Source organism: Hylobates moloch, unplaced genomic scaffold (genome assembly GCF_009828535.3).
Source record: "Hylobates moloch isolate HMO894 unplaced genomic scaffold, HMol_V3 SCAFFOLD_4, whole genome shotgun sequence".
Lineage (NCBI taxonomy): Eukaryota > Metazoa > Chordata > Mammalia > Primates > Hylobatidae > Hylobates > Hylobates moloch.
In genome coordinates, this window is record NW_026652279.1 from 103,959,535 (window position 1) to 104,031,623 (window position 72,089).

Below are 72,089 nucleotides of genomic sequence, written 5' to 3' on the forward strand. Positions count from 1 at the left end.
AAAGGGAGAATGATATGAGAGCAAAGGAGAAAAGCAGATTATGAGGAAAACCATGAGAAGCTACCGAAGGGTTGTAAGCAGGGGAGTGGCATGGTCAGATGCAGTAGAAATGGCAGCCCTCTGGAGATAGAGTGCACATACTTCAACCAGCAGGCAAAAAAGACAAATCCTGGAAGCAAAGGAACGGTGCTAGGAGGAGAAACATGAACTCTGTAAATGGGATAAATAGAACGTCTACTATTTTTTAGAGTATTAAAAAGAATCAGCAACATCCACACAAAATTTGTATAGGAATGTTCAAAGCAGTATTATTCATAATAGCCAAAAAATAGAAACAACTGAATTGTCTGTCAACTGATAAGTTGGCCAATAAACTGTGCTATATACATAGAATGGAATTGTTATTCGGCAATAAAAAATAAATGAAGTACTGATACATGCTTCAACATGGATGATCCTTTAACACATGCTAAATGAACGAAGTGAGACACAAGAGACCATGTATTGTATGAGTCCATTTATATGAACTGTCCAGAATAGGCAAGTCTTTTTTATTTTATTTATTTTTATTATACTTTAAGTCCTAAGGTACATGTGCACAAGGTGCAGGTTTGTTACATAGGTATACACGTGCCATGTTGGTTTGCTGCACCCATCAACTTGTCATTTACATTAGGTATTTCTCCTAATGCTATCCCTCCCCCAGCCCCCCAGCCCCCGCCAGGCCCCGGTGTGCAATGTTCCCCACCTTGCGTCCTGTGTCCATGTGTTCTCATTGTTCAACTCCCAGCTATGAGTGAGAACATGCGGTGTTTGGTTTTCTGTCCTTGTGATAGTTTGCTTAGAATGATGGTTCCCAGCTTCAGAATAGGCAAGTCTTTAGAGACATAAAGTTGATTAGCTGCTACTGAGTATGTGAGTTTCTTTTAGGGAGGAACAAAACTTCTAAAATTAGATTTTGATGACAGTTGCACAACTGTAAATCTACCAGAAGCACTGAATTGTATGGTAAATGGATTACATCTCAGTAAAACTGTTAAAAAACACAGTTTTAAAAAGAATCCAGGAACTGGGGACACAGCAGAGCTGGATCTCAATCCTAATTTTTTCTCACTTTGTATTAATTGTACTGCAAATAATCGTAGCTAGCATAAGAGACCACAATGACTGTCTTGCTAAGGTGAGTTGGGAGGATTTATTTCGGGCTCTGTTAATATATGTTCGATTGGGAGAGTTGGGCCCAGAGTTCATCTAAATTAGCAGTACCAAGCAGCTGTTTCAGTTAATCATTATGAGGGCTGTAAACACTCAAAAAGTACTCAATTAGCATTTTAAAAGAATGGTCCTACTTTGTTAAAATAGTACTTTTTCTCTTTTTGGCGTATTTCCTTTTAAAAAGTAGCCCTATGTATCTTGAAATCTTGCTTTCATTAAAATTAAGGTGTTAGCTTAACTTTAGGATATTGCCTCAGATCTTTTAAAAAATTTATTTGCTATCTAGTTCTTAAACTCTGATTAGGAACATATGAATCATTATTTAATACTACACAGGTTCAAAATAGCTTAAGAGAAACGGAATTCGAGGTTGAGCAGGTGGCAGTGTTTCCGTTTTCACACTCTGAGAAGGCCAAGGTTTCTTAGGGAAGCATTCTTGGTATCTGTATCAACCACTTTCAGAATTATTCAGCTGGTGTGTGTGTGAGTGTCTAATTTCATTTGGGTTGAGCCGCTGACTCTGTTAGGTTTTCATAAAAAATCATTTAATTTCCCCTTCCAGCTTCCGTCCTACTGGTATGTGCATGTTAAAGTGTAATTTAGGCTTAACTACTTTAGGTGTAGGCTAGTTAAATTGCTTTGTTTTATGTATGAGGAAGCTGAGACTCAGTGGTGATAAGGAACCTTGATTTGGTTGTATCACTAATGACAGAGCTTTGAGTTGGAACTCGTCTCCTGATTTGTTTCTTTTGGTGAAACATCCTCTTGATTTCCGAGCTTTCAACCTCTATCTTTTCAAATCTTACACTAAAGAATAAGTATCTGCGTAGAATTTCATTTTCTGTTCTCAGAATTGACTTTAAGAATAGACAGACAAGGTGGGGCTGTCAGTGTAGCGTAATGGAGGGAAAAAAATTAAAGATGGGCCCTACCTTTTCAGCCATTTGTTTTCCCCCAGGTTACAAAAGAAAATCCTCCATTTTATTTTTCCTAGTAATTAGGAGAAATCCACATGTTTCAACAAAGGCAGAAACAGCATCAGGACTCTGACCTAATGGATTTTAGAAATGTCGAGATCACTGGAAATTAAATTAAATTTCATGACTGTCTCTCACCTGGCCTATAAATCTCCTAATCTCCCTTACTTCTGCTTTGGCCTCTTTAAGACCCATTCTTTTCAAGGACAAGACATTTTTTTAAAAAAAGTAAACTCTGGGTGTCTCTCCCCTATTAAAAACTTTGTAATACCTTATATTGCGTTTAGAATAAACTTTCAATTCCTTTCTTGGCTAACAAAGCCTTACAGGATCTGGCCCCTGCTAGTTTCTGACAGAGCAAGAGCATCACCATCTTGGACAAGCACTGCCATTTTAAGTTTCCCTTGATTAAAAACCGCCTAAATCCAGCCCCAGAAACATCAGCCTAATGACTAATGTCAGCATGACCATAAACCACAAATGACACTTCCGACTAGAAACATTCCAACCCTGAGATAAACCCCCTGTGATCAGAAATATGCCTCCCCTCCAACCAGAGACATTACACCCCTGGCGATAAAACTTTCCTCCACCCAGAAACATTCCAAGCCTACAATATGCTCTCCCTCCCTAAACCACTAAATACCTTTAGTCTGTAAGAGAGAGCACTCCTGACTGAAATCAGCCAGAAGCCCCTCTCAGGTTTATTCTCCAAAATAAACCTGTCTCTGTTAAGCTGCTTTTTGTGTTTCTTTCTTTAAGTCTTACAGTTTCCATCTCCAGGCTCAAGAAAGTTTACTTTCTCATTTCTTCTTCCCTCAAGTGCACTAGAATAGATCCTTACTTAGGGCCTTTGAATTAGTGTTATCCTTTTCCTGGAATGCTCTACGCTCTGATTTTTGCGTTTGACTGTTATTCAAATCGCTAAAATAGCTCCTCCTTAAAAAGGGCATCCCCTTTACCAGCCACTCAATCACCATCACCACCACGTCACTTATTGTAACTTCTTTGCATACAGCTTAAAACCATTTTTTTTTTCTTTTCACCCTCGGATAAGTTCCCTAGAATCTACACTACTTGTCTTCATCATTGTTCAATCAACAGCCTGGAGTAGTGTTTGTTGAATGAAGAAATGAACAAATGAATGCACCCTTTCTTCCGCGACCCTGTCCTCTGAACAGGGCAAAACTTAACTCATAACAAGGATACACTCCAAATTGTCTTTCTTATTGCCAGGTGTTTCCACTCTTGAGGAACAGATGCCCTTTAGGAGACAGGGCAATTTGACTGGGCTGGCCCTTCCGATTTTAGGTGAAAATAATCAGCATAACAGCTTTTCATCTCTGGCTAGGCTTCCCAGTGACCAAAGCTTTACTTTCCGATTTCCATACCATGCAAAGACATCAGGGTGAGCACTAGGGCCCTGAGAACCCTGGAAACTACTTCTTGGCTGGGATAGGGCCGGTTGCCCGGTGCGCTGTGAGTGGTCCTCCCTGGAGATGCTGGGAGAAGGGGCGGAGCCATCAGAAAGGATGAGCCTTCTTTGGGCCTTCGGATCTGGTGGGGCTGCCACTTTGGGAAGGGCCCCGGGATTCGGAAGAAAGCAAAACTAGCCTTGTGGCGAAGAAGGAGCTCAACTGGCCCCAGGCTGTCGAGACTAAGGGGTCGACGGAAAAGAGGCAGAGCCTGAAACCCAATCTGCGGAGCAAGCCAAGGCCTGGGGACTTGCCAGAGGAAAGGGTTAAGCCGTTTCCAAGGCAACGGACCAGGAAGCGCGCAAGACGTCCGCCGCAGGTTCGTAGGTCGCCCTCGAATTTAAAGCTCCCAAGGCTGAGCGGGTCCCGGCCAATGGAGAGACCCCCTTTAAGTCATGTGACCAGCGGGGCTGCCCCGCGGGCTGCTCCGGAGCACGTGGGGAGGCTTTTTTCCTGTTCCTTCTTTCCCTTTTTAAACGCCCACCCACTTTTGCGCGGGCTCGTCCGCGGAATTCTTCTCGCGAGAGGCGTGCTGCCCTCTCGCGAGAGAGAGTGGGAGGCGTGGAGAGTAGGCGGTGTTGCGGGCCGGTGCTGCGGCGGCGGCGGCGGCGGAAGCCGAGGGGTGGGCAGGGCGGGGGCGGGCCGCGGGGCTGGGAGGGGGGAGGGTTGGGGGTCAGCGCGGGAGGGGGCCAGCTTGCTTGCCCGGTTCGCTCACGGGTCGTTGCGGCCGGTGACATGTCCGTGAGCTGCGGAGGCTGCGGCCACCAGGTGAGCCAGGCACCGACGCGCTTGCCGCGGAGGCTGCGTTTAGATGGGGTGGTGGCGGGTGTGAGGCCGGCATGGATGGAGCGGCCCGGCTCCGGCGCCCCAGCCCCTCCGCCTGCCTGTGATCCCCCTTCTGGCTTCGGGGCCGCCCGAGAGCTGCGCCTTCGCATGGCGGAGGGAGGAGGGCGGGAGGAGCGCGGCCGAGGGAGGAAACTCACGGCACCCGGCCGGCCCAGAGTAGAGGGAGGTGCTGGGTCTCGAGACGCGTCTTCCTGGGGTCCCAAGTGTGGCGGTGGAGCTGCCGCCCCTTTTAATGACAGGCTGTTTCCATCCCCGGGGTGGTTTTCAGAGACGGCCCCCCGGGTGCGTGGTGCGCGTGCTTAGTGTGTGTTCGTGGTGTGCGCACAGGAACATTTGCAGCGGTTAGGAGGACGTTGCACTTTGTTCCCGAACAGCATCCTTCACTGTCAGAACCCCGGAGCCCTGGAAGCGGGCGCTGCTCAGATCTTGTGACAGAAACGGAAGGCGTCAAGCGGCTCCTCGGAGTATTGATACTTGGATTTGCTGTCAAATACTCTCCTAGGCTGTTAATGGCTTAAGGCTGGCCATAAAGTATTCCGAATGGATTGAGTATACTGCTATTAATCCAGGCATCTAAGCTGCTTTATAAAAAATATGTAGATGTAACCGAAGTATTAAAAAAAAGGTGACAATGACAGTAAAAGCTAACATTTTTTCTCTTCCCTATATTACCAGCTTTCGTTTTTTTTCTCTGCTTTCTCTGTCTTCTAAAACCGTATAAAGTTGGATGTGGCTTAGCTTTAGATGTTAAGGAGTTTCATGGTGAGAAAGACTGCTGAGACACATAATAGCTTTAGTACAAACTGGAGTTAATTCCTGTTCTGTTTTCAGCTTTTCAATCACTTGCAAAATGCTCGTTTTGCTTAGCTGCTTCCCACTGTTTTAGAAATGTCATGTCGATTGTGATTTCGTTATGTCTGAAAATACTCAAAATATGGAGTACTAAGAAAAAATGGGGTATCAGTAATGCACAGATATATTTTTTTTAATGTCATGATTTTAGGATGGCAGCCCAGTGCCTGGCATGATTGGTGTCAGTTAAGATAGTGCAATTGAATGATTTTTTTTTTTTTTAAACACATTTACTTTTTCAAACGGTACCCTGATTATTCATTTTTTGTTGTCGTTGTTCCTCCTGACAAAACTGACCCAGGGGTGGACAGTGAATGTCACTATTAATTGTAGCTGTAACAGTAATTTATGAAAGGTCAAAGAAGGTAGGGGAATCAGGGAAGAAGTGGGTTCCCAAGCTGAGCTAGAGACTAGTGTATGTACCCACATAACTGCAGTATTGACAAGATTGATAAGGGCCTAGCAGTGGACTCCTAGCCCAGTGATGTTTTGCAGTTGTTGAGAATATGGGAAGTTGCCTAAGACATGGAACCATAGTGAGAAATTCTCTAGCTTTCTCTAGCCCCCTGAACTCCAGGGATAAGTCTGGAAGATGAAGAAGTCCTCTTTTGCCTTTAGAGGCTGGAAAAAATGTGGTACTTTTAATTTTTTTTATTTTTTAATTTTAGGAACTGTCGAAAAGGAACTCAAACCAATTTGGACAATATATTAAAGGCTGTTTTAAGAGAAACTGCCACTTGTAAATAGGTAGAGGAATTCTGTCTATACGTGACAAAAATGTGAAAGACTTAGAAAATATCTTTGTGAATGGGCAGAGGAGACCAGTGTTGATTAGAAAAAATTCCTTCTTACTCCATCTTAGCAAACTAATTTTCAGAAATAGAAAAATAAATTTTTTGGCTGGTCTTCATAACCTTTTGGCAAGGGTTTCAAACTTGTAGGATGTGTGGTGTTTGGTTTTTCGAAACTAATTGAAGTAACTTTGGATAGGGTAACTGATTTTGTTTTTTTTCCTGTCTTGTGGTCTGCATTTTATTAATCAACTACCTGGAAGGATTGAAGGGTGAGGACAGGTCGAGAAAAGCTTTAGGTTAAACCTGGGCATGAGTTAAGGGTCAATGAGCTGGTAATATGGGGAAGAGAAAGAAAAATGCTTCATCAGTTTAAAAACAGCCTGGAAAGATCCAGATGTCTTGATTCTGCCAGTCATCCTTACATATAAAAGGTTATTAAAAAAATACTTCTGGGCCAGGCTTGGTGCCTTACCCTTGCAATCCCAGGACTTTAGGAGGCTGAGGCGGGTGGATCACTTGAGACCAGGAGTTCAAGACCAGCCTGGCCAACATGGAAAAACCCTGTCTTTACTAAATACAAAAATTAGCCACGTGTTATGGCACTTGCTTGTAATCCCATCTAGTCGAGAGGCTGAGGCACAAGAATCGCTTGAGCCTGGAAGACGGAGATTGCAGTGAGCCGAGATCGTGCCACTGCACTCTACCCTGGGCGACTGAGCGAGACTCTGCCTCAAAAAACAAACAACAACAAAAAACTTCTGGAGTAAAGGCATTTGAAATTTGTAGATTGGAGACTGGACATGGTGAAAGGAGAAAAGTTATCATTTTTAGAATAATCTGAGAATGTTTCTTGGGAAATAAAATAAATGGGGTAGAGGCCTGGAACAGAGCGGATGTTACTTGACTGAAAATGAGGTATATTGTAAAGAGTTTGGGTTTGGGAGTCAGATCTATTAATTAAATGAGCCTTATTTTCTTCATACCCACCTCAAAAAGTTAGTGCGAAGCACATAGTAGCTGCTTACTCAGTGTTTTTATTTTTACCTCCCGTAATGGTTTGAGGATTCTTTGATTGCAAGGAAGAAAAAGCCAATTTAATTAGCCTACTTAAAAAAAAAAAGCATTTGTCATACAGTGCTGCAAAAGTCCATTGCATGATTCCAATTCAGCGTTTTGGGAACCAGAAAGTCTTCAGGCAGTTACTCTTCGAGTTTTTGTCTGGAAGCACATGGTCTTATGTCTCTGCTACTCACCGCAGGTCTGTTCCAGTTTCTTTCAGATTGGCCTTCTCTTTAAAGCTCTTGGTTTCCACTTCTCCAAAACTTTGATTTGCATGAAACTTTGGTTTGCCATGATGCCAACACCAGACTCACTGACTATGCAACTTGGTTCTCAGCAAACATCTCCAAGTCTCAGTTAATGTTTCTAGAGAGAGAATCCAGTTGGTCAGGTTTCTGCTTCTAGCACAGTTGGCTGGAGAGTGAGGAAAGATGGGAATGGGAAAAATGGATGAGGAAGAGACTTAGATTTGTCTCGCAAATCTAAGTTTGTAGGGCTGCACGTTTTAAACTGGCCATGCCAACATCTTTAACAAAAGGAGAGTGGACAGGGAGGAAGTGATGGATACCTCAGGTGTGCTTTAACATCCTGCAATTTGAGTTCTTCCTCTACCACTGCATTGAACTTGCTCTCAGCTTGGTAATGTTCTAACCAGATCTAACCAGTAGTCTCTTTACAGGACAGATGCTCCTGGGTGTGGGAGTTCAGGCAAATTACTTAAATGCTTGATGACTCAGTTTCCCTATGTGTAGAATGGGCATAATAGCACCTTCTGTGGTGAGAATTATGAATTCATGTATGTAAAGCAATTAAACAGTGTCTGGCATATGGCAGGCACAATGCAAGGGTACAGTATTAGTATTTGTCGAGAGCATACCGTGTGGCAGGTACTGTGATACAGGCTTCTGGTCATGTTGAGAGAGGAAAGAATTTCTGCCCTCAAGAGGTTTAGAAGTTTAGTGCTCACCACTCATGCTTAAAACCATTTCTTGACTTCAGTGACACTAAATTCTTCTAAATCTCTACCTCACCTGTCTTTCTGACTGCCATTTATTTGTGGTTCCTTTTATACCGGCCCTGGAACCCTTTATCATGGTTGTCTCTATAGATGCTCTCTTGAATTTCTGTTCTTTCCCAGTCTCTGAGACCAGCTTTCAGGTTCTCTACATGTGGATTATTCCTAGAGTAACATCTCCAGCTCTGACCCCAAGTAAATCTCTTAATTTTTAGTTCTTTTTTTGGGTATTATTATTTGTATAATTTATATATTTTGAGACATGGTCTTGCGCTGTCACCCAGGCTGGAGTGCAGTGGCGCAATCTTGGCTCACTGCAACCTCCCCCTCCCAGGGCTCAAGCGATTCTCCCTTCTCAGCTTCCTGAGTAGCTGGAACCATAGGTGTGTGCTACCACGCCTAGCTAATTTTTATATTTTTTGTAGAGATGGGGTTTCACCGTGTTGGCCAGGCTGGTCTCAAACTCCTGGGCTCAAGCCGTCCACCTGCCTTGGCCTCCCAATGTGCTGGGATTACAGGTATGCGCCCACTGTACCCAGCCTCTTGGATATTCCTATGTTGATATAAAACACTGTCTTCCAGTTACCTTCTAATTTGCAAAGCCTTCTAATTTACCTTCCAATTTGCAAAGAAAAAAATTTTCTTTCAGCACGCCAGGCTTGAAACTTTAAAGTTATTTTTCACATTCTTTTTTTATGCTGTAATATGCCCTGTTAGTTAATAGGTTCTGTGTGGGCTTTTGGGTGCTTCCTATGACTGGCCCATCTGCAAAGTAGATCTGTTGACTTACTTTGGCTACTGGCCGCTTAGGATAGATCCTTATATTTGTAAGAGCTACTTAAATGCCTTTTCAGCAATATACTCAGAGTCATGGCGTCATAGATGTCACTGATAAAAAGAAATGTGTTCCTGGGTTAAAATTCTGAACATATTTTCTGTTAGAAATAATCTTGTGGATAGGGCTATGTACAAGATTAAGAATGTTACTCCATTTTCTAGGAAGCATATTCATGTTGAAAGCACAATCTCAAGATTTTAGTTTTTTTGTCGTTGCATTTTTTTGTAGGTATTCAATTACATAGCATTTTAATTATAGCATATTATCCTTATAATATTGCCATACACGTATACATAGTTTTATTATAAATCAGTTGTTGAATATTTCTGAAAGTTAAATATATTACAGCTGCACACTCAATAGTGAAACTAAGATAATCATTTGAGGGCATACATCCTTTACAGTGATTTCTTAAAACTGTATTCAAATGTAGGTCTAATGAGTTTTTTATTATGAAAATGTTAACTGTTTTATCCTCCTGCATTCATCTGATTATTCTAATTAATTTCTAACAATGGACCGTTGCATGCTGTTTTTAAAAGTTGTGTTTATTGTTGCTGAATAGGTAGTTTTGAAGTCAATAGCCATTCACACTTAGTACTTTGTCAGCTAGACCCATGTTATTCCTTTCAATACTAATGGCTAGTTGGGCTCAAACATACCTTATAAGTAGATCTCAATCTGGAATGCAGTTGAAAAATCAATAATTTTTCTCTGTGACTGTTTGGGAAAACAAAGGTGACAGAACAAATATCCTTGGATTAATTTTGTAAAAAGTCATTAGGTAAGCTATTTTCTATTTGGTGATGTTGCTTTTGACACCAAATGCCTGTCTGCATTCACGTCATTGATGAAATTTCTCTTCACCGTACAGCTCGTTCACTTCAGTAAATGTATGGTTGCTTATTATGAGTAAGGCCTTTGGGGAATGCAGAGATGAGTAAGGCATGGTGATGGAATGAAATTCACTGTTGTATCTCAATCACTGTTACTTAGATGCGTGGTGAATATATGTGTTGAACGTTGGTAGTACTTACAGTCCAATGCAGGGCACAGACATGTAGACATTTAACTGTTACGTAAGGCACTGTAGTCTAAAGTGCTAAAATAGAGCAAGTGGTGATTTTGCCCCCCAAGGAAATGTTTGGTAATATTTGGAGACAGTTTTGGTTACTGCAACTGAGTGAGTGCTACTGGCATCTAGTGGGTGGAGGCCAAGGAAGCTGCTAAGTGTCCTACCACGCATACACAGCCTCCTACAACAAAGACTTATCTGACCCAAAATGTTAGTAATGCTGAGGTTGAGAAACCCTGTAGCAGTAAGAACAACATATATATTGTGAATGCAGGAATGAGGTTGAGGATTAAAAAGGAAAAAGGCAGAAACTATAAAGCAAATATCTTCATAGATGTTAAGACATACTAAAATCATTTTGTATGATTGACTGTTGTTTTGAAAAACAAAATAGTATGTGATAGCTGTAGTAGTTTTAGATTTTGTAAGTCAAATAACAGGTCTGTACCCAAGAAATGAACTTAGCTTCCTTATTTGCAAAAAGGGGGATAACATCACTTTTATTCTGCTGTTCACCTATTAGGTATTATTCTATTTTTCTAGTGTTTGTGTTAGGATTTACAAGATAACTAATTACAGGTTTTCTTCAAATAACATCACTTCATATTTAAGGTAGAAGTCTATGACAGTCTTTTTTTGTCTCCATCTCCCCTGCCACATTTTTTATCCTATTTTGTCATACATTTTATCAATATGTCTGTCCTAAACCCTCTAATTCGTTGTTACTATTTTTAAGGTTATATTTTAACTGTTTAAAAGGGATTGAAAAATGAAGAATAACTTCTGTTACCCTCATATTTACCATTTCAGATGTTCTTTATTCCTTCGTGTAAGATTCAGGTTTCCATCTGGTATTGTTTTACTTTGCCTGAAGAATTTCTTTCCATAGTTACTCTAGTGGTGGTCAACTGGTGGTGAATTTTCACGGCCCTTATTCATTGAATACATTTATTTTGCCTTAATTTTTGAAATATATTTTCATTGATTATATCTGGGTTGATGCTTTTTTTTCTTCTTAGTCCTTTGAAGATAGTGCTCCATTGTCTTGTTTTCTGGTTCATATAGATGTGAAGTCTGTTGTCCTTGGTTCCTCTGTATATAATGTGTACTTTTTTTCTGGTCAATTAATATTTTTTCTTTATCACTGGTTTTCAGCCGTTTGGTTATGATTTGCCTTGGCTTTCTTTATGTTTACTCTTAGAGTTTGCTGAGCTTCCTTGGTACTGTCAGTTTATGGTTTTCATGAAATTTGGGAAGTTCTCTGCTATTTTGTCTTCAAATATTTTTTTCTTCACCTGCCTCCCCAGTGCGTGTGCGCGCGTGCACACACGCACACTCTCTCTCTCTCTCTCTTTCTCTCTCTCTGTCTCACTCGCTCAACTCACTATCTCTCTCTTCGTGGAACTCCAGTTATTCACCTTTTATGGTGCTTAAAAAGTCACTTACACTTTAGGTTTGTTTGTTTTTAAGTTTTGTCTCTCCATGTTTCATTTCGGATAGTTTCTATTACATTGTCTACAAGTTCACTGAGCTTTTCTTCTCCAGTTTAGTCTGTTAATTGTATCCAGTATGGTTTTCGTTTCAGTATATTTAATTTTCATCTCTAAAAGTTCAATTTTGGTGTCTTTTGTATCTTCTCCTTCTCTCCTTATGATGATGATGTTTTCCTCTCACTTCTTGAGTATATAGAACATATTTGTACTATAGTTTTACAATCGTTTTCTGTTCCTGCCATCATCACTGTCATTTCTAGGTCTTCATTTATTGCCTTTTTTTCTCCTGGTTATGGTTCATATTTTTCTCTTCCTTTGCATGCTTGGTAATTTTTATTGTATGCCAGCCATTGAGTTTATACTGTTGCTTGCTTGATTTATTACATTACTGAAGTGTGTTGGATTTAGTTGGGGTGCTCAGTTATTTAGAATCTGTTGGATTGTTTCAGGGCTTGCTTTTAGAATTTATTAGTGTGGGTCCAGAATAGTTTTTAAAGTAGTGCTGAATTATTGTCTCTACTAAGGCTGCTTCTACTAAGGCTGCTACTTCTTCTGAGGAGTCTATCATTGCCTGAATTATTACAAGGTTTTTCTATTCTGGTGGAATATATTACGGTTTATCTCTAGGGCTCTCACTTACTTTCAGCTCTCCCTCCAGCATAATACCCTGTACATTCTAGCCATCTTGGTCTCCCCAAACTGATCTGTGTTTAACACTCAGCGAAACCACCGGACTGCTTGGCTTTCCTGTCCCTGTATTGTGACCTGGAAGTAGCTGGCAGCCAGTGTTTCCCTTCTCTCAGGGATCACAATCCCGTGTTGCCTGTTGTCTGATGTTTAAAACCAATGTTTCATATATATTCTATCCCATTTTCTTGTAGTTACATTCAACAGAATATTAATTTTTAACACTTGGCCATTTGGCATTTGGTCAAAATGTGTATTTGGAGCATTTACTCTAAATATGATCTCAGATACTATAAAGTAGAAATTATTGGAAACACAAATATATTTTCACGAACTCGTTAAATGTAGACATACTCATTTAAATATTTGAAGGCATACTTTGCCCTTTATTCTGTTTTATGTTTTTCAGCCTACATCATGCTTTGAACTTTATTCTTTAAATATGTTACTTTTTATTTATTAGTTCAGCAGATGTTTGAATGCCTACTATGTAAAAATACATAAAACACTTTTGTCCTCAGGGAACTTACAACAGGAGGGAAGTATGCAAACAGTGGCACCAGAGGATTAAACTATAAACCACTTAGGGAGCACAAAGGAGGTGGCTACTGTTTGGGCAAGGAGGGATAAAGGAGAGGTATGAGCCAAGCCTATTTTAGGGAGGGAAGTTTTTGAACTGATGCGTGAATAGTAAGTAGCAGTTCAGCTGATGGAAGAGAGAGGGTAGATGTGAGAGAAGTTTAGGAGAATGACAGGTCAGAATTTGGCAATTTACTAGACGAGGTAGTCTGTAGGAATTGAGGGGAAGACCAGTTTCCAGCTTGGCCTACTGGTTGGGGTTGGTTTAATGGATCTTACTGAGATAGAGAATACAGGAGGAGATTGTTTAGGGAGAAAGTTTTATTTATCTTTTGAACATACAAATTTTGGAGTAACTGGGATATTTAGTTGGAAGTGTCTAATAGGAAATTAGATATACAGAACTGAAGAATAAATTAGGGGGTTATTTGCATAGTTAAAACCAGAGGTGAGGATAAAGTGTCCTTGAAAAACTAAATAAAATGAGACGAGGATAAGGATGAAGACTAGGAAATATTAGTATTTGAGTAACAAGTTATGAAATAATTTAGGAAAGGAAATTTATATATAGAGAGACAAGTTTTTCTCAACCGGAAATTACATGTGGCACTTGTTAAAATTACAGATTCCAATGTTCCATGTAGACCTATTGAATTTGGATCTTCTGGTGGGGGAGTTGTGTGTGTTAGAAATAAGCTGATGTGTACATGTACTGAGGTTTGAGAACTAGTGCAGTAGGAAGAGAGTCAAGATAATGGCAATATTGTTGATAGGCACTTCACAGACTCTGGCATGGTTAATTCTCTGATATAAAAAAGGTCAAGTAATAGGTGGTGTCAACTTGAGCATTTCTTAGGTCAGAGGAGATAAGGAAAGACTTGGAGAATATGTATTTTTTTAATTATAAAAGAATTTATATTCATTCAGAAAAGTACAAAACTCAACATACATAGACACAAAATGAAACACCCATGATTGTATCTACCCAGATGAAACCAATGTCTGTACTCATCTAGTGTATGTCTTCTTTATATGACATATATAGATACACACATGTAGTTATACAGATTTTTCATAAAATGGGATAATGCTAATATGCCAGAACCTGTCTTATTTTACTTAATGATCTACCATCTTCTCGTATTGTAGATAGATGACATTTTATAAAATTTAAAAGTCCCACTTGTCATGGATGACCACTGCCATCAGTTTAGTGTACCTCCTTCAAGTCATTTCCTATGGATGCACAAATATTTACATACGTGTGTCAGAGTTGTGTCTGTATATAATTTTTTCTTTCTTTTTTTTTTTTTTTTTGACTGTGCCCCAGGTTGGAGTGCAGTGGCACAATCTTGGCTCACTGCAACCTCTGTCTCCTTGGTTCAAGCAATTCTTGTGCCTCAGCCTCCCGAGTGGCTGGGATTACAGGCATCCACCACCACACCCAGCTAATTTTTGTATTTTTAATAGAGTCGGGGTTTTGCCATGTTGCCCAGGCTGGTTTTGAACTCCTGGCCTCAAGTGATCTTCCTGCCTTGGCCTCCCAAAGTGCTGGGAGCCACTGTGCTAGACCAAGTTTTTTTTTTTTTAATTACAAGTGAGAGCATGCTATTTACAACATTCTGCAACTTGCTCTTTCACGCCAGTATAGATCACGCTAACTCATTATTTCCAATAGCTGAGTAGTGATCATGTGAATTTATTTGAATTATGAACATCTAGGTTATTTTCAGTTTTTTCATTTTATTTCAGTGAATAGTCTTTCACATATCTTCGTGAATTTTGTGCAAGTATATATATGTAGGATAAATTTTAAGAAGTGAAGTAGCAGGACTAAAGGATATGTGTATTTATTTAAAGTGCCCTATATAGTTGTTCTCTGTATTCTTTATAATTGTTTCTCTAATTGCTTTCATTTGTTTACTTTTGCATTCTGTGATTTTTCTTAAAATCTTCTTGGTTTTCCATTGTTTTTAGCAATGTCTGTTCTTTTTTGTTATTTGTAAGGGGATTTCACTTGTTTAGTTATAGTTTTCTGTGTGTTTCCTGAGCTATAGTGGCTCACTTTGTAGTTGTTTGCCTTGTCTGCCTCTTTCCTGTCTCTCATCTGCTTTTTTCCAAGCCATGTAGGTTCACTTTAATTTCTTTGACTGTAAATAACGCACTTAGTTATTCTTTGCTTAGGACTCTTGTTTCTTCATCCAGAATAGGGCACAAAGCAGTAAAGCACTAAATGAAAAGTTTATCATAATGCAAATGTATTTTAGGTGAATGTACTGTATTTTTGTTCTTCTTCTGAAATCTGTCAAAAACGATGTTCTCTCTAATTATATAAGATGCTAAAGAAATTCTGCTGTAGTAGCTGTTATCCTTTCTTCCCCCATCAATCTTTGCATCATTTCCAAAGATGATTTTTTTCTTTGCTTTACAAAAGTATGTCCTATCATCTCATATTGGATTCACTTTTATGTTGCACAGATATTCTCTAATAGATTTCTTTCTTCCTGAGACAGTATTTTACTTACGTTTCAATGAAAAAGTGGTGGAGTAGGGCAGTAAGTTGTTTTTCTTCCGTGAGTGAAACAGAGTGTAAATATAGAATTAAACTGTTTCTCTTTCATTAATTTCAAACAATGATCTGAATTCTGAGGTAATGTGAGTCGCAGGGGCATGATTATATTTGTCTGGATTTTTTCTTTTTGTGTATATGTTTGTTTTTCAGTGTTCCTTTACAGATCCCATAATGGAATTCCATTTGCTTTATTATTCAGTCTTGAATAAGGGTGTTTTATCTGGATCTGCTATTCAGGAAAATTGTGAGTAAAGTGAACTGGGGTAGCCAGCCCTGTCAAATCCCGGATGTTGTTTCAGAGCACTCCCACCTCTCCCTGCCCTACTTTGAAATTGTTTCTTCTACCTTAGGTGCTTGTTGCACCTGAGGGTGAGCAGCTCATTTAGATAGCTGGTCCCATTTATTTGATGGTGAAGTCTCCTGGGAGTTAATGTTTATCTTTGTTCAGTTGACTTTAGTCAGCAGCTGCAAAGGTAATTGTTGTTTCCTATCTCTTTTCCCTACTTCCCTTTTAGGCAAGGTTAGGAGCAGACTCAGAGAAAGTGATGTAAGGTGTGCCATTCCTTTGTCCTGCAGTATTGTTTTTAATGGCTGCCATGTCGTCATTGTGGGAATGAACTTAAGATCATTTAATTACTCTCTTGTTTCTGGCATCTAGATTGCTTCTTGTTTCTATTGAGTTGTAATGAACCAGACTATAAAACCTTTATGCACTGTAGAGGAGTGGTGAAGAGCCCCAGTGCTAGAGTTAGAAAATTTGGACTTGAATCCCACCTCCATTTATTTACTGTGTGGGCCTGGGCAAATTGCTAAGCTTCCTCTTGCCTCAGTTTTTCTCATCGTCAAACTGGGGTCCTATTCTGTAGTCTTAAGGACAATATGAGATGTTTACATAAACCTCTTAGCAAAACAGAACACTTGGTGCATTATGAACCCTTGTTAATAAGCTGGATGCTCTAGGATCATTATTTGCTTTGATGCATTCCCAAAAGCAGAAATGCTGAGTCAAAGAAGTATTTCCAGGGTTTTGACACGCATTACAAAACTGCCCTGCAGGTGCCACTTTACTTAGGAGCCCTCTTTGACAGTCTCTGGTTTCTCGGAACCCTTATGCTGGCTTCCAAGTTTTATGTTACATTTGAGAAAAGCCCATTTGCCTCTGAGGCTTTCTGGCAGTTGAGGAGAATACTGTGGAGAAGAAAGGAGAGTGAAGTGGCCTGGGACAAATAAAAGGATTATCTTTTTGCTTTGGCCACTATACATTTTTATACTTAAACCTTGTTTTGATAATTTTTGGTCCACTTGATTATTTTGGTCCATAGGTAAATATTTAAGTCTTCTTTTGCCTGTGTTTTATAGTTTTCAAAGTACCTCCCATAATTATTTTTCATTTGAGTCTCACGGTAAACTTGTCTGGTAAATACGGTATCATATACATTGAGGAAAAAGTTCCAGAGACATTGCAGTTTACCCAGAGGAAATAAAGCTAATAAGAGGCAGCACAGGAAGATGCATGATCCTCTTCTGGATTCTGGGGTATCACCCTTTACCTTGTGCTGATGGGAACTCCTTGTGTTAGGCTGAGCCTTTCTCATGATGCTGCTTCAATTTCAGTAATCAGATTTTGTTGTTATAGAGACCACTAGGGCTTGTCTTAGTTCAGAATAGAATACAATTGTACTTCTTTGTCTAAAAATTAAAATGTAGAAATCTCTAAAGAAGTGTGTGTGTGCACTCACGCTATAGTCTTATCTGCATAGCAAAAGAATATAGAATTTGAACTTCACTAAAATTTAGTTTTTTAAAAGTTCTGACGGCGGGGGCTAGATTGAAGTTTGTTTTTGCGTATAAATCTCCTCATAGTATAAATTTATGTTAACCAAATATCTTGGAAACCTCAGCTAAGCAATTTTTTTTTTGTTTTTTGTTTTTTTTTCAGAAACTGGGTCTTACTGTATTGCCTAGATTGGCCTTGAACTCCTGGGCTCAAGCAGTCCTCCCACATCAGCCTCTCGAGTAGCTGAGACTACAGGCATTCGCCACTGTGCCTGGCTTCAACTAGGCAATTCTTGATAAGACCAGATTGATTTTCTGAAAATACTTGAAAAGATTTGTTAAATCTTTATTTATTTGATTTTTTAAAAAAAGTATTTAGTTCCCCACTTCTACTCTTTATTGTGATAAGACTTTTTCCTTTGAAGGCTTTGAATGCAGGAGGGCCATATCTATCTTGTTTCTCTTGTATCCATAGCATCTAGCACAAATAGATTTTAAATGAATGGGTCATTTTAAATGAATGGGCAAGATACTGTGGTCAAATGCAGATACTGAGTGGTTAATGCCTGGAGTGGATTTAAGTTCTCAAAGATGTTAAAGCATCTTTAAAAAGTTGAGACTTAGTTTTGAGTGTTTCACCTGGCAGGTGTGTGTGTGTTAAGTACTGTTAATCATTTGACTTGGATGTCTTCTGAAATTTTGTCAATGGTATGCTCTTAAGCTTCCTCTATAAAGAATTTATCTAATTTGATATGTGCAGATTTCTCATTCGTGTATTATCAAACCCTTCTGCCCAAGAAATAAGAATGTCAAGAGCATTCACTGTTGCCATAGAGATAAGAGTGACTTTTGGGAGGCAGGGAAGTTGGAATTCTTTTTGTAATATTCTCCACTTAAGCTTTTATTTTTAAAATGTTTTATAAAAAACTTGTTTTTCAAATCTTTCTCTTCGATGCTTTGCAATAAAAAAGGGCAGTGAGATTGAATAGGTAAGGGTGTAAAGTATTTTATAATTTTGAACCAAAATATAAGATTTTTATAATAATTTTCTATCTCATTAAGGTACCAATATTCATATATTTTTCAAATATTCTTGATTGCAAGTAAATTGGGGGGGCTCAGATTATGTTTGTTTGTTTTCATTTTTATTTTTCTTTTAATGACTGAGTTAAAGTAAATTAATTTAGCACAAAATGATTGCCTGAATTGTTAAGATTAATAAATAAGTTGTTTTCTTTTAATATGTTTTCTTTAGGTATTTTGTGGATTAACTCTTCATTGATTATATACAACAAAAAATAGTTATGGCGACTTTCAGAAACAATCACATGAAGACTAAAGCATCTGTCAGAAAAGTAAGTTCACTCTATTAGGTTTCTTTCAGTGAAAGTTTTAATTAAAATGTTGATTTTTTTTTAAGTCCTACAGCTATGATGTTTTGTTTAAATGAATCTTATTATTTGAATTAGTAACATTAAACTACTGTAAAGATTGGCATGTATGAAAATAGTGATACAAAATCATGATTACAGTGATTTTATTTCCTAAAGATCAGAGTGATTTCTCCCCATTTTTTCTCTACACATAGATATCCATCTGCTTTTTTGCAATATAGGCTGTCAGGTGTAAGCTTTCTTATATACCTTTAGCTTTACCATTCATTCATTCATTCATTCAGCAAATACACACTTGAGTTCTTATAAGCCAGGCCATATGTTAGATGCTGGGTAATCAGTAATGAGCAAACGAAATATAATTCTTAATCCTTTCTTCCTTCTAGTCTAAGGAGGAACCCCCTCGCTTCCTTTCTTAAAACAATTTGGTTAACCTTCCATTTCTTGACATTTTTGTCTTTGCTAAAACTTTGGAGGCATTACCCATAAACAAAGAAGGGAAGAATGGAGCCTGGAAGATAATTAACAGTCTTTGTTATTTCTTTTTCTGGACTTCATCTTCTGCATTATATAACACCATTGACCAATCCTTACACGTTAAGACAATATTTGACTTTCATTATAGTGTTTTTCTTGGTTTCTTTCTCTTTTATGGTAACTCTTGTCTCCTTTGCTAATCTTTCCAAATTCTAATTATCAGTGTTCCTATGAGCTTCTGGGCCTGCCATTCATTTATGTAGAGAGCTAAAAGATGTATAGGCTTGACTGCTAACTCTAAGAGGATGGCTTCTAAATCTACAAGATGCCTGCAAAATAGAAAGTAAACTTATCCTTAAACACTATGTTAATTACTTTTTTTTTTTTTTTTGGGGACAGAGTCTTGCTCTGTCGCCCAGGCTGGAGTGCAATGGCGTGATCTTGGCTCACTGCGAGCTCCGACTCCTGGGTTCATGCCTTCCTCCTGCCTCAGCCTCCCTAGTAGCTGGGACGACAAGTGCCCACCACCACACCCGGCTAATTTTTTTGTATTTTTAGTAGAGACGGGGTTTCACCGTGTTAGCCAGGATGATCTCGATCTCCTGACCTCGTGATCCACCCGCCTCAGTCTCGCAAAGTGCTGGGATTACAGGTGTGAGCCACTGAGTCTGGCCAATTACATTTTTAAGTAATATGCTCCATATGTTTTGAGGTAAATTACCTTTAAATTTAATGGGTCCACTTTTAAATTTGAAAAAAGTACAATAAAAATATTTTCTGTTTCTACACTTTGTAAACTATAGTGTATTTATTATACTTTTTTCAGATTAGTAGCTAGACCCATAGCTTTAAATTGATTATACTGCTGGCTTCAAACTAAAAATTATAACTAATAATATATACAAAATATAATAGCAAACTGATAACCATGGTCTTCAAGAATGATGCTACCTGACTTGAATATTTACCCCATACATTGCCAGAGATTCAGGGATTAGGCAGCAGCTGAAATTTCATACTATTATTACCAGGTTAGTGTCTTTTGTTATTCAACGTATTGTCCATATTAGGCATTCAGTAAAGATTTAATTTGAATTCAACTTGAATTATTGGAATCCCTTTTAGATAAAAGTATGTGAATCCAGATATTACATACTGTTTATATAAACAGTTATGCACACACATACACCACCGTCTACATCTTGGTGCATCTTAATGACAGACACTTCCCTATTGGCTACTGTGGAAATTGAAAGATATACTTGAATTCTTTAGATTTCACTTTAATTTGCATTAAATATAGAGCTACATGAAATATTTATTGGGAATTAATGTTGCTAAATTAAAAATAGCTATAGTTTCTACCCTAGTAATTTTTTCTAACGTTTTATTATGAAAAATTTCAAGCATATAGAAAAGTTAAAAGCATAATACACACACAAACCCACGTACCTACCACCCATATTCAACAGTAGTTAATAATTTGTCTTGTTTGCTTTGTGTCTGTGTATGTGTGTATTTACTTTCAGGCAGAACCATTTGCAAGTTATGATCATAATGTTTCTTCACCCTGAACACTTCAGCATGCTTCTCCCAGAAATAACAACATCTTCCCACATAACACTAATACCATGAACATATCCAAGAAAAATAAATTCCCATATATCTAATACCCAGCCATACTCAGATTTCCTGTGTTACCCCCAAAATATCTTTTATAGTTCACTCTGCCCGTTTGGATCCAGTCTAGCCTCTTAGTCTCTTTGTTGCCTTTGGCAGTTAGCACTTAGCATTTCTTTTGGTTTGAAAGAATTTTTCCTTTTTTTCGTTATATTCAATTCTGACATCTTGAATAGGCCAGGCTAGTTTTGTTTTCTCGTACCATGTTCCACATCTGGATTTGTCTGGTTGTTTTCTCATATTGCTACTTAATTTGATCCTCTCCCTTGTATATTTCATGTAAAGTAGAAGTTATGTTTAAAGGTTTAATTGGATCAGGTTAAGCATTTATGGCAAGAATACTTTATAGGGTGATGTGAGGACAGAATTTCAGGTTTTCCCATGATCAGTGATGCTATGATTGATCAGTTGACTAAGGTGATAACCCTGCTAGAATTGTCCATTGTAAAAGTACATTTTCTGTTTTTTTGGTTAGCAAATAATCTGTGATGATACTTGGCTGTGTGCAAATATCCTTTTTTTTCCCCAACAGCCATTGAGCTAATGTTTTTGGCATCCCTTGATTACCCTTTCCTGAATTCATTATTTCATGGGAGTTGCAGAATGGTGATTTTCCTAATTCTACCATTCCTTTCACATTTATTTGCTGGTATTCTTAAAGAAAAGCTTCCCTCATTCACCTTAGATGAACTATATAATATCTCCAATAGAGGCAGGGCAAATGCCCTTTAATTATCAGTTTTCAGATTAATGACAAGGCATCGTAGTTAACACCAATGGTAGCAAGTGAGTTTATTTCCCCGCATTCATTCACTAATTTATTTGTAATGCTCTGGACTCATGGATTTTTGCGGTTCTATATTTTATAACCTTTTATTTCTTTACAGTCATTCATTCATTCATCTATTTAAGTTGCTCAAATTGTTCCAAAATTGATACCTGAGAGCCCCTCCAAGTAGGTGCCTATATCCTTTTGTCTCAGGCTCATAACTTTGATTGCTTTTTCACTTTCTGGTTGTATCCTTTTGGTACAGGATGACCCAATTTCACCTACTTTACCTTCCTCAGACCTGGAATTGGCTATTTTTTTTTTTAAAGAACCCTGAATAGTATTTAAAAACCAAGATCTGGATACTAGGAGTTGCCTTTGCACTTACAGTGTCATGAGTTTATATTGACAGTTCACATTCAGATTTCACATATTTTTTCCTGTTTTGATTTCCTGTTTCTAAATTAGTGTGAAAATCCCCATTTATTAAGGAAAACAAAATTGTTTAAAAGATTGAATATTTTCAAGCCCACAGAGAAGCTGGGAAAAAAACCTAGTACAATGAACACCTCATATCGTCTTCACTCAGATTCACCCTCGGTTAACATAATACCTTTAAGTATGTCAGTATCATTACCACCTCTTTGAAAATCATTAATTCAGTAATATCATCTAGCATGCATTTCAAACACAGATTTCCCTGTGTCTCAAGTATCCTTGTAACTTTTTCCTTGCTTCTCTTCTAGGATCCAGTCAAGGTTCACACACTGTATTTGGGGATTGTATCTCTTTGGTCTTCCCCATTCTAGACCATGCCAATAGTCTAAATTCTTTTCTCATGCAGCAAATCTTCTGAAGAGTCTAGGCCAGTTGTGTTGTAGAATATTTTTATATTTGGGTTCATTTGTTTTTCCCTGTAATTAGATTCAACAGGACACCTGAAAGGTGATGTTGTGTTCATTCCAGTCTATCAGATCTGAAGTCCATATTGTTGATGTTAGGCTTGACTAGGTGGTTAAGGTAATAACCACCAGATATCTCCAATATAAATGCACATAATCTCTTTATGATTAATACACTTAATAAACTATAAGGTGATCCTCTGAGACAGTATGAGTGTCCTTTTCCCCAGCTTTTAACCCAGTAGATTTAGGATACATGGATAATCCTTTCCTAAATCAGTAATTGCATTGGGAATTTACAAATGGGGTTTTCTAACTTTGTCATTCTGTCCATACTAGCCAGCATTTTTAGGTAAAGGAGCTCCTCTGACTTTTTCTCTTTTAATGGACTCACAGATTTTTTTTAATCCAGTAGTCATAATTCATTACCATTTTCATTCTTCTTGATTCCAAGTTGTCCCATATTTGGCCAGTGGGAATTCTTTGAAGCTGGCTTCTGTGTTTTTTTGAAATTACCATATTAGTTTTTGAGCATTTCCTTGCATTCTGGCACAGTTAGATGTTCCAGGCTCGCTTCATACGTTCTCAGCCTCAGACCTGGAACCAGCCATTTCCCCAGGGAACTCTAGTTCTTTTTATTGGTGATGGATATTTAGAGACCAAAAGCTGGGTGCTGAGTATGCTCATTGCTACTGAAGGTCATTGTTGCTAAGACCTTTCAGTGGAAAAAGGTAGTACATGTATTCAAAGAATTACGAATTTGTAATGACAGGTCAGATTCAAATGTAACAGTACAGCTTTTTATCATAAATTCTTTAAGTTCATATTTGTACCTCTTCTCTTAGACTAAAAATTTCCATTTATTTTAATTTATTAAGATTGCAGCTGTTTGAGTTAATCTAGTGTGAGGTTCTGAAATATGGGGAAACAAAGTGAGTGAAACACAGTCTGTGACTTCCATGATTTGTTTTAATGGGTAGGAAAGAATCTGAGTATAGTAATTTTATATTTTTTGTTTTTGAGATGGAATCTCACTCTGTCACCCAGGCTGGAGTGCAGTGGCGCAACCTCAGCTAACTGCAACCCTCACCTCCCAGGTTCAAGCAATTCTTCTGCCTCAGCCTTCCGAGCAGCTGGGATTACAGGCACGTGGCACCATGCCAGGCTAATTTGTGTATTTTTAGTAGAGATGGGCTTTCGCTATGTTGGCCAGGCTGGTCTTGAACTCCTGACCTCAAGTGATCCACCCGCCTCAGCCTCCCAAAGTGCTGGGATTACACACGTGAGCCACTGCGCCCAGCCAATAATTATAATATGTTTTGGTTTGGATTAAATGATCTTAATGCACAACATACAGCAGGAACTTTGAGAGAGATTTATTAGGACTAAGGAATGGAAAAATCTTCACAGGTCTTGGGATGGATAGGATTTCTACGTGGGAAGACTGGGAAGTAAGGACATTTCTGATTGAAGAGCAGATTGACAAGTCAGTGGAAGGGGGCATAAGGTAGAAGGAAATAAGTGTTCTATTTATGCCTGACTATAATACTCACTATTTTCTTTATATAACTTTTTCCTTGTACTTGTGACAAATATCTCGCCCTGAAATCTGGAATCCCCTCTCATTTTCATCAGACAGCTTCCTTAAGATCCATGGAAAACCTTATTTTGGATTATTATCTTATTTTTCTGTCTCCAACTTCGTTAATGGAATAATCACTGTTGTTAAAGGAGTAATCACTGTTGTGCACCTTACCATAGCTCCCACATCATCTCATTCAATCATATAAATTGTTGCTTCTATTCTATGCCAGTGACTTGGAAATCAGATATGTAGTTTGTTAAGTTTTAGTGTAAGGTAAGAGTAAGTGAACCTGGTGTGAGATCTCACGTGATCTTCTAGTAAATTGAATGCCCAGGCTCCAGTAGTATGTGCTTTGGGCATGTGAAACTCTGCCTAAACCTTTTCAGCTGAATGGAGCTTTTCTTTTCAGTGGAATTGAGTTCCACATTCAGTATCAAAAGGTGCCAGTGAATATTAGTTAGAGAATGAGTGATTATCTAAAACGTCTCCAGGATCTCTTACCCTTGTCTTAGAATTAAATAAATTTAAAATACCTTTTTTTCTTTCCCCTGCAGAGCTTCAGTGAAGATGTGTTCCAGTCTGTAAAGTCTTTATTGCAGAGTGAGAAGGAGCTATGCAGTGTAACACCAGAGGACTGTTTACAGCAGGATGAGCATGCCAATTTAACTGAGGTTTAACATATTACTTTCTAAACCCTTTCCTAATAATGCACAGCATATTTTCATGCATCTTCGTAGGACTCTATGATCTATTTTTAAAATGCCTAAAATCTCTATTTGCTGTTACATGTATCAGAAGAACCCGTTTTATGGGCGGGAGAGGGGAAAAAAAAAAGAAGTACCTGTTTTAAATATTGGCTAAAATAATTTTCTTAATTGACAATGAATTCAAACAAATGAGCACATTTATTCTATGCAGAGTACTAATTGGATATACAGCATTATATTAGATGATGCCTACTATATTCAGTAGCTGGTACTTTAATATGAATTTTTCTACTCTGAAACATAAAACAAATGCATGTTTCTTATGTTGATTTTTTGGGTCATTTTCTTGACTGTTTAAATTCAGTGCTTTGATTAAAAATGAAAAAGTAGTGATAAATTTATCTTTGAAATTAAGATACTCTGTTACTTGAGGATAATATACTTTGCTCACCTATTTCTCTGCTACATCCAGTGTTTCAAATCTTTGAATTTATTACTATAAAAAGAGTAAGATCTTCTTCTATAATATATCTGTACTTCATCATCACATTTGTTACCAAATACGAGATGTATTAGGTCATTGCAGCTCACAACTGATGAATATTTGAAGTTAAAACATTTTATTTTGAAATAAGGGTTCTAATAAAATCATGGTTATAGATAGATGCTCCTGGACTTATGATCGAGTTACATCCTGATAAATCCATTGTTCATCAAAAATATTCTAAGTTGAAAATGCATTTAAGACCTCATAAATCCATTGTAAAGTTAAAAAGTCACAAGTCCAACCATCATAAATTGGGGACTGTATGTACTCTCTTTCGGGTGGATGATTTTTTTAATATTCCTTGAGAAATTCTCTATTTGACGTCATTTCATAGGAAGATGAGCATATGTTTTAGGCCTGTAGTGTTCTGCTGCCTCATCCTCTTCTTTTTGTGTCAGCTTAATTTCACTATTATTTTCTTTGCTAACCTTTTTCATTTTACTTTAGCAAAACCAAGCCACTCTTAATCTACTTGGTTGTTTCCAAATAAACAGTGGCAGAACATAACAGGCCTAATACATATGCTCATCTTCTATGAAATGATGTCCGGTGTCCTGTCCTCCAGCGGTTTTCCAGCTCGGATAGGTCGCAGTGCTTTTCCAAGCCCACACTCCTTGGTGAGGCCTTTCTTGACCAATGGGAAATATAAAACTCCTCTGGCATCTTCAAAACCCTATGCCAGCTTATTTTCTCTTTTGTATTCAGTAAAGGAAACTTGAAATAATAGATGGAATTTCTGTTCCACTTCTTTTCAAATAAAGGAAGGAAATTAGTTATTTGCCTATCTGTTATTGAGTGCCTGTAATGTGCTAGGCACTTTCCTCTACATTATCCAGTTAACCTCACAACTATGAGAGGGAAGTTGTATTGCCTTAAGTTTTATAGATAAGGAGACAGGCTCCTAGAGGTTAGCAATTCACCTAGATGCCTAGAAGTTAACTGTATGTAACACTTACGTGAAGTAATAGCCATAATTAATCAGAATACAGATCTCAGAGTAATTTAAGATTCTGACTTGCTTCTGAATCATCAGAAATAGATCGAAAATATATTCAGTGTTGCTATATATTCTGACTATACTATTGTCCCCACATTCTTGAGAATTGATTATTAATATTGCTGTCATTTAAGTATTGTATTTTTTTAGCCGCAGTGGTTGCTTAGTGGACAGTTTACTACACTGTCTTTAAATGGAAAAAATGTCTTACTATGATGCCAAATACATAGAGAATATAAATGTAAAAAATAACACCTTTTCCGGTTATAAAAGTAGTATATATATATTTTTTCTTTTCTTTTTTTTGAGACATAGTCTTGCTCTGTTGCCCAGGCTGGAGTGCAGTGGCGTGATTTCAGCTCATTGCAACCTCCACCTCCAGGGTTCAAGTGATTCTCCTGTCTCAGCCTCCTGAGTAGCTGGGACTATAGGCATGCACCACCATGCCTGGCTAATTTTTTGTATTTTTAGTAGAGACGAGGTTTCACCATGTTGGCCAGGCTGGTCTTGAACTGGCCTCAATTGATCCATCCACCTCAGCCTCCTAAAGTGCTGGGATTACAGACATGAGCCACTGCACCTGGCCAGTATATATTCTTTGTAGAAAAATAAGAAATACTCAAAGTAGAACAAAGAAAATGACTATCATTGATCTTATGACTTAGGGAAAAAATGCAGAGGGGAAAAGAGTGGGAAAAAAATAGCTCCATCATCCAGAGTTAATCACTGCTTATAGTTTGGTGTATTGCCTTCCAGTATTATTTTCCATACATATGTTTTTAAAAATAAGGTTGAAATTGTATGCATGCTGTAAGTCATTTTTCTGTGACTTGTCCTTTTTACTTAATAATGTGACAGTTCTTCATGCATTAGATATTCTTTAGAAAGTCTGTTTATATAAAGTTCTGCAGAGTAATCTCTGCATAAGGATATTGAAGGAAATAAATGGTGGTATCACAGAGTCAATGAAGAAGTAGCCTCAGGAGTCTACCCAGGGGGAAGGCCTCTCTGAGGAGGTGACACTTGCATCGAAACTTGAAGAATGAGGAGAAGCCAGGCATGTAACCATCCAAGAAAGAGAGATCCAGATTGAGGGCGCCACTGTGAAGTCCTTTGCAGGAATGTACAGGGCGTGTTCCAGACCCAGAAAGGGGGCTCGTGTGTAAGTGAAAATGGTAGGAGGTTGAAAGCATTAGGTAACCCCACTTAGGATTTTGCCATGGGAAGCATGGAAGAGTTTGAATAGGGAAGTGGCATGGTAATAGGACCAGGTGGGGGAGGATTGTACTAGTGTAGGTGAGAAGGGTGGCCGGGGAATGGAGAGAAGTGGGTGTATTTGAAATATGTTTTGGGGTTAGAATTGATTGAACTTGCTAGTGAGGGAGAATGGATGAGGTTTAAGAACTGCATTTTGGAGCCCAATCTTTGGTGAAAAATATTTTTGGCCCATCTTTGAAAAAAATCCTTTTCAAGGCAGACAGCATTTTAATGCTTTGTCTGTTTTTTCCTGTTTGTCAGCTCTGTCACCAGCCTGAAAGATTTAAAAATTCAAATTAATGGAGGTTTATTTGTTCTTTACTCAGGTCACATTTCTGGGTTTTAATGAAGAGACAGATGCTGCTCATATACAGGTATGGTCAATTTTAGCATTTTTACTGAATATTCTTGTCATGGAAATCAGCTTTAGGTTTGACCCCAAAAGTCATTTATCTGAGAAGGTTGCAAACCGCAGGCTGACTTTTTCTCCATTCTGTGTATAATATAGAATGTATGACTTGTTTGTTTATTTTGATGGCTTTAATAATTTTGACCTTAACCGTAAAAATTCTTATGTTTTTAGTTAAGATTGAGTTAAATTTAAAAGGTAAGATGTGTAAAAATTAACAATTGGCCAATGCAATAATTTAGCCTGTTTGATTTAGGCAGTTATTGACAGAGGGACTGATATTTGAGATTGGGATCAGCAAAGGAAAGCTTCACAGTTACATAAACAGTGGTTGAAGTTCCTGTATATATGATAGGCATGCTTTTCTTTTTCCCTCGTGTTGCTTCTTAAAAATTCGTGATTTCTACATATTTCCTTTTGTGGCAGTAAAGTGTCTCCTCATAGAGGAGGAAATAACATTTTTTAGGTCTTTCTGAATAATGCATATCAGGTGATTATGGACAAAAACTCTGCTGTATATTTTGATTGTGGCCTTGCTTCAAGGAAATAATTTGGACAGAAGGAACAAGAGAGGATGTATTCCTGAGAACATACATAGCTGGAAAGAGAAATATTCCAAGATATTTCTTTAATGATGTTCTTCTCCTTTAAGAGTTACTGATAAAACCATGTTTATAATGGAAAGTACTCTACAAAGGGTCAAAGACTTTAATAATTCTTTAGCTGGGTAAAATATTTGTGTATAAAGGGCAAACAAGAAGAAGAAATAAAAGCAATTTTCTTTTCCTTTAATCTTCATTAAAATTATCAGTTAAAGTCTAATACAATACCTTGGAGAGGAAAGATAGAAAAACGGATTATATTGTACAGAGCTAAAAAAAAGTTTTTGGGATGAACATTCTCTAGCAAAAAATTTTGTATGAAAAAAATTTCATAAAGTTAAGTAAGACCTATATGTTGACATTGCTAAAAACTATTAAATGCTTAATTGTCATGGATGTGTTAGGTACCCTGTAAAATTTTTTTTATAGCTTGATATCAATACATTTTAAAGGCTACAGGGATAGCCAGTATTTAATAATTTTAGTATATTTTATTTTTGAATTTTTGAAAAATTATCTGTGAATAATAAACTATATATGTTAGCTATTATGAACCAGGAAATTTACTAGCCAGTAGACCTTAAAATTTTTGGATAGGGTCCACATTATAGGACCCTTAACAAAAGTGTTACTCTACAGTGTTACTTATTGTTATTATTTTAAATTAGGATTTAGCTGCAGTTTCTTTGGAACTTCCAGATATTCTGAATTCACTCCACTTCTGCAGTCTAAATGAAAATGAAATTATTTGTATGAAGAATATAAATAAACCATCAGATACAAGCAGTGATCCTCTAAATCAGGTAACTTTTGTAGATAATTTATAATGAGATTTTTAGGGCAAATTTTACTATATTTGATAAAGATGATTAAACTTTTAAATGCTTGGATGACATTTATTTTTTTAAAATGGTATCTCAAGGAAATATGATTAATAAGAAATCTAACTCATGAAGCATTGGTATCCCTGAAGGATATAATAATTTTGATCGTATCTTATAAATTATATTTTTCAACTGTGAAGTTCCGTAGATGGTATGCAAGTACATGTTAACTTTTTCTGAAAATTTATTATTTCTGGATTTCTTGAACTACTTATACCTTTGTATAGGCTACAGTGACTTTTCCCTATTATGGCCAATTTCAAATTTATATAAATGTTATGCTGTATGTTTTAGAGAATGTACTTCAGTTCATTTTCTGGTTTAAAAAATTCCATGTAAAGTGGACATCTGATGTGTTCTTTATAAATAAAAATGTTACCATTTCTTATAGGTGGTTAGTTTTATAATATTCAGCATTTAGTTCTTTACCAAGTATGATTTTGTTGATAATGCATCAGAGAAAATGCTTTGCATTCTAAGAGAGAAGACATATACAATTGAACCAGAAAGTTTAAAATTTGGATTATTTTAGTTTTAAAAAAACTGCTGTGTTGTTCTTTATAAGGTCTGCCAATAAAACTAGAACTGCTTGCCTCATTTCCTTAATTATGTTCTTTATTCGTATTTATTTTGCTTTATTTGCTACGATATAAGGGGTGATAAGCTATTATATTTGATTTCTAGTTTTTTGAGTAAATCATTTCATCAGTATTTACTTGAAAAAAGTAGTTTGAGGGGGAAAATCTGGTTACTTGTATTTTTAAAGCTATAAACATTGTAAGTTGTAATACTAGGGAAATTTAAGTAAAAGGAGTAGACTTTTAACAATTGTGATAGGAAGGAAGATGGCATCATACTTGAAACTACGGGAAAATGGGATTAAAAATAAAAGAAAATAGAACTTGGTTGCTGCCCCCAGACAATTTATAATAGTTAGTGAGATAGGTGAATGATTAAGGAAAATCATAGGGCTGTACAGTAATACAGGAAAACATAATTGCTCAACGGAATGGATAGTTAGTTTCATAACATTTCAGGAGACTAGGTAGAATTTGAATACCTGGATAAAAGAAGATGGGAGAAAAAAGGACTGGAAAGTGGAAAATGTAGAGAAAGAATAAAGAAGTAAACATTACAAAACCAAGGAGCTTTTCAGGATGCATGAATTTCTTGTTTGTTTTTTTCTCTGAGATTGTCTTATATCTAGGCTTTACTTCATGATGTTTTGTTTTTGAAATTAAAATTGTTTTTATTATCTTTTATCTTTCCAAAGAGTCATCCTTCTGGAATGCTTTGTGTCATGAGAGTGTCACCTACATCACCAAGACTTAGGATTGATTTTATCTTTAGTCTCCTAAGTAAATATGCTACTGGTATAAGGTACACCTTGGACACATTTTTGCATCAAAAGCACCAACTTGAGACCACTGATGAAGATGATGATGATACTAACCAGTCTGTGTCATCCATAGAGGATGACTTTGTCACTGCTTTTGAGCACTTAGAAGAGGAAGAGACTTCAAAGCCATGCAATGATGGTTTGTTTTTCATTAGACTTTTTCGTAAAATAGGGAATTAAAGTTTTTCAGTTTTGAAAATTTTAAGGCAGACTTGTTCACTTGAAATTTATGTAGAGATTTGATTCAATTTAAACCTTTTAACTTTTTTTCTGATTACCTGAGGAAATTCCTTATGATTTTTAAGTTCATTGTAATCTGGTTTTCAGTTTTGCTTATTTCAGGTTTTCTTATTTAGTTGGTGCTATTCACGCACTGGTTACATCATTAAGTGTCTGGAACATTCCTAGGTTCAAATTTCAGAAGAGTTAGCTGGCAGAGTCTCCACAGTAATTTTTCTAACATGCATGACAGCATGCAAAACATACCATAGACCAGGTATCCCTAGCCATAGAGTAAACTGAAATTATTTTATAAAAACTATATTTACTTTCAAATGTTACTTGGGTGAATCTTTCTGTTAAACATAGTTTAGAAGATACACATAAATATTATATATTTAAAGTCAGTTTATTCCATGGGTTTAAGTTAATTTCCAAAAAGTTTTGTTCAAAAATAATTTCACCATTTCATTATTTTCCTACAGGAATGAACATTACTGTGCTAAGGAGCCAGTGTGATGCTGCTTCCCAGACGGTTACTGGTCATCATTTAGAAACCCATGATTTAAAGATTCTCATTAGCTCTGGACAGCAGAAGTCATTGGCTAAACCCTCAACTTCCTCAGTGAATGTCCTGGAACATAAAGAACTACCTTCTGTGAAAACTTCAGTCACAACATCAATTTCAGAGCCTTGGACCCAAAGGAGTTTCTATAGGTCATCTAATGCTTCAGATAAAGATAGTGATTTACAGAAAACATTTTTTTCGTCTTCTCCTGCCTACTCATCTGAATCAGAATGTTCAAGTCCAAGTCCTGTTATTTTCTTGGATGAAGAGGGATATCAAAAAAGCTTAAAAGCAAAACTTGAGCTGCCTAAAATTCCTGTGATGAAAGATGATATAGAGGATTCAGACTCAGAAGTAAGTGAATTTTTTGATAGTTTTGATCAGTTTGATGAACTAGAACAAACTTTAGAGACTTGCCTGTTTAACAAAGATCCCGTCATAGGGAAGTCATCGCAGAAGAAAGGGCACAAACATGGAAAATCATGTATGAATCCTCAAAAATTCAAGTTTGATCGTCCAGCTCTCCCAGCTAATGTTAGAAAGCCAACTCCTCGTAAACCAGAATCTCCATATGGTAACCTGTGTGATGCTCCGGATTCTCCTCGTCTGGTGAAGGCATCGGGGGAAGATAGTGGTTTATTTAGTCCTATTCGATCCTCTGCTTTTAGTCCTCTTGGAGGCTGTACTCCAGCTGAATGTTTTTGCCAAACAGATATTGGTGGAGATAGGATTCATGAAAATCATGATTCTGTTTATTACACCTATGAAGACTATGCAAATAGCATTTCATGTGAAGTACTAGGCTCAGTTCTTCGTACCCAGCATACTAATGCCCTATCAAATATTAACAGTATTAAACATGGAGAAAATAAAACTGTAACTTTTAAACATGGAAGCCTTGATCAAAAAAATAAATCTAAAAATAAATCCTTAATGATTAAAGATAGCATCCAAAAATTTGCAGCAGATCTTGTGGAAAAAAGTTTTGGCAGTGCGTTTAAAGACTTACAGAAAGGAGTCTCTTCATGTACCAATGCTTTGTGCCACTTAGCCGTCAAATTGACATCATCTGTTTTTCAGATGGCATTTGATGAGCTGAGAAGGCAGCGTGCATTTTCACTAAAAGAACGTGCCATTAGTGGCCTGGCTAACTTTTTGGTGAGTGAAGCTTTATCAAATGCCTTAAAAGATTTACAGTATGTAAAGAAGCAGATATTCACAAACACAGTTGCTAGGTTTGCTGCAGATCTTGCTGAAGAGCTTGTTTTTGAAGGCATCATGGAAGTGTGTCAGTTTTCATATCCTCAAACGCCTGCCTCTCCACAATGTGGGTCGTTTGACTTTGAAGACAAAGTAGTGAAGTCGTATGCAAAAGATTTGTCTGAATCTGTAATACAGGAAGCGTTCATTGAGCTATCACAAGTTGATGTGACCTTTACAACAAAGGCAGCAGTTAGTGTCTCTACGGATAATATCAAGTATGTGAGTGCAGAAAGTGTAGTGCCATCGACACAGGCTGTCACGTTTTCCCCTTCTTTTCACAATCAAGCAATTATGATGACAAAGCCAGTGCAGGAATATAAAAAGGAATACACAGTGCAGCAGGCCTTGTTTTGTACTTCTGGAATTGTTACTTCTATACCAGTGCCCTTGGCAGGAAGTGCCCTTCTCCCATATCATATTTCATCTACTGCATGTCAGGCCAAGGCTCATCTGTCATCTGATGATAGTAATTCAAATGGTGATTCTGCCCAAGTGCATATTGCCACAAAAAACAGAGAAGAAAAAGCAGCTTGTCTCAGAAATATTTGTTTACCTTCAGAACACAATCCAGGTAATCAGAATGATTTTAAACCAACTAATGATGATACTGAAATACAGAGTTCCTCAAAATTACCAAATGATCCTGCAATTATTAGCAACTTTTCTGCAGCAATGGTGCATACGATAGTAAATGAAACTTTAGAGTCAATGACATCGTTGGAAGTTACAAAAATGGTTGATGAACGTACAGATTATTTAACTAAATCTATAAAGGAGAAAACCCCTCCATTTTCCCACTGTGATCAGGCAGTGCTGCAATGCAGTGAAGCTAGTAGCAATAAGGACGTGTTTGCTGACCGGTTATCTAAATCTATTATTAAACATTCCATAGATAAGAGCAAATCAGTGATCCCAAATATAGATAAAAATGCAGTATACAAGGAAAGCTTGCCTGTTTCTGGAGAAGAATCACAGTTGACACCAGAAAAGTCTCCCAAATTTCCTGACTCTCAAAATCACTTAACTCACTGCTCACTTTCAGCTGCAAAGGATTGTGTTCCAGAATGTAAAGTTTCTATGGTTCATAGATCCTCCCTAGAGACACTGCCATCTTGTCCGGCTGTGACAGGTCAGAAATCTGACTTGAAGGAATCTGCCAAGGATCAACCACTGAAAAAGCATAACTTGAATAATACATCGCTTGAGCCCTTGTCTTTTGGACAGGAAAACCCCTTTCCTCATTCACATACTTTCTCATCTACAGCACTTACCTGTGTAGATGGTTTGCATGTGGAAGATAAACAGAAAGTCAGAGACAGAAATGTAATACCTGATACTCCTCCATCAACTCCTCTAGTACCATCCCAGGCTAGTTCTGAATGGGATATCAAGAAGTTAACTAAAAAGCTCAAGGGAGAATTAGCCAAAGAGTTTGCACCTGCTACACCACCTTCTACTCCACACAACTCATCTGTTGGTAGTTTGTCTGAGAATGAACAAAATACTATAGAAAAAGAAGAGTTCATGTTGAAACTCATGCGATCTCTTTCTGAAGAAGTTGAGAGTAGTGAAAGTGGAGAGCTCCCAGAAGTGGATGTGAAGTTGGAGCACTCAGGGAAGAAGGTTCAGTTTGCAGAAGCATTAGCTACACACATCCTTTCTCTTGCAACTGAAATGGCAGCTTCCCATTTAGATAATAAAATAATTCAAGAACCCAAGGTTAAAAACCCTTGCTTAAATGTGCAAAGTCAAAGAAGTGTGTCGCCTACTTTTTTAAACCCCTCAGATGAAAATTTGAAAACATTATGCAATTTTGCAGGTGATCTGGCAGCAGAAGTCATTACAGAAGCTGAGAAAATAGCAAAAGTCCGAAGTTGTATGCTTTTCAAGCAAAAGAAGAACAGTTGTTATGTAGATGGTGACCAAGATTATAAAGTAGAAGAGAAGTTGGATATAGAGGCTGTAGTGCACCCAAGAGAAGTGGATCCGTTTATTCTTTCATTACCACCAAGTTCTTGTGTGTCAGGTCTGATGTATAAGTATCCCAGCTGTGAAAGTATGACAGATGAATATGCAGGTCACATTATTCAGATACTAAAACAGGAAGGTGGTAATAGTGAGTTGATAATGGATCAGTATGCCAGTAGGCTTGCCTACCGATCTGTTAAATCAGGATTACAGGAAGCAGCTAAGACAACTAAAGCACAGTGCAACTCAAGAATGTTGCTTGTGCCAAGTTCACAAATGAAAACAAACAAGGAACTGTTAATGTTTTCAAACAAAGAGCACCACCAAGAAGCAGACAAAAAAAGACAAAGTAAAAGAAATGAAGGTTACTTTTGTAAAAATCAAACTTGTGAAAGGACCCTGGATCCATATAGAAATGAGCGCTCTGAACTGTATAGTTTTTCAGCCTCTCTCGTTCACAGCATAACAAAAGATGCTAAAGAAGAGCTGACAGCCTCTCTAGTTGGCCTACCAAAATCCTTAACAGATTCTTGCTTGTTTGAAAAATCTGGATGTGAAGAAGATAATGAGTGTCATGTTACACCAGAATTGCCTAAGTCTCTTCAGCCTTCCTCACAAAATCACAGGTTTTACCACAGCACTGGCAGTTTAAATGGATATGGTTGTGGAGACAATGTTGTTCAGGCTGTAGAACAGTATGCCAAAAAAGTAGTGGATGACACTCTAGAGCTAACTCTAGGATCTACAGTGTTCCGAGTGTCTGAGACCACAAAATCAGCAGACAGGGCCACTTATGCAGAAAAGTTGTCACCTCTTACAGGTCAAGCTTGCAGATATTGTGACCTTAAAGAACTCCACAATTGCACTGGAAATTCATCTCAGCACTTTTTCAGACAGGGTTCTCTCGCCAGTAGTAAGCCAGCTTCTAATCCAAAATTTAGCAGCCGCTATCAGAAATCTAGGATTTTTCATCTCAGTGTCCCTCAGATTCATGTTAATCTTGATAAGAAGGCAGTACTTGCTGAGAAGATAGTTGCTGAAGCCATTGAAAAAGCTGAGCGAGAGCTGAGCAGTACCAGCCTGGCAGCCGACAGTGGGATCGGACAGGAGGGTGCCAGCTTTGCTGAAAGCCTTGCCACAGAAATCATGACAGCAGCTGTCACAAATGTTGGGCATGCTGTTAGCAGGTAAGTTTAACATTTCTTTTGGTTGTTAATGATAAATGAAAAAGATAAATGTGATCCTGTATGTCTTAGGTCCTGTTCATAAAGGAATGACTATTTTTAACCCTACATAAACAAAAGTTTTCCCTGTTGCATTTTATGTATTGTTTCATATCCTACACATGACTTTTATATATTTTGGTCTCCTGATCCCTTTGGAGGGAAGGTGTTATCCATTTACAGAGCTGGAAAATGAGGGTTGGAGAAAATAATCACCTTATCCAAGTTCATAGAGCTATGAAGTAGGTAAAGTTGAAATAAATAAATAGCTAGAGAATTTTATATAGTAGTCCCCCCCTCAATTTTGCTTTCCTCAATCTGAAAATATTAAATGGAAAATTCCAGAAATAAACGATCCATAAGTTTTAAGTTGCATGTTCTGAGTAGCATGATGAAGTCTCACGCCATCTCACTCAGGATGTGAATTACCCCTTTGTCCAGTTTATCCACACTACATGTGCTGTTCAGCTATTAGTCACTTAGAAGGTATCTCAGTTATCAGGTCCACAAACCTGGTGTGTACAGGGCTTGATGCTATCTGCAGTTTCAGACATCCACTGGGTGTCTTAGATCATATCCCCCATGGATAAGGGGGGACGAATCTATAGTAAATGTAGAATATTACTATATTAATTTACTGTTCTGAGATTAAATTTTTGTATACCTTTCTTCATTCACAAGGGTAAGTTTTCTCATAAAGACCATGGTTAAACTGCTCTGAGGAAGAAAGTGAAAATTCTTTATATACTTACACCATTTCTCTTGATTGGTTCACAATCTAAGAGGACAGTCCTTTCTGGTAGTCCTACAGTGTCCTGTTTTTCAGTAGCTATCTCTTGTGCTCAGTGATTCTTTTTCTTTTTTTTTTTTTTTTTTGAGGTGGAGTCTCTCACTGTTGCCCAGGCTGGAGTGCTGTGGCACAATCTCAGCTCACTGCAACCTTTGCCTCCCGGGTTCGAGCGATTCTTGTGCCTCAGCCTCCCTAGTAGCTGGGATTACAGGCACCCACCACCACGCCCAGCTAATTTTTATATTTTTAGTAGAGACAGGGTTTCACCAAGTTGGCCAGGCTGGTCTCGAACTCCTGACCTCAGGTGATCTGCCCACCTCAGCTTCCCAAAGTGCGGGATCACAGGCGTGAGCCACCACAACCAGCCATGCTCAGTGATTCTTTAATAACAACTTAGTTACAGTTTTTTACTTTAAACCTTTTTTGTCCCTGAGACATATCAGGACCAACTTGTGTTATTAGTTGATAGGATGATATTTGTAAGTCCTGCTTGAAAGAGAAAATGCTTTAAGTTGAGGTGGAATTTAATTGAGTCACATGATATTCCAGATTTTTGAGTAGCTTCTGTTAAAGCCATGACATGGTCTGCCTCTTTTCTTATCCATCTTAAAATAGGGAGATACAGCTTGGCCAGGATTCTTGAATCCAATTGCTCCATAGCATCTACTTGAGATGAGAGATACTGTTGGTTTCTGGTGAACTAGGAGAGGTCTCTATTTGCCCTAATCAGGCAGCCTTCTTTCTCCTAGACCAGGGGTTGGCAAACTACAGTCTGTGGGCCAATGTGGCCTACTGGTTGTTTTTTATGGACTGCAAGCTAAGAACAGATTTCATGTTTTTTTTTAATGGTTGAAAAAAAATCAAATGATATTTTGTGATGTGGAAATTATATGAAATTCAAATTTCAGTATTTATAAATTAAGTTTTATTGGGACACAACCATGCTCATTCAATTACATATTTCTGTGGCTGCCCTTGTGCTATAATGGCAGAGTTGAGTAGTTGGGACAGAAGCTGTATGACCAGCAGTGCCTATGTACTTCCTTTTTGGCCTGTATTAGTTCATTTTCACACTGCTATAAAGATACCACCTGAGACTGAGTAATTTATAAACAAAGGAGGTTTAATTGACTCACAGTTCTGCATGGCTGGGAAAGCCTCAGGAGACTTCCAGTCATGGCACAAGGCAAAGGGGAAGCAAGTGTCTTCTTTACAAGGCAGCAGGAGAGAGAGAGAAGGGGGAGCTGCCAGACACTTTTAAAACCATCAGCTCTCATGAGAACTCCCTCACTGTCATGAGAACAGCATTGAAGAAGCCGCCCTTATGATCCAATCACCTCCCACCAGGTCCCTCCCTGGGGGTTACAATTTGAGATGAGATTTGGGTAGGGACACAGAGCCAAATCATATCATGGCCTCTTATAGAAAACAATTGCAAACCTGTGTCCTAGATCCACATTTTCTTTTTCACTACATGCGAGTTCCTAGTATGGTGATAAACATAATAAATGGTTAATAAATATTCTCATGAATAGGTAATAAATTAGGCCTTTTTACAATTGAAATAATTTTCCTCATACAGGTTGCTTCAGGCTATTTTACTTTTTACTTCTCCTCAGTTCAGTCCTGTCTGCCCTATGGACCCATCCATCCCCCTTTCCTCCCACCCTCACGGGAGGAAAAGAGACTGTCCTCTGAAGTTTTTAAGACATCACTCTCAGGGGCTAGCAAATGCCTTTGTTACTGATTTTCTCAGTAATTTCCACTTTCCTTCCTAGAGTTGGGTGAGTAGATAGCCCCTAAAGTTCTTCCTGTAAGCCAGTGCTGTCCAATTTCAGCTTTTTATTAATGCTGGAGTAATTCTTTTCCTGCTTCTCTTCTTAATAATTGTGCTAGGGTTCTGTAAGTACTGACTAAGGAAAGCTGACTCTAGTGTGTAGAGTTTACGTTTAACATTTTTTATTTCTAAAGTTAAATTTGTTTTTCAAGCTTGAAAGGAGATTCATTCAGATGGATTATTCTTTAAGGTATTATTTGGATTATTTCACCTGATGTCCCTTTTTGTTTGATTCATGAACATGACCATAAATATTTCACGAACTATAGTGAACAGAGAGGTGGCATGTGAATGCAAGTGGGAAATTATGTGATAGTACATTTTTATTTATTTTTGTTTGTTGTTGTTTGTTTGTAGAGATGAGATCTCACTATGTTGCTCAGGCTGATCTTGAACTCCTGAGATCAAGCAATCCTGCCCTAGCCTCCCAAAGTGCTGAGATTGCAAGCATGAGCCACCGTGCCCGGCTGATAGTGCATTTTTAGCCAACAAAACAATTGTATTGTGAGCTATCATTCCGAGCCAAAATAACCTCACAGTCATTATAAACTCTTCTCTGGACCTCATCCTTTGGGTCATTTCAGCCAAAAACCATGAGAATGTGGCACGTATTAGGAAAAGTATTCAAAAAAACAAAGTAATCTATTAATGGTTCAGAACTATAATATGCCTATGCTTGGAATGCTCAGTATCATTCTGTATCTTACAAAATTAGAATAGCTGAAAAAATGGGGGGCAATTCAGGGGCTATTCTCGTGATAGCACTAGGGGGATACGGAAGTAAGTAAAACAGGCAAAAATCTGCATTCTCTTGGAGCTTATGTTATAGTGGAATAAGACAGTAGGTAAGTAAAATATATAGTATGTCACATAGTGATAAGTGCTTTGGGGGAAAAATAAAGCAAGGTAGGGAGTTAGGGAGTTAGAGAGTGCTGGTGGTGACAGTGGCGGTGGCCGTTAGGGCTGGTTTACGGTTTTGGATAGGTAGCAGGGGAAACAATACTGGCAAAGTAATATTTGAGCCAAAAACCAAAGGTGAAATGAGAATAAGTCATGTGGGAGTCACCGAGAACAGATTTCCAGGCCTAGGGGTGGTACTGTGCATGTTTGGGAAACAACAGAGAGGCTTGTGTTGCTGAAGTGGGAGGAGTGGGCCAGGGAGAACATGGGAGGAGTGGGCCAGGGAGAACAGTAGGAGTTCAGATGGATGTTATAAGAGGGGACAGGCAGTATGTTTTAAGGATTTGGGCTCTGTGGCTTGGTGGGAAGCCATTGGAAGGTTTTGATCAGAAGACTGACATTTTTTCTTTTTATGGAAACATCACTTTGAACTACTTTGTTGAACATAAAATGTAGTTGGACAATTAAAATCGTTGAGCAGTGAATGGACTTTCTTGTGGTGACGGAATAAAAGTATAAATGCCTCTTATTGAGAAAAATGAAAGGGGTTATGATCTATGCTCAAAATCTTGAAGAGATTTGGTTAGTTTGAATACAGGCTTGATTGACAATACTAGAATTTCTTGAACGACTTTTTTGTTCTTAAAGCCAGAAAGAGACACCTTTAACATAAATAAAAGTACTGTTTTACAAAGCAAATGATAAACTTAGGAACTTGTACTCCCCCATGGTATCTCAGTTGAAAAATGAACTGCTTTAAATAGAATTTAGAGAAATAATGCCCTAGGGATAGATCCATTGTAGATTAACAAAGTAAGTTATGGCTGTTGGTGGGTACCTCAGTTAACTTTGAAATTAATACGCTATCCTACAGTCTCTTTATTGGCAGACTCAAATAAAGGATTACATGAGCCACTGGTCTGATTCTGAACACCATTTCTTGTTTTTAACATCTTTATCATCAAATTGATAGTCTTGTAAGTTCGGAATCTGGGATGCTTTCAATTTGATTTTTTTTCTTTTTTTCTTCTTTTTAGTTCAAAAGAAGTAGAAGACTTTCAGTCAACCGAGTCTGTCGGTAGCCAGCAGATGAACCTCAGTATTGGTGATGACAGCACTGGTAGCTGGTCCAATTTAAGTTTTGAAGATGAACACCAAGATGAAAGCAGCAGTTTTCATCATCTAAGTGAAAGGTAACTACACTTTTGCATATAATTGTGTAACTTAGGTCCTCAGATCTTAGAAGCGAGCTATAAATTTACATTATTATTTAAAAATTCTAAATTTGAAAATATACTATTACTTTCAAAATGTATTTTATTATTCACAATGTATTTCTAATTGTTTTTTAACACTTATTTAATACAGTAAGTAGCCCAGCTAATTTTATTTGGGTGTGCCAATAGTTGATTTGAAAAATATTGCATACATTTAATTTTATGCCTTTTAAGCTTCTCCCAAACTTTTTATGAACTTCTGAGGAAAATATTTTTTTTTTTCACTTTAAGAAGGGTCCTTTTTTTTCTTTAAAGCACAAGAAAAAGGACAGGTATCTGTAAAAGGCATCAAAGTAGCCCTGTAATTTTCCTGATATTAGTTAAAATAGTATCTTTTTGGTGGGGCAAGGGTCCTTACTTGTCCTGCTGTTAGGAACAAAATGACCTGGAACACTTATGCTTGAATGATTGAAAATATGTAAGTCAAAGCCATTATAAAAATGTGATTTTGTATAGCACAAGGCACTTACCTCATATATAACTTTTCTTAGTTAACTTTGTTCATAACCGTGGTGTTTGAAATATTTTATTAATTATGAGACAGTTGTTTCTTATAGTCTTAACCTTTACCTAAAGGCATTTCTGACTAACCTATAAAATTCTATAAACTCTTTATCCACATTAACTGATAACTGGAAATAATAGATACCATTTGTAGCAGAGTCTTGAGGGAGGAAAGGGTTGTCAGCATATTGCTGGTTTCAGGCATGTGTGGAAAGGACCTGTGAACCATCAGTTGAACTTAGCCCCTGGAAATGGCAAACTAGGTGTGGGAGGGAAGGCGACTCTTGGAAAAGGGAATGAGGTAGCATAAGGAAAGGAAATGGCTTTTCACCTGATAGAACACTTCATCTCGGAGAGTTTTATTTGATGCTTGGATTAACCTGGAAATATTAATATTTTTGTAAAGTATATTTTGTCATAGTTTATTATGGTGCTAATATAAACCACCAATATTTCTTAAAATCTAGGTTCAAAAAGACAGTGTTTAAAACTGGTAGAAGCAAGTGGGGGCGATGTCACAAATCATGATTTGGCCCTTTTCTATAACTTTATCTAGAAAAGGATACTAACATTTAATTTCTTCTCTCATTTTGAGAAACATAGGCTTCTAGGATTTCAGTGGGGTGGACAGTGTTGCCTAGGAAATCCTGGTGTTAAAATGGGAGACTGAGATGTGGGTAGAGGCTAGCAGCCTTAAGAGGACCTGTAGTCAGTTGAACCACTGTGCTGGATGTTGTCTAATTTGATGAGAAAAAAGGAGTCCTCTTATCGGTTTCTGTCCTTGGTTCTGTCCTCCTTAGCATTATTTATTAATGATGTGGAATACTCATTTGTGGATGATTCAACACAGGCTGAAAAAGGAATCCCATTAACAGAACAAAGGTTAAAAAGACCAAATCAGGCTGAGGTTAAAATAATTATGTTTAACATGGATAAATGCATTTAGGCTCAGAAAATTAATGATTAATATTTGAACTTAAGTGGGGAGCAAACCTGGCTTGATGGCATTTTGTCAGAAAAAGACCTGTGTTTCCATTGACCACAGTTGTAATGTGACTTAATGTAATGCTGTGTGGCATTAAGGTTCTGGCACAGAGAAAAAGATAGCGGGGCTCATCCAGGATTGGTGATGTGCTTGTTGCATATACAGTGTCCAGGGTCTCACCTCCAGAGATGAAGATTTATGAAGTCAGTGGAGGGTCCTGAGAATCTGCATGCTTGATAAGCATCGCAGATTATTTCAGTGCAGGTGGTTCAGAGACCTCACTTGAAAATATATTGATTTACAAGATATGTTGCATCTGTTGATGACAATTGCTATATATACTGTTCTTTTCTGCTACAGAGATCAAGGTAGGAGATAAAGACTTTGGTGATTTGGGCTGGGCGTGGTGATTCATGCCTGTAATCCCGGAACTCTGGGAAGCCGATGGGGGTGGATCACTTGAGGTCAGGAGTTCAAGACCAGCCTGGGCAACATGGTGAAACCCTGTCTCTACCAAAAATACAAAAATTAGCCAGGCGTGGTTGCAGGCACCTGTAATCCCAGCTACTTGGGAGGCTGAGGCAGGAGAATTGCTTGAACCTGGGAGGCAGAGATTGCAGTGAGCTGAGATTGTGCCACTGTACTCCAGCCTGGGTGACAGAGAGAGACTCCATCAAAAAAAAAAAAAAAAAAAAAAGACTTTGGCAATTTGAAAACACCTTGCAGTTTCATTATAAGCAGAAGTTCAGTGGAGGGCAACAACTAAAAAACACACTAATTTCAGATTTTCAAAAGTGTTTAGGAGGATTATATAATTATTTGATCAGAAAAGAACTAGTCTCTGACTCTCTTAAATATTTAGGTAGTTTGTTATTCTCTTAGGAGTTATGAATTAGATTAGGTTAAGGGATGGGGCCAGATTTGCAGAATGTTTCAGATAATTTTTGTGAGATGTGTCAGAATCGAGACCAGTCTTGATATGGCTAAAAGCTACAATAAAGCATTGCAGTACTGGACCACTATCGTACTTATACCACTGGTTGGAGTACTCCTGTGCTAGACATAGGAAATATGAAAAGACATAAAAGAAAATGATGGAAGCAGGGTAGTATTTCAAGAGTGAAGTAGGAAAACTCTAAAGTGAAGAAACTAAGTTTTTTTAATGTTGGGTTAATACAGAGTGATCATACTTCCCACTTAGGATAGTTTGGCTTACTTCTGCTGTTCTGTTGTAATTATTAATGGTGAGGTCTTTCATTTAAAAAATTGTCCTGGTTAGATGAAAAATGTGTACAGTCACCTAGTTAGAAGTGGCATTTTATGAAGAATGACTTCAAATACCCATTTGGAGGCACAAAGAGGGAGGAGGGATAAGGTTAGAGGGAATTTGAATTTTTAGTCTTTACTTCGTTTAGCTGTTTTTTTTTTTAATGTTTATGTAATAGGTAGGTGATGGATTTTTATTATTAAGTGGAAGAATCTGTGATGGGTAGAAAAATTTTATATATTTTTTCTTTGTTATAATCATTCTATTAATAGACGTAAATAGAGTGTTTGAGATGATTAATTTTCTTTTTCTCCTTTGCTCACAGCTGTCTGTCCATTCTTTATTTGTATATTTTCTTATTTTTAGTTTATCTGACAATGAACTACATGGGTTTTAACAGTTTTATAATAGAGCTATATTTGTTTGAACATATGTTAAAAAGACCCTGCTCAGTTTTAACTTTTACTCTCTAATACATTATGATTTGTGACAGTTTGATCATGTTAGAGTGAATATAACTATGCAAATTATTTGAGATTGCTTGGAAGTTTTTTAGAACTTGAAGTAGTCATATTTTTTTGGTAGCCATATCAACATTTACTGATGTACATAAAATGATTTTATGTTTACTTTTTTAGAACCAAAATTTTGGTTTGTATAAATACTACTTTTTATAATTGCCTAGCCTAATATTGGGAAAAATAGCTGCTTATCACTGCAAACTAATGTGCTTACTAATGTTTAATAATTAGAAATGATTAGAATTTTTAAATTGCATGCTGAGGGTTTTAATCTGAAAATTTGAATTTAATTTTATTTCTGAACATGGTTGCTTTTTTAAAAAATTGCTTTGCTGCAGTTTTAGAAAATAGTTGCTTTCTTCTTCAGTTGATTAGGTAGTGTAAGACATTATCTGTATGTGGCATTTGTGACTGGCCAACTAGACAAGTGTAATGCTTGATTAAGCCTTGGCTATTCTAGCTGTATTCTGAAGAAAATGTTTGTTATTTGCCACCTACTGAATTATACATAATATATGAAATGAAGATAATTGACATAATAGTATTTTAAAATCTGAGAACATGTTTTGCCCAAATAGTTAGAAAAGGTCTGTTTGGGACTATGTCTTTATAGAGCCTTCCATCCCATCTCCCCCCAACATCCCCTCACCCATACCTGTCACTGCTTTGCACTATCTAAAGACCTGAGAGAATGTTAACCTGTTTTTTTTAACTTTATCCAAATTGAAAGGTATTGGCATTTCACAAATTATAGTTCAAGATTGGTCCTAAGACATTAATTTTCCTGTGAAACTTACTACTTCATGCATTCATTTACTGTCCTAAAAGCCATTCTGTTAAACTGTAAAATATAAGTTTAGATCATTTTCATGATCTATTGAGAAGGAAAAAAAAAAAACCTCTCGAATCTCTGAACTTGTCAGGCACCTTTTAGCATAGGAGTGATGGTCTCTCTCCTCTCTGGATGTTCCCCTTCATTGTGGCAGCTTCAGAACATCTGCAGTTATCAAGGACAGAAGCTGTTCCAAGGAAACAAAGATCTTTTCTACTATTCATTTTCTAGTTCAGCTCTGTTTTTTTCTTCCTCTGGCAGTAATGGTAACAGCAGTAGCTGGAGCAGTCTTGGTTTAGAAGGAGATTTGTATGAGGACAATTTATCCTTTCCAACATCAGACAGGTTGGTCCAGTCTAGAAACTTAAAAATTGATGAGTCTGTCACCACTAATGCATGATGTCATATTCTTCAAAGAATGTGGGTTACAGTGCCAGTATGTATCAACCTGCTTTTCTCCTATATTTTGACATGATTCTGCTTGATGAATTCACATCTAATGAAAAACTTCAACTATGCTAAGACATGACTGACATCTAATTGCAAAATGTGTCACTGTTATGCATGTGTTGCTCTGCTTGCTATTTTTCATTCTACCAATTATTTCATTCAAAAGAGCTTGCTTCCTACAGGATTTCTGTTGGGTTTTTTTGTTACGTTTTATTTTTGTATGTGATTTTATTTTATATATAAGAAAAGTATAGGTAAAAAGTGTTTTTACTGTATTAAAAAATATATAAATTGCATCAGCTAAACCATTAACAAATTATTCCTGGCATTTTGTAATATTCAAATGCTACATTAAATTAGTAGACTATTTCAACTTTAAATGATTTTAAATTGAATATTATTATGAAATTACATGGCACTATATATCATGGTAAGGTAAGATTTCTTGGTTGTGATAACTTTAGGGATCATTTGCTATTCAGATTTTAACATGAAATGATGTGAGAAGCAAAGCTTCCTTTTTTAATTGTCATTTCTCCCCTTTCTAAATGTCATATATCATATTGTAACATTCATTTATTACCACATTTTTAAGAATTTGTTTTGATACCATTATTAATTAAAGTTTTTTTTGTAACTGCTTCTGCTATTTTATTCATAAGTGATGGACCAGATGATAAAGATGAAGAGCACGAGGACGAAGTAGAAGGTAATTTGATTTGTTTTTCAAAGTGTTGGCATGTCTTTTGTATAAGGTTTCCTGGAAGAGTCTTCATGCATTTTCATCAGATAGGCTCTAGGTTATCTGTGTAAAACATTATAAATCAGGGTATTCTTGAACTAATTTTGTGTGTCCACTTTTAGATCCTTCGTTGAGTAGTTTTATTTGATTGCTACACTAATGAAATTGTCATTAGTGTAAAGAAATACTGGGCAGGCACGGTGGCTCACGCCTGTAATCCCAGCATTTTGGGTGGCTGAGGTGGGTGGATCGCATGAGGCCAGGAATTCGAGACCAGCCTGGCCAACATGGTGAAACCCCATCTCTACTGAAAATGCAAAAATTAGCTGGGCGTGGTGGCGGGCGCCTGTAATCCCAGCTATTTGAGAGGCTGAGGCGCAGGATTTGCTTGAACCTGGGAGGCAGAGGTTGCAGTGAGCCGAGATCATGCCACTGCACTCCAGCCTGGATGACAGAGCCAGAGACTCTGACTCAAAAAAAAAAAAAAGGAATACTTTATGAGAATTATTTGACTATTTGAGAGAAATTAATTACAATCTCTCTACATAATTGTTTTCAAAATATAAAAGCTAAAATTCCTACCCATGTTATAAGATAATTTATTATAACTATGGCATATTATTTTCATAATATTTTCCTTCCAAACTGGTAACTTGTAGAACCAGGGTTTCATGTCAAACTTACGTGAGTCAGTAAGTAATATTTTTACTTACCTTGTTTTCTAAAAGATATTTCTAAATTAATTCTTCTTCCCTCCCCCAGTTCCAGTGCTTCACTCACGCATACACGTATTTGAAGAAAATACTCAGATCCTTCCTTAATGAACATAGTTCCAAGTATGTCAGTACTAGATATCATTGGCCACAGAGTTTTGGACCATAGTTTGTAATCCTTAATTCATATGTTAGAGTATCTGAGTTTATTCATCGGAGTGAATTTAGAAACTTTACTTTGAAGCTGAGTTTTCATTATATTCAGGTGGTTGTTGAATTTTTTTCTAAAAGTCTAATTTTTTTCTTAATTTTGAAAATACCAATAATGTCTTGTATAAAGTGCACTTATAAAAGTATTTGCACTCTTCGAGATATTTGTTTTTGAACTAGTGGTATTTTAAAAATTGCTTCTCTAGAAGCAGGCAAACAGAAAATAGCTAAAAAGAATTTCTCGAAATTTACTTTATAACACCTGAATTTTCAATTAGTTTAACACGTTGTTTAGGGAAGTCACATCCCAATTTTTAAGCTGCAATCTTCAGACTTAAGATTATTATTTTTTAGTTTTAATGCCTCTGTAAGTAGACATTCTTTATATAAGGCTTCTAGAAGTCAGTTTTTCTCATCAGATATAAAGTCAAGATGGGGCAATATTTTTAGTGTTACTGATATTTGATATTGATATTCCCCACTGCAATATTTGTTTCATTCTTGTTCACTAAAAAAGTGTTGACTTTGTTTATAAAAGTTATGCCTTTTCTCAAGTAACATCTGTGAACAGCTATTCTAAAGGCTATACATGGTATAAATGCATGTGGTAAGTATTCTCTAATGAACTAGCGATTGCTTAACTAGCTTTACTGAGGAATGATTAAGAAAAAAGAAGATACGAGTTAATGTAAATATGAAATTTATTTTGAAAAAGATTACTTTTGGTACTAACCAGGCTGTTAAAGATTTCTTTTGTAGTTGGTAGAAATCAGGAGATTAATTGTATGTTGATATGTCATTACTGAGCTTTTGAGATTATAGGTATTTCTTATTATATAGAAAGTTACAGCCAACTTTAAATTTGTTAGAGATTGGTAAATTAGGAGATAGATTGGTCTGGATTTATGGAAAGATTCAAAATTATGGAAATCCTAAGGCAACAAACTTCTTTTTTTAAAAAAATAATTTTGTAGTTGCAGGATGTCAGTCCCTCCCCTTTTCACTAATGGTTAGTGACTTCTCTAAAGAGAGAGCCGTTTGGAGGTTCTTGTAGGCCAGGCAGCGAGGAGTCCTGAACTGAGAAAACACCAGCAGTGCAAAGAAGCAGTGGGGTAGTTAGCTTCTAGCCCCCTGAACTCCTCAGTATTGCAAAAAGGCCCAGAGACCATGCCTTGTACCATGGTATGCCAAACCTATTTTTGATTGAGAGTGTTTGAGAAAGGAGAGGGAAAAGACAATACATTTAGTTTTAGAGAGTAATGTGGACCAAATCTTTTTAACTAAAAATTAGGGACCGACACAACTCCTAAAAATAATTAATAGTGGTCTATAATGGCCTGCAAGCTGTAGCAGAGAATCAGAGATATCTGTCAACAACCTTTCCATTACTGGTACATATTGGCATGATGTCTGCCAGCATGCCCTGGTGCTCACCTCTTGTGGTGTGCGTTAAGGGGTGGAGGGGTCCTGGTCTCAGCACTCCTTATTGCTCAGGTATCATTAAGCAGCAGGAATGTTAAACGCATGATATTGGCCCGTAAGTCATTATTTCCATCAACAGAGATGGATCCCTCTTTGTGATGAAAACATAATTATCATAAAAAAAGAAAATAAATTTGAGATACTCTTGATACTAGAAGTATACCAGAAAATTCCCTGATCTGGCTTTTGGGTATAAGTGGTTGCACATGGCATTTCCCCTCACTTGTCTGAAGAATGAGTGATTAAGAGCATGGAGCCAGACTGCCTCTGTAAATGTCCTGGCTCAGCCACTTCCCCACTGGAAGACTCTGGGGCTGTCTTTGCCTCAGATCTCTCACCTGTAGAATGGAGACAATAATAGTTTCTACCTCTTAGAGTGGTTGTGAGGATTAAAGGAGTTTGTACATATAAAGAACTTAGAACAATACTTAGGATGGAATATGTGCTGCACAAATGTTGCTGCTCTTCTTTATTTGAGATTTTTGTTTTTTTGTGGGTTTTTTTTGTTTGTTTTTTGAGACAGAGTCTTGCTCTGTTACCCAGGCTGGGTGGTGCAATCTCGGATCACTGCAACCCCTGCCTCCTGGGTTCCAGCGATTCTTGTGCCACAGCCTCCTGAGTAGCTGGGACTACAGACATGTCCCACTACGCCTGGCTGGATTTTGTATTTTTTTTTTTTTTTTTTTGAGACGGAGTCTCACTCTGTCACCCAGGCTGGAGTGCAGTGGCGCAATCTCGGCTCACTGCAAGCTCCGCCTCCCGGGTTCACGCCATTCTCCTGCCTCAGCCTCTCCGAGTAGCTGGGACTACAGGCGCCCGCCACTACGCCCGGCTAATTTTTTTGTATTTTTAGTAGAGACGGGGTTTCACCGTGGTCTCGAGCTCCTGACCTCGTGATCCGCCCACCTCGGCCTCCCAAAGTGCTGGGATTACAAGCGTGAGCCACCGCGCCCGGCCTTTGTATTTTTAATAGTGCTGGGGTTTCACCACGTTGGGCAGGCTGGTCTTGAACTCTTGGCCTCAAGTGATTTGCCCACGTCGGCCTCCCAGAGTGCTGGGATTACAGGCCTGAGCCACCATGCCCAGCCTCATTTTTATTTTTATTGTAATGATAGCTTTATAGTTTTATTTTTCTCTCTAACCCACTGGTCATAATTTATATCAAATTATGGCATTTATAGAACTTGAATTCAGTATGTTAAAATGGTGTTTTATATTTTTGCAATCAATAAATGAACAAAGTTATTTCTTTGTTTTACATTATTTTGCTCTTTAAAAGTTTTAGTTGAGGTTATGGTGTGGTTAGAAAAAGATGGATTTTTTTTTCACCATTCATTAGAATCCTAAGAAACAGAAAATATTTGTATCTACTTGACAACCAGAGTATTGAGAGTCAAATTGATGAGTTTTACTTTATATTGTTTACATTTAAATATCAGGTTTGGGGCAAGATGGAAAGACACTGCTAATTACGAATATTGACATGGAGCCATGCACGGTAGACCCCCAGCTAAGGATTATTCTTCAATGGCTCATTGCCTCTGAGGCTGAAGTTGCAGAACTTTATTTTCACGACTCTGCAAATAAGGAGTTTATGCTAGTAAGTACCTACCTTACAGAGTGTGAGGATACATTTAACAGGATATGATGTTCTTGTCATGTGGTTGGTCTAACAAGATGCCTGGTGATGGCAGAGTGGTTAAATTCTTAGGCTGTAGTGTCCAACAGTTTGGGTTCAGACATCAGCTCTGCCACTTTCCAGCAGTATAACCAGAGGCAGATTCACCAGTCTGTCTCATTGCCCCTAACTGCACTATGCAAATGAATATAGAATCTACCTCACAGGGGTTTATAAGGATTAAATATAATGTTAAAAAAATGCTTAGTCTAATGCCTGACATAACACTAAGCTCTCAAAGGTAGATGCTATTAATAAGCATTGTGTGTGTTCCTATGAAAAAATTGAATTATTCTCTGTATCTAATTGATTCGTAATTGTACCTAATAATTAATATATCTCTTTCTCTGATAATCCAGTTTCATTTGTATGAGAAGCTGTCATAATTAAAAGCTGATAAAAGTTTAAACAAGATGCTTACTATGTGCCAAGTACCTTATTAGTCAAGATTTTCAGTTTACAGTCTTAAGGTTTTTGTTCCTTAATTTTCTTTATCAGAACTTTCCTTTTGGTGTGGTAGAAATATTCAAATTGTGGTGATGGTTGCATTCAACTTGGAGAACATACTAAAAACCATTGACTAGGACACTTTGGGTGAATTGTGTGTTATGTGAGTTTTATCTCAAGCTGTTTTTAAAAAGGTTAAGCGTATATATGTTACACAAAATTAAAGTAGTTTTTCAGAATTTAACTTACAGATCTTTCAAAACTTAAGAGCTTTTACAGAACTTAGTAGAAAAAGAAATGGACAAAGGCATGTCATGAGTGGTGACAACAGGATTTATTTAAACCTATTTATTTATTTATTTATTGTTTTGTTGTTGAAACATTAACATTCTTTAACTTAGAAAGCCATGTTTCCATTGAGGCTAGAGTGTGTATTCCAGAAAAATACCACACTATATGTTGTGGAAGGAAAATCCACATCCTTTTATTGAGCTTGACATTGTCTTTATTGTTTTATGTTCTAATTGAGGGTGTGGCAGTTGTATTTAGTTAGGTGAAGAATTTCCTGTAGAAACTCAGCCTCTGCACGCCCACACAGACTATTTGCTTGGTGAGGTTTGTGGAGCTCTGTCTCCAGCGATCCCAAAGTGTCATTCTCTAGAGGAGATGTGTTTATAAAGGGGAAGAAGGGAAAATGTTTAATTTGGGTAGAGGGGTAGCGGTTTAGAGGGGAAGACCTTGTTATAACTAGGAAGCGGTATTTAATTGTAAACAGCAGGATTCTTAAGTTACAGCTAATATGGAAAATAAAAATAAAAGCTGTGTTATAAAATTGTTTTTGGTTAATGTTTGAAATATCTTTGTTTCTTAGCTTTCAAAACAATTACAAGAGAAAGGATGGAAAGTGGGAGACCTCCTGCAGGCTGTGCTTCAATACTATGAAGTGATGGAAAAAGCTTCCAGTGAGCAGAGATGCAAGTCGCTGTTTGATTGGCTCTTGGAAAATGCATAGAGCAAACCCCAAACCAGTGTATTTTAGTATTTGTTTGGGGAGGGGAACAAGCCAATAAAGATGTTTAGGATAAAATTTGAATAGTGAATATTAACATTGTAAGTCAGTTGGGAGGCAAGTAAATATAGCTTTCTGAGCGCTTTGTGTTATCACTCGGTATATATAGTTCATACTTTTGTAATCTGTCAGAATACTACCTTCACTTATTCTTCTATACACGTGTGTAGTGTGTCAAGACCCTAAGAACATGTATTTGAAGGAAGGTCTAACCAGGGGGTTTTCAGGGGCATTGTCTGACCACATTCTTTTTGTATCCAAATAGTGCTGCTAGAAACTACACTGAAGTGGCTGAGGATAGGTTCCAGTGATAGAGTTATAATTTTGCTCCTTTGCAAACAAATGGTATCTAATTAATAACTAGTCTGCCATCAGAAAATAAAATTGACGCTGATTTTTAAAAATTTCTAGTAGATTTTTGGTCTTTCTTTCCTGTTTTTAAAAATCAGTTTCATTTCCATATTTCATAGATCAGCTATTGGTAGCTTTTTGATTTCCCCAAACGATTTAATTTCTTAGCAGAAACATTAGTATTTTAGGTTTCTATAAACACTATAAGTGATAGTTTCCCCCATCCTTTCATCAGATGACATTCTTTGCCAATGCTGCCAGTCATTCTGGCATGAAAGTGGTGTGTGTGTGTGTGTGTGTGTGTGTGTAAAGGAGTACTTTAACCTTGCCAGTTTGTTCCCTCTTTTATTTTACTGTTTTCTTTTTAGAAACCCACTGTTAAAATTTAAAAAGGTGCTTTAAAATAAAACGCCTATAAAGATTGTGCAGTAAGAATTTTTATTCCTCTTTTTGACAATTTTGGGTTCCCAACTTATCTTACAAGTGAAAACTTAAATTGTAAAACATGTTAAAATTTTAAAAATTAATTTTAATGTGGAAATGCATTTAGAGAAGCCCAATAGTTTTTATTGTTGGATTTTTGAAAAAAACTCTACCAAGAATATGTTTTTTTTTTGTTACAAAAATTGGGATTCCCACCTCACCCCCCCCCCCCCCCCCCCCCGCCCCCCCCTCTCCCCCCCCTCTCGCCCAGCCACCTCGCCTCTTTCACCTGGGCTCTGCATTTCCTACTAGTTTGTGTCCAGAAACTGCAAATTGACATGAATAGAGGACCAAGGTTGTGTCTTGCTTTTGTCTCTGTCTCCCCTCCCTGCAACTCTCTCTCCCCTCCTCCCACTCTCTCCCTGCTCCCCCCACTCTCTTCCCCCTCCTCTTCCTCCCACTGTCTCTCACCTCCCCTGCCCCCCACTCTCATCTCTCGCTGTGTCCTGTGTATGTGTGGGTGTGTGTGTATTTGGGTGTGTAAATGTTGGTTCTTCCACTACTGGATTTTGTAATCTAGGATAAATCACTTTTTGTGGGGGCTTTGATTTTGCTCTATTACATTTTCATTTTTTCTGAGCACTGACTGTTCTGAAAGCTGCACAAAATGTAGAAGACATAGCACCTGCCAGGGAATAGGGAATAAGGGTACTTACACATTAATGTGAATTAGTAATTGTGGTATAGAAATGTTTTATAGTGAAAGATTCAAATTTGCTTTTCAAGAAAAATGCCAAAAGCTATTTAAATAATTTGAGGTTACATCGTAGGTTGTGATTTTTCTCAATTTAAGATACAGAAATACAGCAAGCCTTAATATAAAGTTTCCTAAAGTTTCTTCAAGTATTTTTTAAGGTGGAGAAATGCAGGAATTGTATAATCAGAATTGTTTCTGCCTTTAGCTTTTCAGAACTTGAGATGTGGCAGCACTGGACTGGGTTTTTTTAAATGTTAGGACTAGGAATGTTTGCTCTTGTTAATTATGAATTAATTGATTATTAAGTTTAGAATGCATTTTTACAAGTATCTAACTATCAAATTGTGTTTAGTAACTTGAGTGTATGCACAAGTTTCATCAACAGCAAAATAGAGTTTTGAATTTCTTTTAAAGTGACGATATATTATTTTGTGAAACTTTGTGTTTGAAAATGTTTATTTCTGGTTATGGTGTAATCATTCTGAGTTGAGGCTTTTCTTATTCTTATTTCCTTTGCATTTTGCTAGAGCTGTGCTGAGTTCAGCATTTGCTTATTTAACCACTACATAATGACAGACCAGTTATTAGGTATTAGCATGTGTGGTAATAATAATAGTGGAACTTCACATTTACATCAATTCAGTGCAGGGGCATAGAGTAAAATATTAAATTTTGGCAGATGTGTGAAAAGAAGTGTGAGTTAAAAATATTAAATATTGGCAGGTGTGAAAAGAAGTGTCAAAATTCCTCATATAGAGAAAAGAATTTTGAGTTTAGAGCATTATCTGTTAATTAAGTATAGTCTAAACTTAACTTTCTTTAAAGGCACTTTGTGGTTTTTCCAAAGATGTTCTAGATCTATTTGGTTGCTCTATAGTCAAACAGCTCTTTTGAAGACAACTGTCTTATTTTATTACAAATTGGCTTGACGTATTTATACTGTAACATTGTAATATTGCTGTGCTGTACATTTTTGCCCTTATGAAATATGTCTTTTTCAGAACTGTTAAAGTTTTGATGTACATCGAGCTGAATTCTCTTTTTACCAGTTTCAAAACCTTCAAGTGATAATGTGGAAAAAAGTGAATGAGACCTCTGATAGGGGGTTTTCAGAACCTTGTTCACACCGAAATGTGACAGTTCTTTCATGTTTTCCTAAACCAAGTTAAAATTACATGTATATTTTGGTGTTAAGGTTGATTTTTAAGATACTTCTGATTTATACAAAAGGAATGTTTCCTTTATAAATCACAGAAGAAAATGACAATATCTGTTGGATAATTGATATAATTTAATGGCGTTATAAAACCTTTAAGAGGATTCATGGTGAATATATGTGATAACATCTTTATACTTTGAAAAATGTTCCACTTACCCTTCAGATACTTGTTGTAAGTTAATTCAATTCTTAATACTTTAATTTTGCTCCAACAAGGGCTTTATGTTGCTGGTAAGAGAATTTATTTACTAAATGCACTATGTATAAAGTGAAAGATAGTTTACTTATCTGACTTTGATATTAGATGGCTGACATTAGTGCACATAATGCAGAGTTTAACCTTGATTCTTCAACAGAGTCCAGATTTAAATGTCTACTTAGTTAATTAGCTGATATTCTTTCACAATTAATATATTCAATTTCCCATCAGTATATCACTTTAAATTTTATGTTTTTCTAAGGAAACTTTCCACAGAATTTTAAACAACTGATGCATCCATACTCAGGGTGTAGGGAGAATACTTTGCATTTAAAAATCCTGTCCACCTGTCACCAGCACAAGAGAATTAGAGCTTCAGTGAGAATTTAGAAAAATTATACTAAAGTAAGATGCATTTTTTCTCATTTTCAGCAAAACTCCTCTAAGCATTTACTCATTTACTGTATTCCTGCTCTGAAGATGTGGATACAGAATTAGTCACTCTTGTCACTTTATTTATTTATTGGTTTTTTTTAACTATCTGTGTACATTCCTTTCATAGGGTAGAGTTGTAGTTCTAGAGGTTCTTATTTTGTTTTTGTTGTAATGTTTGAATACTATTTAATATCCGGTTTTAATATTGCTGGATTTGCTACCTTTGGTTACTTGTGCAGTGTTAAAAGTAATCTACTTTCTTGTTTAATATACCAGATACATAGCAAAAGCAGCTTGGAATAATTATAGCTGTTTATTTGGCTGTGCTCAGTTACTACATTAAGATCTTGTACTGTGTAACAGTAACTCTTTTTTGCTTTTCAGTAATTTAATATGTTCACTTAACAAAATACGAACTTTGAGATGCACTAAAATTTTGTTTTAGCAGTGGCTCAAAAAATTTCAGAAATTACTTTTGTAATTATTTGCAATTAACTGTTCTTTTATCTTACAATTGTTTAAGCCTGTGATCTTTCTTCTCCCAGCTAAGAGTTCTTCAATAAATTTAAGAAATACCTGGTCTTGGTTTTCATTCTGTAATATCTCTTTAACTGCTCTGTACTGAGTGGGACTGCTATGACAGAAGACCACGTAAGAGGACTGAACTGCTAGATCATGGTTTTGAGAACAAGAGAAGTTAGAAATATTTTCAATTGGATACTAGATTCTACCTACTTATAGATACCCCTAATGCAGACACAGTGACTTAAAAGGCTGGTTGCCCAACCTGTTTTTGCAAAGTAGAATATTATGGTTGCCTTGAATGTGAACGTGGCTATGAAATTCTTCTGGCCTGGTTTGAACACTCTTTCCGTAGTAAGACCATACCTCTGTTAAACCCTGTACACAGGATACTTACAAGCTGCTGGGTTTGTTTTTTTTTTTTTTTTTAATTACTAATGGATTTGACTTTGTCTTAAGAATTTTTTTTTCCTTTTAAATAGACTATTTTTAGAGCACTTTTAGGTGCACAGCAAAATTGAGCAGAAAATACAGAGCTCCCGTATACCCTCTTTCCCCAGCCTCCTTCACTGTCAACACCCCGCAACAGAGTGGGACATTTGTTACAATCTATGGTCCTGCGTTGACACACACACCATTATCATCCAGAGCCCATAGTTGACATTAGAGTTCACTCTTGTGCATTTGTGGGTTTGGACAAATGCGTAATTATATGTACATAACTGTAATCTCATACAAATAGTTTTACTGTGCCCTATCTTAATGTAATTTAAGCCCAGAAATTAGGAAATGGTTTTAAAATTTTTTTTATGAATGTTTTAATATGCTAGGAAGTAATAGCAAACAATGAGAAGGTTTGATTGTAAGTGCACCCCAGTTACTAAGCAAACCAAAAGTGCTGACAAGAAGTGAGCAAGATTCCATAGATTATAATGCCAAAAAGGAAGTATGGCTCAAAAAGAATGGGAAATGTGGCAAAGGACATTTGACAGTTTTACACAGAGGGATCATATGTGATTTGTATCTTAGCTAGGACAGAGAGGAAGGTGAGGGACAGGGCTTGAATTACCTCAGATTTTTTAAAAGTGTGAGATGGAGAGGTCATTTATCTAAGGATGAATGTACTGTTGTTCGTATAATACAAAAAGAGTAAAAATCAGTGTTTTTGCGTCATTGAGTTTACAGCAAGAACAATAAAGAGTATATTTTCCACTTTTTTCTCTATCCTTTGTAATTTTATAGTCACCTTTCATTTTAACTTTTGGTCAAGGAGGGTAATACTTTAGACTGGAGAGAGTGAAAAACAATTTGAAGAGGGGATTGAAGCCCCGATTTTGACTTTAACTCATCCCTCTGCACCCCTACCCCCTTTTAAACAGACACCTAAATGAATTTGTTAAAGCACGGGATTAAAACCAGACTTCTGTGTACTGAATTCTGCCCATCTGTATGTTTTGGTCTGGTGTAGAATCTTTTAAAAATAGTTGCCAAATTTAAGATTTCACATTTAAATAAGTTTTGTATTTTCATCTTCTTGAAACAATTGAAAGCTCTGAAGCAGTGACTGGGCTCTTACATGGCAACAATTTAGCAGGAGCTGAATAGTAATTGCCCCTTTAATCCCAGAGTAAGTTCTCTTTTTGCCTGTGGCATGAGTTACTCCAATTCCCTCATTTCTGTTGCCTGCTGGGGCCTTGTAGATAGTTGAGATGCACCCACTGACTTCAAGCAGATAAGATAATGTGCTTAGAAAATCTGAACTACATTCTAGTGACTCTCTAGGGTTGCTCAAAGAGGGGAGGAACATTCTAGAAATTATAAACGTGCTGAGTTTATTGCTCCTGAGTAGAAAACAAATAGTAATTGTTAAAAGCATAGTTTTATTTTTTTTAAGTATGTGGAGAAGGGAGAGCCAGCATAGGTTTACCAAGAGCAGAGTCTATCAGATTTACATTTCATTTTCAGTAGAGTTATTTTGACATATTGAAGGATGAGAGATACAGTATCTAGATTTTAATGAGGCATTTTTATATGGAGAGAAGGAATGAATAACTGTGGCTTCCTAACGTTTTGAGAAGCGTGTTCCCAAAGGCTTGTGGTAATAGATCATTGTCTACCTGGAAGTCGTGCTATGTGTCTATATTAGTTCTTGCATTGCTATAAATACCTGAGACTGAGTATAAGAAAAGAAGTCTAATTGGCTCACGGTTCTGCAGGCTCTACAGGAAGCATGGTAGCATCTGCTTCTGGGGAGGCCTCAGGAAGCTTCCAGTCATGGTAGAAGGCAAAGGGGGAGCAGGCCCATCACATGGTGGGAGCAGGAGCAAGAGAGAAGGATGGGGGAGGTGCTACACACTTTTAAATGATCAGATCTTGTGAGAACTCATTATTGTGAGGACAATACCAAGAGGATGATACTAAACCATTCATGAGAAACTGTCCCTATGATCCAATCAACTCCTACCAGGCCCTACCTTCAACACTGAGGACTACAATTCAACATGAGATTTGAGTGAGGACACATCCCGATCATATGAGTGTCATAGGCCATTTCATATATGGCCTTTTTATTCAGCCATGGAATGAAGATTTTGTTGGAGTAAGCTCCTCAAGGATGTCAAAAAGCATTAGAGTATTACATAGTAACCATACTGAGGGATAATATTCAAACAGTTGAAATAAACTGGGAGAGCAGATAAGAGACTTTTGAGTCTATTTCTTCCCTTTGTCCTTTGACCAGCCACGGATTTGACATTCTCCTCCAAAGGTGGGGAGGTTCTATGTTTACATACTGCCTTTTTATAACTAGGGCTTGAATATTTTCCTTCAAATACTGTATTTTTATGGCTTTCTTGATATAAACTTAGTTATTTCCCTGTTACTTAGTAAATTATATGAACCCGGCACTTCTAAACATATGGGAACTGATGCTAAGGAATCCTATAAGAGCTTAAATCCTGTAAGAGCTTAAAATGCTGTGGACTTTTGAGGAGTCACAAGGCTATCAGAAAAAAAAGGGCCACCAGAACCACTAATATCTACAATTAACCTCTTAACCTCTTTTCTGTTTATAGCGGGATGTGGGTGGCTGTGGCAGGTGAATGTGGATTCCAGGAGATCATGATGTTACAATAGCTTTTCCAACCTATAAATCTTCTTTGAGTTAACTTTAGATGGCTTGTGGCAAACGCTGGGAGGTTAATTAAGCTGCTTAATCTGAAACCCAGTGGACTTCCCTATCCTTGAACCCTGAGAAGCCATGGCTTCCAGAAGGAGGGGTCCCTTGGTTGAGTGACAAAGTGCAGTGATACAGAGCTGGTGAGACATAGTATGTGGGAAGACAGATCCAGTTAGGCCTTCATAGACCCAAATGGCTAAGTGCTCTAATAAGGTGGGGTAAATACTAGGTCTTGCATAAGTACAGAGTGCTAGGAGATGAAAATAGTCCGTGCCTTTATGGAGCTTCTTGTTTAGTGAAGCAGAGAGTCATTAAATGAGTGATTGTATACAGTGAAGTCCTCGCTTATGTCATTGAGAGGATCTTAGAAACTGCAACTTTAAGCAAAATGCCATATAATGAAATCATTATTTTCTCATCAACTTTATAATGAAGTGAGGTAAATATTTAATTACTGTTGTTTAAAGGTATTGGAAGCTAAAGACAGAGGAATCTAGTCAAAGCTTCCCTAAAGCCATTCTGAGGCTTACGCTAGGTTTGAGCTGAGTAGGAACCAACCAGACAAGGGGAGTTGGAGGGTGGAGGTGAGAAGGGCAGGTGGGGAGAAGAGGTTTCCACTAGAGAAAAGCCATGCACACATGCCCAGGAGTACAGGACTCCTTTGGAAAACCAAAGACCAGTTTGGCTGGAGCATGAAGAGAAGTGACACATCTTGAGAAACACACATCTAGCTGGCTGTCAGCCAGGTGGTCCAAGAAAGTGTTTGTAGTTTGTTACACCACAAGTCATTGGTTTTAAGTCCAAGGCATGGCGGATGATCGTCTTCACTTGACACTGTGCTTTCCAGACCATGCCTATAGAGTATTGTGTTTAGTTTCCGATACCATTTTACAAAGGACAGAGATACATGGAACCCTCCACATCCACGACTGTCTAATGAGGCCAAGGAGCTAAAAATGTATTAAATGAGTTTTCAGTGAAAGACAAAGAGGCTGTTTGGCCTAAAGAAGGAGAGATGTAGGGGTAACCTCAAAACTGCCTTTAAATATATGAAGTGCTTTTAGTGGAGACAGATTGAAACGTGTGACCCTAGTGGAGGGGATAAGGTCCCACGAGAAGAAATTAGCAGTGGATTTCAGCTCGTGCTCTAAAAATTGGAGCTTTGCAATATGGGCGAGACCCCCTTAATGAAAAGGAGCATTTCTGGTCCTTGGAGAGGTTTCCGCAGTGCTGGCTGATTGCTCCTGCAAGTTTTGATAAGAAATCCAAACAGCTTATAACTTTGGATTAGGTGACCTTTGTGTTCCAACACGTCCTTTCCCACACACTACTTAATTTTTTCCACAGTCGTTTAGTAAAGTTGTTAAGAACCTGGGCTCTGGGGTCAAAAGAACTTGATTTAAAATCCCAGAGCAAAGGCCCAGGATGATGGTATCTTGGGGGATTTCCATTTACTTCTGGCAGGTGCCTGGGGGCACAGCTAGTCTTGGAGCACCTTAATTTAAATTCAAGCTTTGAGGGTTTTGGATCCCTCTGGTGGCTTGATGTGCTGCATATCCAGGCCAGGGCCTGTGTCTGGAAGGTGTAGCCCTTTGGGGTTACAAGTAGAGAGGGGATAATTTATGAGAATCTCTTTGACGGAGGGGGTGGGGAGAACTGACTTTTGCCTTTCTGGCCTTGTGAGTCGGCCAAAATACTATCCTGTATCACAGTTTTTTTTCCTTCAGGTTTGACAAATATTCTTAGGATGAAAAGAGTGGCTTTGAATGCTCAGTGGTTTAGTTTTTGGGGTTCTTTGCTTTTGCTAGGTATTTGACCCATTGCATCCTCAGTATCTTACTAGCTGTTTAAATGAGAAGGTGTTTCTTTTTGTTTTGTTTTGTTTTGAGATGGAGTTTCACTCTTGTCGCCCAGGCTGGAGTGCAGTGGTGCGACCTACATTCACTGCAACCTCTGCCTCCCAGGTTCAGGCAATTCTCCTGCCTCAACCCCCGGAGTAGTTGGGATTACAGGTGCCGTCACCACACCTGGCTAATTTTTTGTATTTTCAGTAGAGACGGGGTTTCACCGTCTTGGCCATGCTGGTCTCAAATTCCTGACCTCAGGTGATCCGCCCGCCTTGGCCTCCCAAAGTGCTGGGATTACAGGTGTGAGCCACTGGGCCTCCAGATGTTTCATATTTTATCCAACTTAATTACTTCTAATATTTTAATTTACATGAAGGACTTTTATTTTTATTTTTTTTTGCTTAGCTCCATGTGATTAACTGTTAATATCCTTTTAATTTTCTTTTATATTTTTAATTTATCTTCTTGAAAGGGTTATATATGCATATGGTATTAAATTCCAAAAGGTATAAGAATGTACAGTGACAAGTATCCTTCTCACCACTCTCTAGCCACCAAGCACCCCCACCACCCCCAGAGATAACCACTGTTACCAGTTTCTGTTCTATCAGCACTGTGCTATACAGGACCTTTCAAAACTTAGATTGGCTTTTGTAACTTGTAGTTGGATACAAATCTGAAAGTTTCAAAAAACAGGAAATGACCAAATCATTTACTAAGGATACTGGTTACTTCTAGGGGAGAAGGAGGTACTGGAGCCTCCCATGGTGCCAACAATATTCTGTTTTCTTGACTTTGGATTGTGGTTAAACTGCCCATATAGATTCTAAGCAATTCTGTGTATATATTTCACATCATGCATGTGTATGCACATGCACACACATCTAAAAAAATCTGCAAAACTGGTCATCTTGAAGACAACCAGAGAGAACAAATGGGTTACCTGCAAAACAAAATTGATTCACAGTAGTGTGCTCAAAGATGATGATAGAAGCCAAAAGGAAATAATGTCTTCAAAGTGCTGATTTTAAAAAAGTCAGTCTAGAATTTCATATCCTTCAAAACTATTTTTCAAGAGTGAATGTAAATTTAAAGTAATTTCTAATAGATTGAAAGAGTTTACAATGAACTGTGCTGAAAAAAACTACTGAAGGATATATTACTTTTGTAAGAAGGAAATTGAGCTTATAAGGAAATAGTAAAGAAGCACTGTTTAAAATAATAATTAAAATAGAAAATGAAAGAGAAAGAGTGAGAACCTAAAATGCAATGCAGGTTCATATAATAATTCTTGTTTACTCTCTATGGCAAGCATTTCCTATCATTGAATCCAGTATCAACCCTGTCATAATTATTTCTGTTTTTCATGTGAGAAGCTCAGGCTCAGAGGGGTTAAGTTTCTTACCCAATGAGCATAGTGGTAATGAATGCTCAGGTCTGGCAGGCTCCAATGCCCAAGTTCTGTCCATTGCACTACAATCTATCACCATATTTAGAAACAGAAATATAAAAAGATGACAATTAAAATCACTTGTACTAACACATAGTGTATTAGTCTGTTCTAACACTGCTAATAAAGACATACCCGAGACTGGGTAATTTATAAAGGAAAGAGGTTTAATTGACTCATAGTTCAGCATGGCTGGGGAGGCCTCAGGAAACTTAAAATCACGGTGGGAGGAGAAGCAAACATGTCCTTCTTCTCACGGTGGCATCAAGGAGAAGTGCAGAGCAAAGTGGAGGAAAAGCCCCTTATAAAACCATCAGATCTCGTGAGAACCCACTATCATGAGAACAGCATGAGGGTAACCACCCCCATGATTCAATGACCTCCCCCCAGGTCCCTCCCATGACACATGGGGATTATGGGAACTAGAATTCAAGATGAGATTTAGGTAGGGACATAGCCAAACCATATCACATAGAGATAACAATTATTTACATAGTAGTATATTTCTTTCCTGTTTTTTTACTCCCACATATATATTTTAAACAAGTGAAATTTCCCTTGTTTCATAAATATTTGTCAAAAACATTTTAAAACCCTCACACTGACCTTTGGCCTTTTCAAGTTTGGCAATGATGAATCTGGCCATTGTCATGGCTGGAAATATCTTGGTTGGTGCTCTTTGTTCTGACTGTTCCGTAGTCGGATTCTCTTTGTCTTCTTATGTGGTATTGCTTTGAGGTTGACATTGATACAGCTGACAATCTTTACAAAGGATTTTAAGTAGATAAATTTTGAGAAGGACAACATGTAAAAAGGATCTCTGGGTGCCTTCCAGAAACCAGGCACAAGTTTTTATTGTCTCAGCTTAACTATATGGTTTTCTTCTTTCTTTGCCTTCATTCTTTTGCTGCCCGTCAGAGCTGACAGCAATAGAGGCCATTTCATGCATGGTTTCCATGTCTCTCAAAACATGGTCTGAAGAAAAAGTTGCAGAAAGAACAAATGTCCTTTTCAAGCTCTTAGTCCCTTTATTCAGTTGTTGGGTGGTCTTTTCCCTTTGCCCTCTGTCTTTAGAGTCCAGTATGTCTAAAATCAAGCTCATCTTGCCCCAGCACCTCTTCCAGGTATTCTACCTACATTATGCTGGCCATTCAGGTGTAACACCTTCCAGTGATCTCTGAGTATTATCTACCTCTTCCTCTCCATCTCGCCTCCTCTTTCCAAGAGACGAGAGAAAGCGGGGTGTTAACATGAGAGGAAAGAGAGATGGCAGGTGTTGGGGAGCAAACAGTCCTCCATCCAGGAGGGATGGGAGAGAAAGTGAAATATTAAAAGATGTTCGTAATGTGATGCGATGTAACCCCACACTCCATAGCCATCAGAAAACTTTCGCAAGGAAGGATTTACCTTGCTTCTTGGTGATTTTGAATCAGATTTATATAGTTATAATCATTACTCTTGTTATTATTTGATGCAGTAAGTTGAATATTGCAAAAAGAATATGGCTCAGCAATGCCCAGATGACAGAGGGCACCAAGGGATGAGCCACATTTCATGATTAAATGGTTTGCAAGGTAAGTTAAGGAAAAGCACAATAAAGCAGCTCATTTACTGACTTCATCTGTACTCATATGGCAGAATGAGCCACTCTGACCAACCCACCCGCGGGAAACAATTAAACATTTTGGATAAAATATAAAAAATATTCCTAAATGTATTGTTGGGCTGGCATGAAGGCAAGATTTATGCAGGCCAAAAACCCAATGAAGGTAGAAATGTGCAACTGTAAGCAGGCAGTAAAACCAACTTTGGCTTTGAAGGCATTTGCTGAGCCCACTGAACTTGAGCCTCAGGTTTGATTGACTGATGCGGCATGGGGGAGAGAAGCTGCATGTATTAGTCAGGTTCTCCAGAGAAACAAACAATAGGATATTTGTGTGTGTGTGTGTGTGTGTATCTTTGTTTATAGACTTATAGATATATATATATATATAGAGAGAGAGGGAGAGATTGACTTATTTAAGGAATTAGCTCATGCAATTGCAAAGACTGGCAAGTTCAAAATTTGCAGGGCAGGCAGGAAAGTTGGAGACCCAGAGAAGAGCCGATGTTGCAGCTTGAGTCTGAGGACAGTCTGGAGGCAGAATTTCATCTTCCTTGCAGGACCTCAGTCTGTTTTCCTTAAAGCCTTCAACTGGTTGAATGAGGCCCACCCACATCATGGAGGGTCATCTACTTGCTGAAAGTATACTGATTTAAAAAATAATTTTTTTTTTTTTTGAGGTGGAGTTTCCCTCTTGTCATCCAGGCTGGAATGCAATGGCCTAATCTTGGGTCACTGCAACCTCCACCTCCTGGGTTCAAGTGATTCTCCTGCCTCAGCGTCCCAGGTAGCTGGGATTACAGGTGCCCACCACCATACCTGGCTAATTTTTGTATTTTTAGTAGAGATGGGCTTTCACCATGTTGATCAGGCTGGTCTCGAACTCCTGACCTCAAGTGATCCGCCTGCCTTGACCTCCCAAAGTGCTGAGATTATAGGCGTGAGCCACTGCACCTGGCCCAAACTTTCAAAAATCAAAACTAAGATAATTGAAATAAAACACTCAACAATTGAGTTTACCAGCAGATTAGACATAGCTGAGAGAGAATTAGTGAATTAGAAAAACTTACCCAGAATGCAGCACAGAAAGACAAAAATGCGATATATGAAAAAAAGTTTAAGTGACCTTGAGGGAAAGGAGATTTAACTCATGCCTAAAAAGTGTAGAAGGAGAAGAAGGAGAGAACTGGGGCAGAATTAATATTCGAAAAGACGATGGCTGGAAAATTTCCAGAAATGAAAGATGATAATCCACAGATTCAAAAAAACCTAACGATTTCCAAGCAAAAACAGAATACATATTAAATTTATTAGGGAGGGCTATACATGTATTTGTCTATTTTTCTGGACTGTTCAAAAAACAAGCTAAAATTCTATGGTAAAAGAGTAGAAATAAATTGCATATAAAATTCAGGATAGTGATTTCCTGATAGTGACAGTGACCTTTAAAGGTGGGGGAAGAGAGGAGGATGTGACACAGGCTTCTAAGGTACTAGTAATATTCTATTTATGAGTTCTATGCCCCTAGATTTTTAATTTATGATCTTTCTCCAGATTGCACACATCCTTTATATACTATTTTAAAGGTATATTGTATTTCATGGTGGAAAATTAATTTAAAATATATTATTCAACAAGATTTGATCAAAGAGGTTGTGGGTGTATTAATAAGGTGGCTTCTGAAATTTTTCAAAAACAAGAGAGAAAACTTTGAAGAGAAATAATGTTTAGTGTAGGTGTGGTGGTTCACCTATAATCCCAGCACTTTGGGAGGCCAAGGTGGGTGGATCACTTGAGGCCAGGAGTTGAAGAGCAGCCTGGTCAATATGGTGAAACCTCGTCTCTACTAAAAAAAGAATACAAAAATTATCTGGTTTTGGTGGCACATGCCTGTAGTTCCAGCTACTCGGGAGGCTGAGAGGCAAGAGAATCACTTGAACCCGGGAGGCAGAGGTTGCAGTGAGCCGAGATCATGCCACTGCACTCCAGCCTGAGCAACAGAGCAAGACTCTGCTCTGTCTCAAAAAAAAAAAAAAAAAAAAAAAAAAAAGAAATAGTATGCAGGTGAATATGTTTAGGCACAAGTGAAAGTAGTTTATTAAAAAGAAAAAAAAAAGCCAGAAAACTTTTCTGTGTCCCAAATTGCCTCCTGAAAAGCGCACATTACTTGGGTTTTCTTTTTCGCCTCTTAAAATTGGGGTAGGTTAGGGTGAGGGGAAGACTGCGCTCCACCGAGGCAGGCAGAGAGAAGCTGCTGCAGTTGCCTGTCTTATCTCTGCCTCGGTCTTGCACCCCACTCCGCCAGTCCCTATTCCCACGTCTGGACCCCCGCCCCGTCTCCTGACACAGAGGCTTGGCTATCCAAATCCCAACCCCGAGGCTGTAACTGGGAAGTGCCTGCTGTCCTGCCAAGGGACTGGATTGGAGGAGGAGAGTGCAGGGGTGGGATGAGGGAAGAGGTGGAGGAGGGGGCTTTAAGCCAGAGTTTCTAGCAGGAGCAAATACCGGCACAGGGAAGGACACCATTGGCCAGGGTATGCAGAGGAAGGCAAAGCTGCTGAATGGCCACTGTGGTCCTCAGCCATGAGTAGGGACGTCTGATGGCCTCAGAAGCCGCTTTGTGATTGAGCGTGAAGGGACAGGATCTGAGGTGCTTGAGCTCGGGGTAGGCTAAGATGGCCATCTTGGCAGTTTGCCCTAGACAGTGGTGCCCATGCACCTCCCAGCCAGGCTGGGCTGGTCTTAGCGTCACAGGGCTGAGTGGCAGCCATTGAGTTCGCTACTCTCCAGAAAACAGCCCTGCAGCCTCTCCCGTGGGGTTCACTACAGGGCAGTGCTTGCCACCAATCCAGGGGTACATAGAATTTTATCACAGTGAGAAGGAGGCTTTGGGCAGAGACCACAGAAGTCCAGCGGCATTGAGGACCAACTCTGCTTTCTTAAAGCTGCAGTGTTACTTGGAGCCTCAAGGTGGTACAGCAGCACAGTCTATGGTTTACAAAAAGCCTGAATTACACTTTGTGAAAAGCTTCCTTGGGCACAATTAGCTTGACGATTTGGACTGTTTCTCAGTCGCTTGCATTCCTTGTTTCAAATAGGCTGGCTTCTAATCTGGCCTGACCTTTGAGGTCCTTTCTTGCTGGCTCATCCACCTCCATCCCCACTCAGAATCAGGAGGGCTTTCTTAGTTCTTTGGTTACTGAAAAGGAAATCCTTTTCTGCCCAGGTTCTCTCCTCAGATTCAGGCCAGAACTGCTCCCCTGTGGTCATGGGGCCTGTCTTCATAGGTGCCACCTGGACCTGTGCCAGGCAGACAGCAGAGGTGAGTTCCAGGGGGTTCCTCGGAGGTCACACTTGCTTAGGTGCGTGGAGGCTCAGGTGAGCAGACTGCAGACTGCCACCACCAGCGTCCCTTCTCTGTTTAAGCCACCTCCTGCCTTATTTCACTGATTCCCACTGGCCTCCCCTTCATATACATCCTCACTATCCTTTTTGGAATTTTCTATTAACATTTCATGATATCCATGCTGTTTAGAATTAGCTTCTATTCTAAGCATTCTCTAAATTTTACTCCAAATTTACTCTCTACTCAAATGTCACCTTAACCATATGGTATTTCCTGACCACCTGTGAACAGCAGCAACCTTCCATCACTAGTGAGCCCCTTATGTTGCTTTATGTTCCTTCTTAGCCCTTTCACCACCTGGCGTAAGTATATATCTGTTATCTCTTCACCCCCAAGGACAGAAGGCCCCCAGTTTTGTTCTCTGCTGCATCCCCAGCCCTGGAACAGCGTTTGCATGTGGTGGGCACTCAGCAAATGCTGGCTGAATGGATGGATGGATGGATGGATGAATGAGTGGCTAGGGAGAATTTCACCCCTTCCCAACAGGTCAAAAGCAATGTTGTGACAGTTTGTAGTCTAGGGTCTGGTTTTGGCTGAGCCACTAGCTACTTGTAAGACTTTGAGCAAGTCACTTGGCCTCCCCAATGGCCTATTTCTGAATCTGCACAATGAGTGGACTGGACTGCATGGGCTGCGGTTCCTTCCTGCCCCAACAGTTTTTGGTTTTATGATTATCCTCCAAAAGGGGCTAAAGCCATAAGCCAGGTGACAGACAATAGGCATTATCGGCAGGACACTTGCAAGTAATAAGCTAGCATCAAAAGATGCATTGATATATGTAGATAAACATACTTACTTCACAATCTTTAAGTCTTTAAAAATTATGTCCCTAAGAAAGTCTCAAATGTATTGGCCTTATGTTTCTATTTTGATCTCTGGCTCCATGTGTTAATGACTCTGATATTTTTCTGACAAAAGGTTTTAAAAAATTGCTATTGCTTATTTGGGTTCTTCCTAGGTTATTTCTTCTCATTAGTAACATTTCTGGGGAAAGATGTCATGCTCTTAGTGTCCATCCAATGTGAAAAAATGTTTCAAAATAAAACAATAGTAATTTTTTAAAAACCCTCTTATCTTTGAAAAGAACCATCACCTTATGCCATAATCTTCCTCTTGCTATTTGGCTGTGGTTATTTTTTAGGATTGGTATATGTCTGGCATCTAGAAGACATTAAAATATTTTTAATGAAGAGTCAGTGCCATGTGAGAGGAAAAAATTCGTATCCTGGGGTATGGGTGGAACTTCATGAAAGTGATTCTGTCTTTCTTATCCAAGGGAAGAAATTTTTGTTCTTTCTGAATGAACTTGAGGGAAAAAGGCAATCAATGTTTTTCCAGTGTAACCTGATAGATTCTCCAAGTCCTCAAGTTCAAATATTTATTCTTTTGTCTTTATAATGAAAACAAAACCAAACTTGTAGTAGGCATATTCATGATCTCCCAAATATGTCCAGGTCCCTATCCCTGGAAACTGCGAATGTGTTACTTTACATGGCAAAAGGGACTTTGCAGATGGGATAAAAGGAGGGATCTTGAGATGGGGAGATTATCATGGATTATCCAGGTGGATCCAATCTAATCTCCTTAAACTGAGCAGACATTTCCCAGCTATGGTCAGAGGACAGCACGATCAGAGGGAGAGTCTGAGATGCATCCTTGCCGGCTTTGAAGAGGGAGGAAGGGGGTCAAGGGCCAATGAGTACAGGTGGCTTCTAGAAGCTGGAAAAAGCAGGACATAGATCCTTCCTCCAGAAGGAAAGATAGTCCTGATGACACTTTTATTTTAGCCCAGTGAGACCTATGTCAGACGGAACTCCAGAACTGTATGATAATAAAATGTGTATGGTAAGGCACTAAGTTTGTGGAATTTGTTACAGCAGCAATAGGAATACATTACCTTCTTATTTGAACAGAGGCTTTGAGCTCCCCAGTGTAAAACAAAAGAAGCCAGGCTAGGGTCTAGAGTTGTGCCCTTCAATTTGGTAGCTGCTGGCCACATGTGGCTACTGGAGCCCTTGACATGAGTGCTGAGATGCGCTGAAGTGTAGAATAGATGTCGATTTCCCAAAGATTTATTGTGAAAAGGAAAATATCTCCTAATTTAATAATTTATTCATGTCGATTAAATGTTGAAATGACATTACTTTGGATATGCTGGTTTAAGTGAAATATACTATTAATATTTATTTCACATATTTTTTGAACTTTTGTTTTTAATGCGACTACTAGAAAATTTAAATCATTTGTGGTCCATGTTATACTTCTATTGGACAGGGCTGTTCTAGAGAATCCCTAAAGATAGGAGACGGTCATTTCAACAGTAGACAGTTCCCCAGCCAAGTGGTGAGTGATGAAAAAGTCCAGGCACAGAATTCCAGGAGGAGAGGTCAGGCTTTCTTACATCTTCCTGTACTGGACCATAAGCGAAGGTGTTGTATGGGTCTTTATATCCTCAGGGCCTGGCACATGCTCAGAAACTGTTTGCAGAGCATCCATTTGATGTTGCTGACCCCAGAAAGTTCTTTGACAAGACACCAAAGGGTGGAAAATTAGTCTTGAACAATTGCCCTGAAGGAACTTGAAACTGTGGTCTAACAGAAAACAGGATGCAACAACTGGGTCTTTTCCCGTTTGACTGGTATTTGTTGCCCCACCCTACACCTCCTGGACACGGGCATTTACCATTTCCAGGAAAGAAAGATCTCGAATAGAATTACAAACCAAAAGGCAGCCTTGGGTATCAGAGCCCAAATACCAAGAAGCATTCATGTGATGATTTCAATTTGGCCTCTTTCTTATCTCGGTGCCAATTTCTCAGCAATGCAGAGAAAAATGACTTGAGCTCAGAATTAGGAGATGAACTTTCCATTTGAAATGTGGGTTCTCCTCTGATTTGCTCCATGAACAAGTTAGCTTCCCTGCATTCCCCTTCGTCATGCCTGCTAAGAGGCAAGTGTTTACATTCATCAGGACTGAGTGCTGCATGGTGAGGATTAATTAGTGACTCTACTTATAATTATTTTTAAAATATCAGGAATAATTTGCCTCCATAACAAATTATCCTGGCTTGGGATTCTGGGACAGGATTTGGGATTCTGATCAGTTGCTTCCCTAACAGCCCGACACTGACATTTGCAGAATCTGTTGTGGTTTAACAGGTATTATAAGTTCAAATATCATATTTCAGAGTGTCTGCTATGGTTATAGGTAACTAAAGGTTACAGTTTTCCCCGCTGTATGATGTCATTTGCTTAACTCAAATGAACTTTGTGCCATTAAAAATGGGGAAACACAATTTATTTCAATGCCATTTGAGTCTGTTTTGAGGTATTGCGGACGGAAATATCCTGGTTACTGGGTTTGGATGATTCATGTAGTAGAGCAGTCTGAGGAATAAACTTTATCTTGTCCTCATCTTTATTTTTGTTTTCTATATGGAAACTAATCATTTGAGGTTGGCAACATGGATTTGGGCTAAATTTCTTCAATGAATTTTTTTCTACGTTTCCCTACTTCAGACCAAAAATCTCCAACCCTAGGCTGTTTTCCAAAAGCAAACCTGCTCATGAGCTCTCTGAAAGAGTGCTAGCCTGTTGGAAATTACAGTAAGTCTCCCTCTGAGGTTGGTTAGGCTGAGAATTCATTGTATTTTGGTTAAAAACAGAGAGTGTTACAATTTGATCCTGGGAGCAAGAAAGAATTAGTAATGAAAACAATGTTGGTGGAGACTGTTGCCTGGTACACAGACTGAACTCATTTGTCTGGCCCCCATGCTGGGGCATGGTATGGGTGGCCCATGTGAAAATACACACACACACACACACACACACACACCCCATCTGTTATGTTTTTCCTGATGCTTCGGGAAAGTCTGCAAATTAAGACAAATGATACTATCTGGGAGTAACTGACCATCTTGTCACTATGAAAATGTCATATTCATAGGAAATAAAAAATATGCCTGCCAAAAATCAGGTCGCCTAAATGAAGGGATCAAGGGATTGAATACCCATGGAGAAAATAACACAGACACACTCCAACTGTTCTATACTAGTTGATAGCAACCTATTCTAATGATATGGTTAAGATTTATAATGGCCATATAGGTTTACCTTCTCCAACCAAACTATTTTAATACTTCCACAAGTCTCCTATTTAATATTGAAGACCATCTCCTTAGCTAAAATTATTATGCTTTAATTGACCATATATAAATAGCGGAGGGTTTTGGAGAGTACCATTAGACCATGCACAACCAAGCACAGTTGGATTGAGCCTTGAAGATGTGCATGGTGCCTCCCGCCTGTGCTCTTCCTAGTGAATGAGTAGCTTTTTTCCCTGCACTAATCTGTTCAGTTTGAGGGCTGCTGGAAGCACTATCTTTTATTCTCTTTTCATTTTCTTTACTTCACTAGTTCACAGAGCTGGAGGCCGCAGGACTGTTTGTTACATCATCATTGCTTTAAAAGCTTATTTTTGTGAATGTGATTGTACTTGAGGGTTGTCAAAACCTGAGGAAATGTGGCCTTTGGTGACCGGCCATGGCATAATATGACAACGTTTCTGGAGTAGTCTAGCACTGGGAATGGTACCCTTGGGCCAGGCAAGTAGCAGACAGTCATTTTTGTCTCTGGAGCTGCTGGCACTCAAGCGTAGAGGAGGTAGACATTTCAATGGCCAATTGCTTTTGTATTTAAACAGATCCTGGATTTAAATAGATCCTGAATTGCAGCTTTTTAGAAGACTGCAGATGCAACCTGCAACAGAATCACCTGGTTAGCTTACTCCCCTACCAGCCAATGAGTCTTAGATCAGAGATACTGAAGCACAGCCTCTGAGGATGGGGCACTCAGGAATCCAAGTTTCTTTCAATAAACTTTAAATTTTAGAAT

The 72,089-nt window shown here is 38.0% G+C and overlaps 1 protein-coding gene across 3 annotated transcripts; it reads left to right on the forward strand.

Annotated features, from left to right (window-relative positions):
- The first annotated feature begins 3,746 nt into the window (after positions 1–3,746).
- On the forward strand, positions 3,747–52,815 carry AKAP11 (A-kinase anchoring protein 11). Of its 3 annotated transcripts, none has more exons than XM_032150781.2 (12): positions 3,747–3,986; positions 18,509–18,608; positions 24,615–24,731; positions 27,895–27,942; positions 29,248–29,382; positions 30,737–31,001; positions 31,567–36,067; positions 40,668–40,823; positions 45,278–45,361; positions 46,129–46,175; positions 50,053–50,213; positions 51,610–52,815. In XM_032150781.2, exons 2-12 carry the CDS (start codon positions 18,558–18,560, stop codon positions 51,748–51,750), a joined length of 5,706 nt encoding a protein of 1,901 aa, XP_032006672.1. In that variant the 5' UTR covers positions 3,747–3,986; positions 18,509–18,557; the 3' UTR covers positions 51,751–52,815. The 3 variants fall into 3 exon arrangements, with proteins under 3 accessions (XP_032006672.1, XP_032006671.1, XP_032006673.1); XM_032150780.2 differs by lacking the exon at positions 3,747–3,986 and adding an exon at positions 4,350–4,435; XM_032150782.2 differs by lacking the exons at positions 3,747–3,986; positions 45,278–45,361 and adding an exon at positions 4,351–4,435.
- Positions 52,816–72,089: the final 19,274 nt, after the last annotated feature.

What these genes read in the sequence shown, in the direction of transcription:
- AKAP11 (XM_032150781.2), top strand. Translation starts at nt 18,558, where the DNA reads ATGGCGACTTTCAGAAACAATCACATGAAGACTAAAGCATCTGTCAGA. An exon ending in GCAGTGATCCTCTAAATCAG is followed by an intron (nt 29,383 to 30,736) that starts GTAACTTTTGTA and finishes ATCTTTCCAAAG; the next exon opens with AGTCATCCTTCTGGAATGCT. An exon ending in TTCAAAGCCATGCAATGATG is followed by an intron (nt 31,002 to 31,566) that starts GTTTGTTTTTCA and finishes ATTTTCCTACAG; the next exon opens with GAATGAACATTACTGTGCTA.